Raw genomic sequence first — 70,628 nt, 5'->3', positions numbered from 1 at the left:
AGCAAGGAAAGAAGAAATGTGACTGGTTCCCACTATTGCTCCGTGCAGGCATTTTTAAAGGCTGCTGTATTTCTATCCTCTTTTTCCCCTCCAAGCTTGACTTTTCCCCTCCTTTTTCGAGGTCTGCTGCTTTGGGTGTCCCAAACAGGGCTGGGTTCTTCGGCAGGGGTCTTAGGACTCGCTACTGCTTCTGCTTTTTGCGAAGGTGTATCAAAGTGTGCCGGCAAAAGGACTGTTTTCTCCAGGGGAAAGCTTTCTCTCAATGACCATCAATGCACGTATGTGTTTTAGTCGTGTACCCAGACGGATTAAGAAAAGCCGACACCCGTAGCAGATTTCTGTTGGATCTGTGTCTGTGCGAAGTGGGCTGTGTGCTGGAGACGGAGAGACGCTGTTGGAGAGTGGCAACAGCGGCAGGTGTGAGCTGTGAGGATGAGGAGGGCTCAGAGCAGCCCCCGGTGTGAGCTGTGAGGATGAGGAGGGCTCAGAGCAGCCCCAGGTGTGAGCTGTGAGGATGAGGAGGGCTCAGAGCAGCCCCAGGTGTGAGCTGTGAGGATGAGGAGGGCTCAGAGCAGCCCCAGGTGTGGGCTGTGAGGATGAGGAGGGCTCAGAGCAGCCCCAGGTGTGAGCTGTGAGGATGAGGAGGGCTCAGAGCAGCCCCAGGTGTGGGCTGTGAGGATGATGAGGAGGGCGCGGCTCCTCCGGCGGCTGATTTAGGGGGTTTTCCTCGCAATGCTTTTGCACGGAGCTGCTGGAGGAGAGGAGTTTATGGGGGGCTCCCGGGGTTGTCTCCTGGAAGGACAGCGGGCGCTTCGGGCAGGGTCTGGGGGATCACCTGGAAACCCACCTGGATACGTGGAGCCTTGCTCTGAGGAGGAGCCGAGGGACAAACCTTTGTGCCGAGAAGCAGCAGGTGAGCCGGTGCGCCTTTGCAGCCGGGACTTTTCTCCTTTCCCTTTGAAACTTCGTCCTCCTGAGGTTGAATTGGAGGGGGCAGTCCTGTTGTCCCCCCTTTTAAGGGGTTTGGACTGAGGTAAAAAGCCCCCTTTTGCCATCGTTTGAGGCAAGCCGCTTCTTTTCTTCTCTTCTAGGGGACGCGATTGAAGGGAAGCCTACGTTTCTGTGCCCTCGTTGGGGTGAGGTGAGCGCCGGAGCGTGTCGGGCCTTCAGAGGAAGGGAGCTGCAGCCGTGGCAGCGCTGGCAGGGCGGGGATCGGGCTGTGCCGCTGCATTCGGGGCGCTTCTTCTGCCCCCGGCCCGGCAGCGAAGGGTGCGGCGCGGAGCCCTGCCGGCAGTGCCGGGGCTGGCCGGGGCGGAAGGGGAGCTGGGCGCGGCTGGGCTGCCGCGGGCCCGCCGGAGCCGCGCCGGTGCGAGCCGTGCGGAGCCGAGCGGAGCTTTGGCCGGGCCGGCGGGCGGGGGAGGCGGCGCGGGCGCCGCGCCGGTGCCGGCCGGTGCCGCCGCTCCGTCCGCTCCGGGCGCGGGGCTCGGGCGCCGCCGGGGCCCCCCGGGCCCGGTGCCGGCCCCGCCGGGCCGGGGGCAGCGGGCGGGGGTCTGCCGGCGCGGCGCCGCCTCTGCCTGCCGGAGGAGCCGCTTTCCTGCCGGAGCCGCGCTGCGCCCGGGGCCGGGAGCGCGGCTCCGCATCTTCCAGCCTCCCTCGCTGCGCTGCTTTTGAGGCGCTCCTGAGGAGCTCCTGGGATCGGTGGCTTTTGATCGGCGTCGCTGTAGGAGAAGGGCCCCGGGCGCTTCTTGGTTGTTACGGTTGTTGCTTCGGGTGCTCGTGACAAGGTTTTTTTTGGATTGAGTGTTGTTGTTGGATTTCTTTTTGATCGGTTCTTATGTTTTTTAAGGATGCGTTTCTAAAGGTTTACGCTGGTTTTTATGGGTCGTAGCATGATGTAGAGGGTTGTTTTTCAATTCGGTTGTGGAGGCTTTTATTAGCGCGAGTGCATTGTGTTTGTTTTGGTGGGCTTGAGGTAGTGTGCTGTAGTGAATTAGTGAGGTTTTTTTTTTAATCTTGGTAATTGCATTTTTTAAATTTTCCTATAGAGGTTTTATTCATTTGGTTTGTTTAATTGTTGTGGACGTTTTATTGTTACCGGTAATTTGGGACTTACTGTTTGTGGTTACATTTCTCTTTTGGTGATGTGTTTATTTCTAGGTGGTATTTGTATTTTGATGGTTTGAGGCATTATGGGTTTATTGAGTTAGGAATAATTTTTTTTGTTGTTACTGTATTTATTTGGGTTTTTGTTTCAGTTTGATCTATTTGTTGGTTGCTTTTTATCAGTGGTTTTTTTTTTAGGAACTTGTGTATTTATACAGTGGATTTTTTTAGGTAGTTATTTATCTGGGTGCTTCTCTTTTTATTGTCTAGTGGTTTAGGTTTTTGTTAATCTCCTTTATTAGTTTGGTTTTTAAAGCTAACTTAGCAGAATGCTGGTTACTCTTTGAGTTAGTGTAGAGGTACCGTTTTAATTTTTAGCAGCTTTCAGGGTCTGTTGTATGGTTTGAAGTTTAGTAAATTGGTTGGACTTCTTTTTCTAGTGGGTTTTGTGATTTGTTTTGTGGGTTTCTCTAGGGCTGTTTTTTATTTTTGTTTCATTTTTGTGATGTGTCTCACTGACAACTGTTAGTGAAAAGAGTGTAGTGTGGGGTTGTTTTTGCTGGTAGTTAGTTCTATGGTGGTGTATTTTTAGTTTCTGTTGTTTGTTTTTGGGTTTCTTTTGTTAAAGTTTTCATTTTGGGGTTAATTTGTAATTATTTTTAAGGTTTTAGGGCGATTGAGATTTTTTTTTATATGGATGTCCTGTATGATAACAGTTAATTTATTTGCTTTATGTGGCATTGATGGAAGGGTAGAGGACATTTTTGTATAGAATGTGTATTTTAATCATAGTACTAAAATAATACCATGGTAAGAGGGGCTGTGTTTTATTGTTTGTTTCTGAGGTGGTTTGGCATTTTCTTATAGGTTGGGGTTTTTTTTGTTGGCTCGTGGAGCCATTCTGGCTGTTTTTGATGAAATTGGTGGGACTTTGATGCTTTTTGATTTTGCTTTTTTTTTTTTTTTTTTCTTTTTTGTGGTATAATAGTCTTTTAGAAGAATTTGGATGATTTAAAAAATATTTTTGTTATACTTTTCATCTAATGATGTTGGATTATTACAGATGTTTTGGAGCTTTATTTTTTTGAAGTTTCATTTGGATGAATTTATGCTGGATGGTAGGACTGTGTTTTTATTTTTGGGGCAGTTGGTTGTAGGTGTATTGTATGTTTTTCAAGTGAAAGTAAATCGAGGCTTGTATTTGGTTGTTAGAGGAATGGAGAAAAATGTTTTGGTGATGTTAACAGTGGTGTGTTTTGGGGTTTTTGATTTATAGTAAGTCTGGTACAGTAGTGTTTAATGGTGGAGTTCTTTAGGGTATGATAGTTTATAGTTAATTCTTACTGGTTTTAGATTTGTGTGTAGGTTAGAGGAGGTTATTGAAGGGTAAGTGGGTGTTTTAGATGAGTTTTAGTGTTTCAGTTTATAGAGCATTTTTTGGATGGGAGTTACAGTATTTTGAGTTGTTTGGTGTCGCTGGTGATGTATTGTTGAGGTGGTAAGAAGTATTTGTTGGGTTTTTTTAAAGAAGGTTTATTGTAGATAGTTTTAGATAGTTGTGGTGGGTTGCTTGATTGTTTTATGTTTTTTAGCCTTTTTGTAGTTATTTGAAATATGTTAGAGTTTTTTGGGTTTATTGAAATACTTGATTTTGAGGAAGTTCCTGTTTAGAATGTATGAATTTTTCTTGGCTTAAAATAAAAAATTTATATTCTAGTTATAGTGAGGATTATTTTTTTTTCTTTTCTTACTGCTATATTTTGTGATATTTGTGTTAGGTTAGTAGTAGGGATAGCTTTACTTTTATACGTTGAAACGAGGGTAGTGCGTACTGGTGTTCATAAAGGTTTAATATTTTTATGGTTCTGATGTGTTAGGTTAATGAATTTATAACGTTTACAAGACTTTTTTTTGTTTTTATTTCAATACAGGCAGGGTTTTCTTAGTTTTCAGGATTTGTTTGGCATAGATTTTAGAGGCGTTATTGAGGGGATAGGACAGGGTGTCTCTGTTAATCTATTTGGCAATTTGGATACTGGGTAAATAAAATTAATATTTTGGTAGAATTTTGGGGTTTTGTTAGTTTAATTATTTATGAATTTGTGTGCCTGCAGCTGTAGTGTCTCTGCTGCAAGTCTCAGTATCCATTCATGTTTGTGTGCGTTAGGCAGTCCACTCGTGTACCAGCGAGTCCCCCCTGCAAGCGGCCGCAGAGCCGCTCCTTCGCTCTCCTGGGAATTCGGGGAGCGGCACACGGCTCTGCGACGAAGCCTTGATCTTTGTCACTTGGAGGTGGCACCAGGGAGCCTCAGGAGCGGCCGAGGAGTTGCTGTAAGTGGGGGAACTACTAGTGAGGGGGACCAGGGTCCACTCGAGTTTTGGGAACGCCACCTCACCTCGCCTGCTCTTCAGCCAGGCAGACCCTGCCAGGAGGGCGTGGGCGAAGCGTGCGGCCCGAGGAGCCCGGCGTTCTCAAGAGAATAATGGTGAGCAGCAGAATTGCTGAGTTGTGGCTGCTGTGCGGCTGGGATCGTGCAGTGATGTTTGGTGTTCTCGATTGTAGCTGAGCACGGGACCACAGCCCAGTGACCATAGGACATTCCCCGCAGGCGAGGCAGCCTCCATTGCCAGGCGACGTGGATTCTCATCCCCAGATGCCAGAGAGATAAGTGGAGGGCTAAGGCCCGCAGAGGGGGTGAAAGTGGGGTGCTGGGAGGGCCTTTAGGATCAGGTTTGGGGGCAGGGATGTGCAAGAAGTGTCCCCTTAGGCCAGCTAAAGGGAAAGTGTCTGTTTTGATCACAGTGCTGAGGTGCTCAGGGCAGAGCAGTTCTGATGTGTGTCCTGTCACTTGTCTCTGGTGCACTCTGTGTTCTTTGGGTCTCTCGGTCCTTTCTTCTCCTCAAAAGCTCTCTCTGCCTGTCCTGTGTCACGGGTGTCTGCACGTATTTGTCCCACAACTGCTCTGCCCTGCTGCATAGCCTGTAATAGCACAAGTCCTGGGGACTTGAAATTTGTCATTTGCAGGGTGTAGTTGGGCTCTAGATTGTATGGGGAGATTGACATAACATGTTTGGTGATGCTAAGTTGTCCTGCAGCCATTTGATACTAGTCCTAACTTCCTTTCAGATGCTGACAACTCCAATCAGTGGCAGAGAGCCCCCAGTCCTGAGTGAGGGTGTTGCCATGATCAGGTCAGTCATTGTTTGCATTTGCAGGGGCAGCCTAAAGGGTGACCGTGTTACAGCAGTGTTCTTTGCCTTTATTTTTAGGTGGTCCAGGCAGATAGCAGCAGTCAAGGCCAAGTGTGCCAGGTGAGCAGTGGACCAAAGCAGTTGTTTTTGCTCAGGTTTTAGTTTTTGGTGGAACTGTAAGCATCCACTGTTGTTTGTGTGCTTTAGGGAATCCACTCAGTGTACTCATACCTCTGTCTCCAACTGGCTGATGGACCGGGTTTCATGCACGTGTGGTCTTGCCAGAAGCATTACAGGACCCTGTGACAGAGCCTTCCAATTTTGCATTTCAAGGTCCCCTCCTGGTAACCCACAGGAATGGGCAAGGAGTTGTGGTGAGGCAGGGAAGAGGAGCGAGGGTACCCTCAAGTTGCAGCAATGCCATGTCACCTTGTCTGCCCTTAACCTAGGTGTGCCTTGAGATGACGGTGTCAGAATCCAAGCGCGCCTGAGGTGTGTGGCCCAAGACTTCTTGGGAGACGGTGAGTAGCAGAATTGTCAGGTTCTGGCCCATGTGCTGTTAAGGTAGTGCACTGACGTTTGGTTTTCTTTCTCTTGGCAGAGCAAGAGATAACAGCCTGGTGACAACTGGAACTTCCCAGACAGGCACGAGGCCTCGTTCTGCACCTGATGGGGATTTGCATCCCCAGATATGTGCAAGATAAGTGGAGACCTACAACCCACAGAGGGGATGGAAGAGGGGTGCCAGGTTGGGACTCCCCAGGAGGGGTTTTTGAGTCAATTTTGGAGATGGGGATGTCCAAGAAGTGTCCCCTTAGGGCAGCTAAAGGGAAAGTGTCTGTTTTGATCACAGTGCTGAGGTGCTCAGGGCAGAGCAGTTCTGGTGTGTGTCCTGTCACTTGTCTCTGGTGCACTCTGTGTTCTTTGGGTCTCTCGGTCCTTTCTTCTCCTCAAAAGCTCTCTCTCCCTGTCCTGTGTCATGGGTGTCTGCACGTATTTGTCCCACAACTGCTCTGCCCTGCTGCATAGCCTGTAATAGCACAAGTCCTGGGGACTTGAAATTTGTCATTTGCAGGGTGTAGTTGGGCTCTAGATTGTATTAGGGGATTGCCTTAATATGTTTGGTGATGCTAAGTTGTCCTGCAGCCATTTGACACTAGTCCTAACTTCCTTTCAAGATGCTGACAACTCCAATCAGTGGCAGAGAGCCCCAGTCCTGGGTGAGGGTGTTGCCATGATCAGGTCAGTCATTGTTTGCATTTGCAGGGGCAGCCTAAAGGGTGACCGTGTTACAGCAGTGTTCTTTGCCTTTATTTTTAGGTGGTCCAGACAGATAGCAGCAGTCAAGGCCGAGTGTCCAAGGTGAGCAGTGGACAGGAACAGTTGGTTTTGCTCAGGTCTCAATTTTTGGTGCAATTCTAAGCATTTATTCTTGATTTTGTGCTTTAGGGAATCAACTCTGAGTGCGCATACCTCCGTTACCAACTGGCTGATGGACCAGGTTTCATGCCCTTGTGATCTCGCTGGAAGCATTACAGGACCCTCTGATGGAGCCTTCCAATCCTGCATGTCAAGGTCCCATCCTGGTAGCCCTGAGGGAATGGCCAAAGTGTTGCGGTGAGTCGGGGGGGAATGAGATTCCACTCGTGTTTCAGCAATGCCATGTTGCCTTGTCTCCACTTAACCTAGGTGTCCCCTGCGATGACGGTGTCAGAATCCAAGCACGCCCAAAGTGTGAGGGCCAAGAACCCGGGCATTCTGAGGAGGATGGTGAGTAGCAGATTTACCAGGTTTTGGCCGATGTGCTGTTCAGATTGTGCACTGATGTTTAGTTTTCTTTCCCTTGGCAGACCAAGAGGTGACAGCTGGAACTTACCAGACAGGGAGATGGCGTTCTTCTGCACCCAACAGGGATTTGCATCCCCAGATATGTGCAAGATAAGTGGAGGGTTATGACCCACCGAGGGGCGTGATAAGCGAGGTGCCAGGTTGGGACTCCCCAGGAGGGGTTTTTCAGTCAGTTTGGAATTGGGGACGTCCAAGAAGTGTCTCCTTAGACCATCTAAAGGCGAAAAGTGTCTGTTTTGACCTTAGTGCTGAGGCATGCAGGGCAGAGCAGTTCCGATGAGTGTCCTGTCACATGTCTCTGGTGCACTCTGTGTTGTTTGGGTCTCTCGGTCCTTGCAGATATTCTTCTCATCAAGAGCTCTCTCTCCCTGTCCTGTCCCCTGGTTTGTCACATCCTGTCCTGTGTCACAGGTGTCTGCACGTATTTGTCCCACAGCTGCTCTGCCCTGCTGCATAGCCTGTAATAACACAAGTCCTGGGGACTTGAAATTTGTCATTTGCAGGGTGTAGTTGGGCTCTAGATTGTATGGGGAGATTGACATAACATGTTTGGTGATGCTAAGTTGTCCTGCAGCCATTTGACACTAGTCCTAACTTCCTTTCACATGAAGACAGTTCGAATCTGTGGCAGAGAGCCCCAGTTCTGGAGGAGGGTTTTCCCATGATCAGGTCAGTCATTGTTTGCACTTGCAGGAGCAGCCTAAATGGTAACCGTGTTACAGCAGTGTTCTTTGCCTTTATTTTTAGGTGGTCCAGGCAGATAGCAGCAGTCAAGGCCGAGTGTGCCAGGTGAGCAGTGGACCAAAGCAGTTGTTTTTGCTCAGCTTTTGGTGGAACTGTAAGCATCCACTGTTGTTTGTGTGCTTTAGGGAATCCACTCAGTGTACTCATACCTCTGTCTCCAACTGGCTGATGGACCAGGTTTCATGCACGTGTGGTCTTGCCAGAAGCATTACAGGACCCTGTGACAGAGCCTTCCAATTTTGCATTTCAAGGTCCCCTCCTGGTAACCCACAGGAATGGGCAAGGAGTTGTGGTGAGGCAGGGAAGAGGAGCGAGGGTACCCTCAAGTTGCAGCAATGCCATGTCACCTTGTCTGCCCTTAACCTAGGTGTGCCTTGAGATGACGGTGTCAGAATCCAAGCGCGCCTGAGGTGTGTGGCCCAAGACTTCTTGGGAGACGGTGAGTAGCAGAATTGTCAGGTTCTGGCCCATGTGCTGTTAAGGTGGTGCACTGACGTTTGGTTTTCTTTCTCTTGGCAGAGCAAGAAATAACAGCCTGGTGACAACTGGAACTTCCCAGACAGGCACGAGGCCTCGATCTGCCCCTGATGGGGATTTGCATCCCCAGATATGTGCAAGATAAGTGGAGACCTACAACCCACAGAGGGGATGGAAGAGAGGTGCCAGGTTGGGACTCCCCAGGAGGGGTATTGGAGTCAGTTTTGGAGATGGGGATGTCCAAGAAGTGTCTCCTAAGGCCAGCTAAAGGGAAAGTGTCTGTTTTGATCACAGTGCTGAGGTGCTCAGGGCAGAGCAGTTCTGGTGTGTGTCCTGTCACTTGTCTCTGGTGCACTCTGTGTTCTTTGGGTCTCTCGGTCCTTTCTTCTCCTCAAAAGCTCTCTCTGCCTGTCCTGTGTCACGGGTGTCTGCACGTATTTGTCCCACAGCTGCTCTGCCCTGCTGCATAGCCTGTAATAGCACAAGTCCTGGGGACTTGAAATTTGTCATTTGCAGGGTGTAGTTGGGCTCTAGATTGTATGGGGAGATTGACATAACATGTTTGGTGCTGTTAAGTTGTCCTGCAGCAGTTTGACACTAGTCCTAACTTCCTTTCAGATACAGACAGTTCAGGTCAGTGGCAGAGAGCCCCAGTCCTGGGGTGAGGGTGTTGCCATGATCAGGTCAGTCATTGTTTGCATTTGCAGGGGAAGCCTAAAGGGTGACTGTGTTACAGCAGTGTTCTTTGCCTTTATTTTTAGGAGGTCCAGGCAGGTAGCAGCAGTCAAGGCCCTGTGTGCCAGGTGAGCAGTGGACAGAAGCAGTTGTTCTTGCTCAGGTTTCAGGTTTTGGTGCAATTGTAAGCATCCATTGTTGTTTGTGTGCTTTAGGGAATCCACTCAGAGTATGCCAAGCCCCTGTCACCAACAGCTGATGGCCTGGATTTCCTGTGCTTGTGAGCTCTCAGGAAGTATTGCAGGACTCTGTGATGAAGCCTTGAAATTTTGTATTTCAAGATTGCATCAGAGTTGCCTTTGGCAATGGCTGAGGAGTTGCGGTGAGTCGCCGAGGTAGGGAGGGGGAGCCAAGGTCCACTCGTGTTTCAGCAATGCCGAGTCTCTTTGTCTCTTCTTAACCCAGGCAGACCCTGCGATGACGGTGGCAGCCTCTGAGCCTGGCCAAAGTGTGCGGCCCGAGCGTTCTCAGGAGAATGGTGAGTAGCAGGATTGCTGGGTTTTGTCCATTGTGCAGCTAAGATCATGCAGTGATGTTTGGTGTTCTCGATTGTAGCTGAGCACGGGACCACAGCCCAATGACCATAGGACATTCCCCGCAGGCGAGGCAGCCTCCATTGCCAGGCGACGTGGATTCTCATCCCCAGATGCCAGAGAGATAAGTGGAGGGCTAAGGCCCGCAAGGGGGTGAAAGCGGGGTGCTGGGAGGGCCTTTAGGATCAGGTTTGGGGGCAGGGATGTGCAAGAAGTGTCCCCTTAGGCCAGCTAAAGGGAAAGTGTCTGTTTTGATCACAGTGCTGAGGTGCTCAGGGCAGAGCAGTTCTGGTGTGTGTCCTGTCACTTGTCTCTGGTGCACTCTGTTCTTTGGGTCTCTCGGTCCTTTCTTCTCCTCAAAAGCTCTCTCTCCCTGTCCTGTGTCACGGGTGTCTGCACGTATTTGTCCCACAACTGCTCTGCCCTGCTGCATAGCCTGTAATAGCACAAGTCCTGGGGACTTGAAATTTGTCATTTGCAGGGTGTAGTTGGGCTCTAGATTGTATGGGGAGATTGACATAACATGTTTGGTGATGCTAAGTTGTCTTGCAGCCGTTTGACACTAGTCCTAACTTCCTTTCAGATGCTGACAACTCCAATCAGTGGCAGAGAGTCCCAGTCCTGGGGGCGGGTTTTCTTGTATCTTGTATCTCTGTCGGCTTACATTGTATGCACTTATGTTGCACCTACCTGTGTCGGCTTCTATTGTATGTGTGTATGTTGCGCCTACCTATGTTGTCTTATATTGTTTGTGCTTATACTGTATGTACCTACGTTGCCTTATGTTGTTTGTGCTTATACTGTATGTACCTACGATGGCTTATGTTGTATGCACCTCTGTTGTGGCAATTGTGATCGGAGCTGCCTTGCCCGGGCACGTAGTCACGCTCAGGTAGAGCAGTTATAAAGCTTTGCCGTTCATCTGTTCTCTACGGGGTTTGGGGTACAACACTGATGGGCCCAGAGTTGGTATAGCTCCTAGCTCTCAGATAGTCAGTCACTGACCGCCTCCCCTTGTCTCGTAGGTCCCCGGGTCCCTACAGAATTTCCTGGAATCTACCATTTGACATGGAGGTCCTGCGGTCAGAAGAAGCGTTTAAGCATATTCTTCAGTGCAGCGTTTCACGTAAGGGTGGCAGCCAGCGTGTCAGCAGAAGAATGTGTGAGAGTGTGACTGTCTGTGTCTGTCTGTGAGAGTTTGTGTGTGCTTGTGTCTGCAGCTGTGTGTGTGTGTGTGTGTGTGTGGAGCAGTTCCAACCTTGTGTGTATGGCCTTTGCCTTTCAGGGGGGGTTTTCATCAGGCAGGAGGATTTTTTGGGAGTCTCTGGAGCGAGTTGCCGTGAATGTGAGTTTGTGCGTAACGCGAAGGGGGCGTGCACGTCGGCGGAGCGTTTTGCGCCGTTTTTGTTCCGGGTGCGTCATAACAATAAAAGCGTTGTGGACTTTTCTGAAATGGAGACACGGTTATATTGTGTCAATATGTATTTTCCTTGTAATACATTATATTGTTCTGTCTTTGCAGTTGTTCCTGTATTTTGATGTATTTTGCTATATGTAAATTGGACTTGTACTTGTGTGCCTAGGTATGATGTATTCTTTGTTGTATTTGTCTCTGTACTTGCGTTTGTATGCATTGTTTCCCTGTGTATTGCTGAAGTTTAAATTAAGGGAATAAAGATTAATCAGCCCTAATAATGATGCCTCTTACCCTCTGTCCTGCCCACCATTCATCTCCTGTCTTTCTTTGGTGTGGTTGAGTCGTATCATTCTCACCCTTTTTCTCCCTTTGCCTCTTACTTTCCTCTTTAGTCTATTCCTCACTTTATCCTTCCATGTGTAACTCTTTGTCTCTGGCTGTGTTTTCCTTTGTTTCCATTTCTAAGACATCTCTATGTTTCTCTAACCCTATTTCCTTCTCACCCTGTCTATTTTCTTCCATTCCTCTACATGTATTTCCCCATGTCTCTTTGTCTCTTTCAATCTAGGTTTCACTATGTTTTCTTCTTTTTTTTCTCTTTGTCAGCCTTTGTCTTTCTAACACTTGCTATCATTGTCTTTGTCTCTGACCCTTTTTCCTTTTCTGTCCAACTTTAACTTTTTTGTCTAACTCTCTATTTCTTTCTCTCTTGAACCCTACCTTGTGTTCAGTCTCTCCATTTGTTTTCCTGTAGGTTTTCAGCTCTATTTCTTCTTTTTCTTGTCTATTTGCTTTTCTCTTTCATTTCAAGTGCTTCCTTTTCTGATTGTCTTTCACTCTTTTTCTCTTTACCCCACCTTTCTTTCCTCTTTCTCTGCCTTTCTCTTTCTAATCTGACTTTTTTGGTTTTTCTTTTTATCTCTGACTCTTATTTTTCTTGCTTTGTTTTCTTCTTACTCTCTCCTCTTCCTTTTCTTCTCAGTCTTTCTTCTTCTCACTCTCTCCTCTTCCTTTTCTTCTCAGTCTTTCTTCTTCTCACTCTCTCCTCTTCCTTTTCTTCTCAGTCTTTCTTCTTCTCACTCTCTCCTCTTCCTTTTCTTCTCAGTCTTTCTTCTTCTCACTCTCTCCTCTTCCTTTTCTTCTCAGTTTTTCTTCTCACTCTCTCCTCTTTCTTCTCACTCCTCTTTCTTCTCACTCTCTCCTCTTTCTTCTCACTCTCTCCTCTTTTTCTTCCTCTTACGCTCTCCTCCTCCCTCTCTCCTCTTACTCTTCCTCTTACGCTCTCCTCCTCACTCTCTCCTCTTTTTCTTCCTCTTACGCTCTCCTCCTCACTCTCTCCTCTTTTTCTTCCTCTTAGGCTAAATACTTGTATCAAACATTTTAAACAGCTCTTTTATACAGAAGTGAATACATTAAAAGAGAAAGGGAAAGAAAATAACTGGTAATATATTTCAAAAGTCAAACCAGTATTTAATTTCTGCATCAAGTATTGCAATCAAAGACACCTAAAAGATTCACCTTTCCATAAAATCAAGGTTTTAGTTATTGAGATGGTGGTTTACTTATTTAGGTGGTTGTTTTTTGTCCTTCTAACAGCTTGTATTTTTAACTGTTTAGTCCATCAGCAGACAGACACCCTGTCCATCTTAACAGGCCATAAAAATAGTGCAGGTGATGACATTGGTTAGCAACCTTTTCTTCATCATCATCATCATCATCTCACATTAACCTAGAGAGACGAAAGGCACAAGGAATTCAAATTATTAGCTTTGAGAACTGAAATAAAAATCTTCTTTCTACAATTAGCCTACATATAGTGGCATTAGAAATACCACTTTAAGTTCTGAAAGTACCGGAAGGAATTTATACCCAAAGGATCCTAATTCTTTGGTAAGTCAAAGCTGCCATTTGTACCTGTGAACACTATCACTTGGAGAAAATGCAACACTTAGGAAGAGTTTTAATTGTTTTTTTCATTACTTGACTGTGTCATTTTTTCTGAAGTTTTTACAGCTTCTTGCATTCAAATGAAGGAAGATTAAGGCTGGATGGTTAAGGTTGTAATGCAGCATTTCAAAGTAATATTTGTGAAGATGTACTAGAAACTGCATTGCTTAGAAACCTATTATTTCAGTAATCCTTTCTCAGAACTTCACAAAGGTCCTCTTATTGTGTCTCTGATAAATAAAATGTGATTTCTATTTAGAAAGAATTAAGGTAGTGAAGACTAACTAGAGAAGAACATGCAACCTTATAGATACTGAGGCAAAAAATAAAGCAAAATGGTTAGTTGCTGGTTCCAACTGGTATTTTTAAGTCTGTATGGCTAAGCATCTCTATCTTAAATTTGTGATCTTTCTGCAATTTTGTATTTATGGGGCTTATGCCTGTTCAGAGTAATTAGTGTCATTTACATTAGAACAAATACTGAAATACAAAAAATGAAAAGTTATTGGCAAATGGGATACAGAGTAGCAAATCTGGAAATTAGACGCTGCTGATATTTATCTGTAATGAAATTTGGCATAGGACCAGCAATAGCCAGAAGTAGGTAGAATATCCTGTGATACAGCATCTGAAATTCATCAAAACCCCCCCTCCAAATTACCTTTGGTATTGTAAAAGTTTCCATTCTTTTTATTATTTGTACTTTATTAGAGGCATCTTGTCAGTACTACTTTTTCTTAGCCTTATCCGGAGATGCTTTCTTATGTCTGACTCCTGAAAGTCTCTGTGCAGAACCAGAGTTCTGCAGAGCTTTTCCCCCTGTATTCCTTCCCTTTTCTGTCTTCCCAAAAGCTTTTGGGATTATGGCTTTTACACCATAATTTACTTAATTGCCTTTTCGTGTCAGAGAATTCTTATGCATATAACATCTCATTTTTAACTACCTGCTTGGTATTGCTACAACATCAAAGAACTTATAAAATTATTCTTTGTTCTCTTATTAGATTTTTTGCTTTGTCCTTACAGAATCTTCTCTGATAAATAGAAGTGGTAGTGCTTTTTATTTACTGCCTTAATTTCCTGCAATAAAAAAACACTCTATGTTCATTAATCATTCAACGACAAAGGGTATTCTGTATTGGAGCCAAAATTGTATACGTTTCTAAGCAACTACAGCATTTTGCTTTATTTTCTTAAATCTGTTTCAGAGCTTTGATCAAATTGCACTCTCCAATTGTTTTCCAAAGGGTGTAATAAGAGAAAAAAATAACCATTTTTATAACGAAATTTCAAGCCAATAAAATCCTTAAAGGAAATTTGATTCTGTAAATGAGGACTAGGAAGAGGAAGGTCATAAGAAGTTACATCATCTGAGTTTAACCATCCCCTTAGCACACTGATCTAAAACAGGAAAAGCGTATGAAAAACTGCAGAGGTGTCTTCTGAGAAGGTATATGCACATTTCACATACTTCTTGTTCTGTATCTTTCTTCTAAACAGTGATTAAAGCAGCTCCCAGTACAGATCTGTAACAAATTCATGAGCAAATCTGATAAGACGTGTCTTTGAGTAAACTGTGAACCTAACCTGACAACTAAGATAACTAGTTTGTCAGTTGATCTAACCGCACCATTCTTTTCTCCTGTATCTGGTTTCTTTTCTTCAGAATTAACCCAGTACTTTCTCCCCCATCGTGCTTTACAAACAACCTCCCTATCTGCTTTTTGTGCCCTATGAAGCCAAGAGGAGCAGTGATGCACAGGAACACTGAAACTCCAATGTCTGGTCAACTAAATCTGGATGATGCTCTTTAGGAGCAGCAGAATGATTTTCTAACTGCAAAAACTGTTATAATACCACTTATTTAAACTTGATTTCCTGTTCACTTGTGAATTGATTATTTGACCTTAAATTGTTATGGTTTTTTTGACCATAAAGCCAGTTCTGATTTGCTGAGTTGATGCCGTAGAAAATACTTATATTTACATGGTTCAGCTGTTCGCAGGTAAAGTTGCATGATTCAATAGCCACTGGACATGCTGAGTTCTGACTGGCGTGTTAAAATTTTTCTAATATGTGGGAACTCAAAATGTCTCTCAGACATTTTTAGAGGTTCCAGGCCTTGGTCAGAGGCATTCTAGACCCTGGCAGACAGCTGAAAAACAGCTGTGATTTTGAGTTTGAGCCATGGAATGAATTGCCAACTTTGGAGGTGGAACAAGCAATCACAAAAGGTTAGATAGTATAGTAAAAGTAGTTACAAAGTAGAGGGGAAATTTTTTTAGTATTGTACAGGGGGGTTTTAACGCATGTACATGGGGGTCAGAAGTTCTAAGATGGAGGAAAGTGGGCTGATCCTGTTCTTCCTCCTTCTTTTTCCTTACCTCCATGTTCTTGGTGATGTTGGCACTCACAGATTGGTTTAGAGTAGAAAAACACTTGGCAACGTAGGTAGTAGGTATTGGGGAATAATTATAAACGTGTTATACGTAATATATCTTATAAAAGATAGCAGCAGCCCTGGGCGGAGAGGGAGACGAAGAAGGCAGCAGATCGAGAGGATGTCAGGGGCTGTGTGTGCCTCTACCCAGGCCGCTGATCAAACAGCCGCAGTCCAAGAACATAATCTGTTAGATAACTAGCGATAAACTGCCTTGAGACCGAACAGCTAAAGCCTGCGGAGTTTTTCTTTGGAAGCACGGGTGGGAGGAGGAATTTCACCACCACATGAGACCCCAGAGCAAGGCCGGGGTTCTCACAGTAATAAAGATGCACCCTTTGTTTATCCACCTTTGTCATTTATACATCCAGCTGTGAAGCTCTCCAGCTTTGCAGTGCTGTTTACTAGGACAATTGAATACCATAACTTCCCAAATTTGGTGTACGTGACCAATCAATATGCAGATTTTATAGCCATAATTTCACACACAGATAATTTGTTAATTGGGCTGCATGCTAAGCTGAGGAAAGCAACACAGCAAATAGTTTTTGCTTTTTGATAGTTTCTGCCATGTCGAGCTCTCATTCTGTCCATTGGTAATGATTGTACCTCTCATGGGAGGAAATCTGACGGACAAACATACAAAACAATCCACTATTTGGCATAGAGGGAACTAACAACAATAGCCGAAGTTTAATATTTTGCTTCCTTTGTCACCTAAGGGTGTGGAAGGTATTCTAGTTCATTGAGTTTATATTCTGTCACTGATCTTTAGCTGAGGGACACAAAGATATATGTGTTATGCGTGTTTGCATATTTATGTGTTTATATATGCATGTAGATATAGACATATAAAAACACATAAATACACACAGGTGGGGGTGTATGTATATGTATGTATTTATATATATATGCCTGAGGTCATATGTGTGTGGGATTCAGTTTGTGTTCTGTTAAACCCAGCCCTCTGTGTGTGTGTGTGTTTGCACCTCGTCCACAGGAGCTGGTTACAGTCCTGGCTATTGAACTGTTGTTGTTTTCAAGCTGTAATTTATTTGGTAATGATATACAATGTTTCACAGTGATAAGGAGTCAATAATGAATATGTTATGCTTTAACATCATAAAGACATCCTTAGGAAAAAGTCCCTGTCTTTCTCCAACAGTGATCCATATGGTGTGCTACTAAAAGGAGAAGATCTCTGAGTGAACAAATGTGAAATAGTACAGACTTAATCTTTATTGCTCTTTTCCTATCAAGATAGCCTTTGTTGTCTGGCCTATGAAGACACTGCAAGACTACTCACTCATACAGCATTGTTTTATTGTTCACTTTTATTTTCTCTAAAGCAGACCGGGGTTGTTTTTTTCTTTTTCCTTTGCATATGTCTTAAGAAGTTGACCTTTAGCTTTACTAATGCAATTAATAGTTTTTGCTTCCTATCTCCTATAAATGATGTTGGTGAAATAGGTCACCTGATTTCATGTTCTAGTAGGTACAGTCAGAGAAAATTCTGGCTATGTAAATTATCATATTTAATTAGCATTATTTCTATCCTCTTTATTACACATTTTGCAATACTATTGATTGTTGGACCTAGAGTATCTTTTGTCCTCAAGCCACACACCTAGAAGTCACCTAAATCTTCATTTTTTCTGAGGATAATTCAGCTTGGAATATTTTTTTTTAAATCTAGATTAAGAGTAAATAATTTAAATGGAAGTTTTGACAGGACCACACGTATAAGGTTTTGAAGTATTTCAAGACTACGAAAAATTGCTACCCTGTCATCTGACTTTTTAGTCTTTATCTAAGACATAAACCACGTGTTTGTTTGATGTTTGATTTTTTGTCATAAAAGGAGTAGGTGCTTTATCAATAGACTTTATTTTAATCAATACTGCCTTGATTATTCCCTACATGAATCCAATTTTTATTTCTACTGTCTAGAGTGGGAAAATATGAGAAAGAGTTCCCCACATCAAATCCATCTGCATCATCTCAGAGGCTGCCTTCAGTAGCTTAAACATGACTAAACCCCTCCCACTGTTACACTGGAAAGAGTCTTGCTGACTCAAAACTTTAAAAAAACCTTGTAGTTTTCACTCCATTTAAATGTGTCACTTTTAATAGCAAAACAAGTAGAGAAATTCCAATGTGAACTCATTTTAGAGCAATGACCAAGTATTATGAATATTTGACTGCATTTAATCTTTCAGTTCCTTTTCTTATTGCATCCTTAATCCTACTCCTGAAGGGACTTGGATTTAAATACAGTAGAATTTCCAGTGTTGAGCAAATCTCTGGTTTCATACCTGAAGATCTCCTTAGTTCAAAAATCCACTTTGTAATTAATTTTATTTATGCTGTGCAACTCTGCTTTCCCAGATATTAAAAAACATATTGGCAAAGAATATGACATTATTTCTTGAATAAAATGACAGGAAGTAATGCAGCAAGATTTTCTGCCTTGAGAGTCACCTGACTTCTCCATTCAGTGACTTTATATTCCTATTCAGGGATTATTATACCTAAGAGATCCAGAGTATAGCCAAGAGAATAGTAATAGAGAAGTTCTAACTAATGCTGATTTTCTACTGTTTGTTACTATTTCCTCACCCATAAAAGGCACTTGTAATTAATTTTCTGTTCCCTAGGACCACCTGTAGAAGTAAACTTCACTATTGGTGATGAGATTTAAACACGAAGAAAAAAAGCTGGGTAAGTATGAAGTTGTTAAACTCGCTGTCACAAGACTGTATTGTTGAAGACTGTTACAGGGATGATGGGAGTCTGGGATAAGTTTAGCTATGAAAACTTAGTTCCATTTCATTAAGTAGGCTTAAAAGAAGACCCAAATTGGGTTGGTTTTTTGCTGTTGTTGTTGGGGTTTTTTTGGTATTTTGGTTTTTTTTTGGTGGTTTTTTTTTTTTTTTTTTTTTTTTTTTAAACGGAATATTTTTGGAAAAAATATGAAGTAGTTATCTCTGACATTTCTATTGACAGGTTGCCAAGACATGTCTGGGGAATCGTAATGATTCAACATCTCGTTTGGAAGCAGCAGAAACAGAGACAAGCTTTCAGGTATTCTCTTCCAGAGTAATTTGTGGGGTTTTACTAAAAAGTCTCATGAGATTCAGTTACTTAAAGTATACTTACACATTCTTCACCAAGTTCTGTCTCAAAAGAGAAGACTACTTAATTCAGACTTTGTCTGTGTCTGATTGCAATTGACCTGTTCAAAATGATTTCTGGCTGGTAACAACTTGCAAACTATGAAATATTTGGAAAGCTGGTAGTCAAATGAATTAGTAGTCAAATTACTTAATTTGACAGTGTGATGTGTATAGCCCTGGAAGCAGGAGTAAGGAGAGTTATCCAAAATAATTAAATATTAAATACCTATGTGGTTGTTTTCATACATATATACATAAAATATGCAGTGATATGAAGCTGTATGTAGCATCAGACTTGTATGGTTTTGCACTGTGAAGGTTGTTAATGATGCTTTCTTAGAGATCAGGACCCTTTTCTAGGGACAATTCCATTGCCATGGAATTTTAACAGACTTTTTTATTTCTGTTTATGTATATATGTATTCTATACACCATGTTTTTACCTTTACAGAAGTTTCACAGCCCTCCATGGACTAAACCTGAAGATGAAAAATCACCTGAAAAAAAAGAGAAAAAATACGTAGAATCAGTTAGTACACCAGAATAAAAACTCTAAATGCTGCTAACCTACATTGAAAAATGCCAATCACTTCATGTTCTGCTAGCACAAAGGCATGAAATGTCCCAGGTTTCTAAAGCATGCGTTTTTCACTATTCTATGAATGTCTGTAAATTAGTCTATAACAGACCATTTAGTACCTTCCAGCAATAATCCAAAATTGATGTTTGAAGAAGTGCTTTGTAAAGCAGTCCAGTTTTTGAACTCTTGTTCTACCTTATCAGTAATTGTATACTATAAATTACCTGTTTTGTAAACAACAGTCATTCTCAAGTATGTTTCTCACTGTTTTATTTCATGTAATTTTGTGGCAGATTCGGTTCTAATATTAAGAGGCAGTCAATGTGGAGGGGGGGAAGATATCTGTGTAACCATATTTGAAGTACAATCCTTAAGTGCAACTGCAAAAAGACAACTGTGTGTGTGGGGGGGGGGTCCATGTATGCTTACCTTTTAGTAATTCCATCTCAAATCTACTTACTTACACAATAAAATATGCTTATTGTGTTCTTTCTTTCCTCAGTGCTATCTTAACTAGTTCATTTTTGAACACTGAAAAGCTGACAGAATTGGATTTTAAGGGATGGAGATGGAGAGAATCATTACTTTAAGGATTCAAGCAAAAAAATGTGCAGGTGGTACTGAGTTACAGTGTCATAGCTTGGATGGCAGCCGTGGGAAGTCGGTTTCATCCCTTGTGTTTGTGCTGATCTCGACGGGATGGAATACACTTCCAAGGGGAAAGCCCTGTTTGGTCCACTACAGTTGGCCTTTGATCACTCCATCGGGGAGGATTGATTGGAATCAGCTCTGTCACTCATGGATTCTTTTCGTTTCTCCTTAGTCACACTCTATGACAAGAAAGCAGAAAAGAAAGGGAGAAGAGAGAATGTTTTTCTTTTTTGGGTGCATGTCATTGTTGGTCTAATTTAAGAATTCATATGCCATATCTTTTTGAGATGCAAATCTTTCAGGAATGGATGCAATGCTATCTATCCCTAGCAAGAAGTGTCTTAAGCATTTGTAACTTGTAAACTTCCACCTTTGTCTTAATGCACACCTCAGCACATTTTCAACTAGATTTGAAGTAGTTATAATAATTTACTTTGTCTTGCTTTGTATCAGTTTAAAAGCAAATAGACAAATCTTTTATTTGACTTAGTGATGCTCTGTCTTCAGTTTTAGCATTTAAGACTTTACCTCTCCTTCAACAGTCTCCTTCAATACCTCCTTGTCCTTGCTGGTGTGAAAAATGCATATTTTATGATTGGCTTTTCTCAAAGGCTATAATGAATATTATAAGTGTAATGTTAGAAAGTTATGCTGTGTTCATTTGCTTAAGTAGTGTGTTAAATACAGTTTTAGGTTCTAACATAATGTTAAAATAGAGACTATGTAGGTGGGGAAGTTTTTTTTTTAGGAATGAGATACTTACTTCAAAGAACACCTAAATCTTCCAAAGGAGAGGAATTTATGGCTTCTTATCAGAAGAAGCTAATTTCTTCAGGCCTTACTCGAAGACACCAAGGGATTAAAGGAAACAATTAACATACAACAAACAGAGTTTCTTGTTTAAAATAGAATGCATTCATAACCATAAAGGATATATAAATATGCAACAAGTATATTAGTTTAAGGGTGATTCCTTTATTCACAAGTCATGCTTTTCGTAGCTTAATGTCCGAGAACATCCGGACGTCCGTAATTCTTTACTTTTTTTATTGTCTTGTAATTGTCCTAACTCTAAGCTTTAGTACTCTAATGATATTATTATTTTTATAGCCATTTTATTATTATTAAACTTTTAAAATTTTAAAAACCAAGCGATTAGCGTTTTTTTTCACACTGGTATGAGTAATCTTTCACCCTGACATTTTGTATGTGCTCCTCTACTCAAAGATAGATAGTTGCAGTTTCTCTGCCTCGAGAAAACACAATTTTAAAAACTAAAAAACCTCATGAGCTGACCAAATGATGACAAAGTACGGCTTAAGACTATCCATGTGAAGAGTCAAAACACATGAAATCATGGCTACAAAGTTTATTTCTCTTGATTTCCTGATGCCCCTGGAATGATTTGGGTCTCAGGAGGCACCTGGGAGCCTCCGTTTGTGTCCTGGGCGGGGCCGTGGCTCTAAAAGGGGTAAAGGCTGGAGGAAGGGGGGTCCGGGGGGGAGAGGGAGCAGGGGCTGGGATCGGCGGTGCCCTGGGCATTTGCATCTGGGAGCGGCCGCCGGTTTCCCGATGGGAGCCCTGGAAACGGAGCTCGGAGTCCGTGAGAGATGCGAACGCTGCAGCTGGAGCGCTGAGAATGGAGGCTCTGCCGAGAATGTCGTCTGGTGAGTCTCCCGATGTCCCGTAGCTAATGCTGTGCTGGCACCGAGTCGCCTCATTGCGATTTAAACTCTCTTGAAAGACGCTGAAATTACAAACTGGACTACAACATGCGCGCGGGGAGCTTCGTGTCCCTAAGGAAATGCTTTAGGGATGTGCAGCTTCTGAGCTGCAGCAACAATCCCCGCTCCCACAGAAACCTGCTGGGCCGTGGTTCTAGGGCAAGGGTGCCAGAAATGTGGCACCTTCAGTGCCACCCTAACAGGGATTTCCCTGGGAGCTCTCAGGCTCGGGAGGAAATGGTGTTCCTGCCCCTCTGGGAAAGCAGGGAGCGGGATCGGTGCTGCAGCTGTGTCTTTTTCCCGCTCTCCGCAGCTGTTCCAAGGATGCCCTGGAGTGCTCTGGCTCACGGCAGGATAATCGATCTGTGTGCCTGGGTGCGCAGCTGGGTCAGTCACTGGGCTCCCGTGGAACCCCTGAGGTTGGAAAAGCCCTTCGTGCTGCTGAAATGGCCCCAGGACAAACCTTCCCAAGCTGGAAGCAAAGCCAGGGGCAGGGAGGGAAATCCAAGAGGGTGGTGGGAAGGGCTTTCTCCCAGCTCTGGACGCCCTCAAGGCAGGGGTGATTTCTAAGTGTTGTTAAATGCTGCAGCAGCTCTGTCCCTACGTGAGAGCTGCCTCAGCTTGGGCGAGTGTGAGGATGTCCAGCTCTTCCTCAGGGCTTGGAGCACGGCAGGGTGCAGAGCTCAGGTTAAATCTTGTTTAAACACTTTTAATATCAAAATGTATTAGAACAGAGACCGAGGAAATAACACACGAAAGTCTGTTGCAAGCATAGGTACCAGCTGCCTTTATTAAAGATCCACGTTGACGGATGTTTTGTCAGACCACTCTGAGGCCAGAATGTGTCCAAAAAGCTTCACTAACCCCTTGTTCTTCTGCTGGTAGGGCAGCGTCTGACCCCAGGTCTCGGGGGCTGCGTGGAGAGTCCTCCCTGGAGCAGGTTCACCCCGTGAGGATGAGCCACAGAGGTTCAGTTCTTGGAGCAGGTGAGGATCTCTTTTACTTAGTAATTGCTTTTGCTGGTTTTAATGTCACAGCTCCGGTGTTCCTTCAGGCATTGTGCCCTGCAACAGCACTCGCAGCTCCTGTGCTGGGCAGGGAGCAGTTCTGCTGTGGGAAATGGACTTGCAGAAAATTGTCAGAGTTTGACAGGAGGTTTACATAGTATGTATCTGAATGGAAAATTTGAGATAAGAAACGCTGACTTAGAAATGCCATGGAATAGGACATTGAGAGAGATAAATCTTCCTCACACAACGCACCAGTTTATCAGATTATGCCCTTTTCTGACCCAGAAATAAGGCAACTGAGAAGTGTTTTTAAAAACTTTTATTTCATTTTCAGTCTCACGTGAAGGGTGAGACAATACAGATGTTATAATTCATGCCACCGCAATCAGAAGCCAACTATTTCCTAATTACAATACATTATAAGCGTTTCTTGGCCTATTAGCTTTTGCTACACTATGCCTTAAAACCAATCATCTGAAATTACCCCTCATGAATCTTATTAGAGTGCATCTTTCATAGTTCTATTTCTCTAAAGTATCTAGTCTTATTTACAAACTCATCCTTTAAAACTTGTTTCCAGTTCCATTTCTCTCTCAACAGGGACGTGCAGTGAAGGACGGTGCAGCAGGGAAGGGGAGTCTTTACAAACTCTATCAGTATTTCTCCCAAAATTGGGAGAAATGGGGTGGAGCAGAGATGGGGGTGGTTTGGTTTTGTCTGGGCCGGTTATTCCTTGCGCAACGTTTTAAATCTGTTGTAGGATTTACTCTCCAGTATCTTTCTAACAAAAGCTGACAGAAATTTAGGTCCAGGGTTAGAAGTTGGGTCCATTCGCTGCAAAACCTTGCCCAGGCTGGAGGACCGGGGTGATGGCCGCTCTCAGCAAAGGTTACCTATGAATACCGTGTCAGATTTCCCTCGGTGCTGGGCAGGACAGGTGAGGGCTTGGATCAGGAATTCTGCAAACAAGGCCTGTGTGATGTTGGTTTCTTGTGTTTTTCAGGGCGCCAGGGCTGGCACAAGGACTCGTGCAGGTGCCGCTCTGGCACGGGAGCCGTTGCCCTGTGGAGCCATTTTAAAGGTGTGATTATGGAACATTTTGGAGGCCGTTTCTGGAATTCCATTTGTAGCTGGATCTCGCTCCGAGTGCAGCGGTCCAGGTGAGGGTTCTGACCTCTCCAGACTTGTGCTCACCTTGGTACAGCCTGGAGCTGGAGCAGTTTTCCAGGGAAGTGGAGATGGCTGAGGACCGGCGCTCTGGGAAGCAGGGACCCGCTGGGATTTGCATTTGCAAAGCTGACGTAAAGTTTGTAAAAGCGGCCCGAAATTCTAATTCCTGCGGTTTCTGGGGAGGAGGTGCAGGTCACCCCGAGAGCGAGATCAGAACTCGTTTGTGGCGAGGAGTCTGAAGGTGCCACACCTGGCAGGAGCTGTGTGCTCGAGGCAGTCCCAGCCCCGGAGGGAGGCTGACGGGCTCTGCTCACGGCTGTCCCCAGCTGTCCCCAGCCCGCTGCTCAGCCCCGGAGCTGCTCTGGATCCGGGCTGTCCGTGCTGGAGCGCCCTGCTCCCCGCAGGGCCCTGCCCTAACCCACGCAGAGAGAGCCCTGCCGGCCAGAGTTTCCTTTTTTCCTTTGCGATCGCTGCGCGCTCAGCAGGGAAGGGCCGGGGCTGCTCTTGGGCCGGGGGCACTCGGGGCTCAGGCAAACCCAGCCCCGGCGCGTGGGGGTTCACAGAGCGAGCAGCTGCCGGGGCTCAGGAGCGCTCACGGCTCTTTGTTCCGAGGCAGCCGGAATTTCTGACCCCGGCCTTTATTTGGCTTTTCCAGCCCAGCGCCTTCGCTCGGCTCCGCTGCACCGAGGGGACTTTTGCTCAGCGCCTCCTGTCAGAAGGTGCAAACTCTCCGTTCAGCCCACACAGCCCCAGCCCTGCCCTGCGAGCCCTTCCCCATCGTGCCCACGCGGTTTCTCTCTCGCTCAGCCGGGGCAGGCTCTCACTGACAGCCACAGAAACAGAAGGGATTGCCTTTTATTTCATTCTTTTCCTGCTTAATGCCCGCGTCTTGTACTTGCACATCAATCCCAGCTTCTCCCGAGGCTGCAGATCAAATCTTTCAGTGTCCGTGGGAGTTTCTGGTTTTCCCGTTCCCACGTCTCCCCTCTCCCTCTGTATTTAAAAAAAATAAAATTATTAATGGATTTTGTTAAGCATTTGTTGCATATATTAACATAAAGAAGGTGTTATCGTTATTATTATTATAATAATATAATTTAAATGTATAATTTTGTTATAAGATTTTAAAATTATGGTGTTAAATTTTATTTATTGTTATATTAGTTATTCTTATTTTTGATATTTCTTAAAGTTGTACACTTTTATAAGTAGATTTTATGTGATTAGATGCATTTATAACTTTTATTCAATTTTTATATTTATGTTTGTGTGTTAATAAAAGAAAATTTATTGTTGATTTTTTGTAAAACTGCGTATTTAATATTTTATATTTGTTAGAAAGGTATTTAGTGTAAGGGATGTAGAATTAGATCGTTTATTTAGATAATATTTCAATTGATTTAATTATTTTAGTGTTGTTGAAGTAATAGGTGGTATAAAATGTGATCGTACCATTTTTAAGTTTCAAGGCTTAAAATTACTTTTATATTTTGATTACTATTGATGGATAAATGACTTTTTTGTTTTAAATTGGTAACTATTTTTATATTAAGAGCTAATAATGTAAGGGCTTTTTAATTATATGGATTACTTGTAATGTTTTTTATTGGTATATTAAGTAAGTAGGTAAAGAATGGATTTTTTTTGAGAAGCGCTAGATAAATACAAAGTATTTAAACTTGAAACTTTAGTTAAAGTTACTGAAATGTTTGTTTTAGGTTGGTTAATTGGTAAAGTGATATAATTAAAAGTAAATAAAGTAAAGAGAGTAGAAGTATAATATTTGATAGAATTTTATACTTTGTAAGTTATTAAATAAGATGTTTATAATATTGATTTTTATATTTATAAAAAAACCTAAAGTTTCTATATTTTGGTGGGTGCAGTACAAGACGTCAGGCGTATGTTGCAATTCTCGCGTAATCTACCATTTGTATTTACATAGTGTAGTGTATCTTTGTATTTACATTGGTGTTTTATTTGTGGAGTGGCGAGTGTGTTTTTTGTGTGATCTGGTTTTATGGTCCTTATTGAAATTGACTTGGGTTTTTGTACTTGTTGAGATATAAGTAAACTTTATGTTTTGACATGAGAAATAAGTCTTGTTAAGTTTTGTTTTATAAAATTGTATAGAGACTTGCAAGATAATGGTATAAGTTGTTATAATTTTTCAGTTATAAGCATGAAGAAATATAAGAATAAAATAATGTACGTAGTAAAGAAGAAATTGACAATAATTAGGAATTACTTAGATAACATCTATAATTAGTAACATAGGTGAAATTATATCATTAGTAAGTATTAAAAGATGGTACGTTATTTTAGAGTTTTTAACAGTTGATAAATGTTAAATTAGTAGCAAGTTAAATAATTATGTGTGGATAATGATTTTTTAAGTTTAAAATAAAAATAAGTTTATTTGTTATATCGATAAAGTTAAATTGTTAAGTTAAAATTATTTGAATTTTATTTTTGACGTAGAAAATATTTGGGTTTCTTGTTAGTTATTTTATTTAGGTAGAGTTAGGGTTAGGTTCTAGTTTAAATTTTAATTGGTGAATGTTACTTAATGTATTCTTATATAATGTTTCTAAAAATAGTAGTTAAGAGTAAAAATGTTAGGATTAAAGATGAATTACATTATTTAATAATTGGATTTTTTAGAAGTGTTTTTAGAATAGATTTGAGTATAGTAAACTTTTGTTTAAAGATTTGAAAGTGGTTATGGACAGGATTGTGAGTTTGGATTTGGATATTGAGAGTGTGAAGGTGGAGAAAATGTATGAGAGAGCGATTACTTAGTGTGAAACTTAGAAATAGAAATTAATGTTGTAGTCGGGTTTTACATTGAAGTGATTTTGTAATAATAACTGAGGAAAGTGATAAGATTAACAGTCTGGAGGAGGTTTTTAATAAAATATATTTTTTTTTAGTCTTGAAAAATATTTAAAACTGTGAGATAACATTAGGTTAAATTATAGAGTTAGTGTAGAGATTAGTTAGAGGGTTAACTTGTTTTAAGAGCTGTATAAGTAGAGAATAAAAAAAGTAGGAATTAGAAATTTTATGTGTTTTTTAGATCATTATATAAAGAGATAACAAAGTACATGAAAGTTGGTTGTAAATATTATAATAATATTTAATAAATATTGCTTATTATAAAAATTATTATATAATTAGTATATTAGTAGTAAGTGTTTGAAGGAGTTAGGATAACTTTAAAAATATATATTAAGGAAATAGAGTAAAATTCTTAAATAGCATGATATGAATAGTAATTGCTATTTTTTGGTGTTACTTATGAAAGATAAAAAGAGTAGAGATTGTAATGAAGAACAGAATTTTTGATGAAATTGATGACATAATACACTATATTTTTTTAACTTCTGAATAGGTGTTTGTTAGTGTTTTCTTTTAGTTGTTGTAATTTGAGTAGTTTCATTTTTTTAAAATAAAATTAACCATATACTGTATAGTTTAGAGAAGTGATTTTTAATAAAATTTAGGGTAAGTTATATTACATAACATTTAAATTTAGACTGAATGAATTTTGATAGTAAGGAATAATAAACTTAATTTTAATAGATAAAAAGAAACTTAATGTATTTATTTAAATGCATTGACATTTAAGTTTGTTTGATTTTACTAACACTTAACATATTGAATGTTGTTATTTATAAGTATTGAAGGTTTTTTAAGTCTTTTGGTTTTGGAGAAATTTTAGCTTGTTGAGTTGAGATTATTACTTATATCTTTACAGAGTGGTTTTATTTATTGGGAGATATGTTTCTTAGTCATAGATTTTTATTTATGTTACATTTCAAATGGTACTAATTTGTGTAGTGGGTTTTGTTAAATGTAGGATATCGATTGGATTGTTTTATATTTTTTGTGGGCTTGGACAAATGGTTTTTGTTTTTTAAGAGTTTTTGATTTAGAATTTGAAGAGTATTTGGCATTTGGAAGAAATAAAATCGGGGGTTTTTTGGATACGGTCGAGCTGTATTTTTAATGTTAGCAAGGACTAGTTTTGGTACGTTATTTTGATTTTTTTGTTTGCTTACGGGGAGGGTCTCCTGTTAGATGTGGAAGCCTGAGACTGGCACAAGGAATTTTTGTCTAATGCTTGATGAGTCTGTTTTATGGGGAGGAGGTGTTATTTTAAGTTTTATAAAATACACCGAGAATTAGTTAAAATCGTGGAAGAAACATTATGGTAATTAAAGGGCGCTACGTTTAAAGAGCTATAAATCTTTTTAAATAGCTGCTTGACGTAAGGCGAGCTTAATCTCCCTTTTCTGCCCCAGAAAGCATCGGGCACGTCCGCATCAATGGCACCACCTCTGCCCACTGCTCCTGCTCCACCCGACCAAAAGCAAGAGCAAAAGTTGGTCGGGCTTTAAGAACTTGCAATAACTTTGAAGCAAAAGAAATCACGTTTGTCTCCCGCGCTTTTTCCTTTCGGGTGCCGCACTCACCTCTGCGGACACGCGCCGAGCTCTCGCTGCAGGAACCCGTCAGGCCTCGGTGGCTGTGAGTTCACGCTCCTCTCCCCGGGGAATTGAAAGAATTGCTGAGGAATCGCAGAAATGTTTTCTGGAGCCTTTCCCCTTCGGTGCCCCTGTGCTGTGTGTGGGACGAGGGCAGAGGAGCCTCGGGCTGGAAAGGGGCAGGAGAAAGGCAAAGGGACCCGCCGGTGTCCCCAGGGCACCGTGGGGAACACAACGGACACCGCGCGGGCACGGGGAGGTGAGGAGTGACAGTCTGGGCCAAAATCCCAGCTCACCCCAGGGAAATAAGCGAGGGACATTTTGGAGGGGAAAGCTGAGGTCACGAGTTCACCCAGCCCGGCCACGTTGTGTTTGCGCAAAGCGGCACCAGAGGTGAAGGTCAATCCTGAGCCAACCCTGCTCAACCTCTAAGTCCCAGAATAAATTCTACAAGCTGTCCACTGAGGGACTAAAAATACACAAAAGAGAACCAAGAGCATTCCGAGAGCAAACCAGAAGGTTCCTGGCAATCCCGTTGCAGCGATGTCACAGCCTTTTTGACAGAGCTGTAAGATTTTTATTTCAATGCTGCGTTTCTCTGCTGGGATCATTCACTCCGTGGGCTGTGGGGATTTTTTGGGTTTGAACTCCCTCACGGTGGCCCTGACACTGCTCAGGAGCTGGAGGAAGAGCAGAGCCAGCGCTCCTGGCAGGGGCAGGGAGTTTTCCCCCACAGCAGATCCAGCAGCTGCCCTCCAGCCCGGCCAGGAGGGATCTGCTTTGGCTCCTGGCTGCTCCAGGTGACATTCCAGCAGCCTCATCTCCCATCCAGCCCGGCCAGGAGGGATCTGCTTTGGCTCCTGGCTGCTCCAGGTGACATTCCAGCAGCCTCATCTCCCATCCAGCCCGGCCAGGAGGGATCTGCTTTGGCTCCTGGCTGCTCCAGGTGACATTCCAGCAGCCTCATCTCCCATCCAGCCCGGCCAGGAGGAATCTGCTTTGGCTCCTGGCTGCTCCAATGACACTCCAGCAGCCTCATCTCCCATCCAGCCCGGCCAGGAGGGATCTGCTTTGGCTCCTGGCTGCTCCAGGTGACATTCCAGCAGCCTCATCTCCCATCCAGCCCGGCCAGGAGGGATCTGCTTTGGCTCCTGGCTGCTCCAATGACATTCCAGCAGCCTCATCTCCCATCCAGCCTGGCCAGGAGGGATCTGCTTTGGCTCCTGCAGGGACAGAACATGTTCAGCTGCTCCAGGTGACATTCCAGCAGCCTCATCTCCCATCCCTGCTCCTGCCCCTCCGGCTCTCAGCTCCCTCCCCACCCGGAGCTCAGGCTCCAGTTAATGTTTTAAAGCAGGACAAGGCGGTGGCTGGATGTGCTCCCGGCCTGTGCTGAGGCAGAACATCTCTCCTGCAGAAGCTCAGCTCCTTTCAGAGCCTCGGCATGTCCGTTTTCCTCAGGAAAGGGATGCACATCCCTGCCTGCAGCACACCTCCAGTGGGACCCACCTGTGAGAGTTTTCCATCCCTTCTGCACCTCCAGCTGGCTCCCTGGAAATCTCCGAACATCATCGCACTCGAACCTCTGATTTCAAGGCATCTCCGAGGCTCTTGCTTGGCATTTAGTACCCGTGAAGGAAGATTGCCTTGGCTGAAATGCTGCTGGTGAATGATGGCCTCAGGCTGGAAAAGAGGGAGGAGATTTGGGGTGGCTGGAACATACCTGGCAGCTGTGTGGGAGCTCGGGGAGGTCGGCAACAGGGATTGCCGTCAGAGCCCCTCTGCAAACGGCCCGTGCCTCCATTCCCAGGTAATGCCAGCCGTTCCCTGGGGTCCCTGTCGGCTGTCCGGGCTGAAGCATCCCTGCGTGCCTGTGGGGAGCAGCCCCTGGCCGAGGAGCCGCGGGCAGCCCTTCAGCCGTGTCCGTGCCAGCGCTGTCCCGTGCGCCGGTGCCCGTGCCGGGACGTGCGTTCGGCACGCTGCGAGCCACGGGCAGGGCACGGCAGCTCCCGCCCCGCAGAGCCAAGGACAGGAGGTGCTCTCTGCCCTTCGGGGGCTCCGGCGCCTCCAGCCCCGCACCGGGCACAGCCGGAGCGGGAGCAGCGGCCCCGGCGGAGCGGCCGCTCCCGGCCGCGGCGCCGCAGCCCCGCTCGTCCGGCGGGGCTCCCCCGGGGATGCGGACACGGGGCGGGGGAGGCGGGCGCTGCTGCTCGCAGGGGAGCGCGGTGGCCACGGGGCTACCGGGGCGGGGGGGCTCGGCATCCCGCGGGGGCTGCGGGGCGGCTCCGTGTCCGCCCGCGGGGCCGGAGGCGGCGCTGCGGGAGCGGCGGTGCCGATGGGGTCCCGGCCCCGACGCAGCCCCAGCTCCCCGCGGCCACAGCGAGAACGGGACCCGAGCCCCGGCGGGACCCGAGCCCCGGGCCGGCCGCAGCTGGAGCGGCGGCGCCCGTCCCGGAGCGGCTCCTCCCGGCCGCGGCGCTGCCGGTCCGGATCCCAGCCGCGATCCCGCCTCGATCCGCCGGCCCCGGCACCCCCTCCCTGCCCGCCGAGGAAGGAGCGGCTCTGCCCGGCTCCCCCAGCAGACACCGGCGGGCCCAGGACCCAAATCCCGATCCCGATCTCAGCTGAGCGCCTCGGACGCCGCGCAGGCCGGGAGCTGCCCCGATCCGATCCCCGCACGGAGCTCCGAGCGCCGGTCCCGCCGCAGTCCGTCCGAGCATCCACACAGAACACGGGGCGGGCGCGGAGCCGCCGCCATTTACGGGCGGGGGGCGGGGCCGGGGGCGGGGCCAGCACAGGTGCGCGCACAGGTGCGCGGGGCCCCAGCGCGCCTGCGCGGGGCGGGGCCGCGGGTATTTAAACCGCGGGGCGAGCGCGGCGGAGCCATTTGGTGCTGGGCGCTCGGAGCGGGAGGTTACGACCGGTCGGGCTCCATATCTCTGTTTCTTTTGCTTTCCTTGCGCGTTTCTTTTCTTTTGTATTTCTTTTTCTCTGTACCTCTCCTATCTACCCTCCTTTCCTCCCCTCCCCCACCCCCTACACCCTCCCCCCCCCCAAACCCCCCCCCCTCCCTCTCCCCCCTAGCCCTCCCCTCCCTCCCTCCCGGGCGGGCCCCCCTACACCCCTTTCCTTGTCCTCCCTCTCTATTCCCCTACTCACCCCTACACTATCCTGTCCCTCCATCGTGTCCCTGTTCCTTCCCTCCCCAGCCGGGCTCCCCCGTGCCCCCTCCCCCTGCTCCCCCCCACGCGCTCCCGGTTCCTCCTGCCGCCTTTCCGTGATACCTTTCCCCCTCCACACATTCCGCCTCCTTCCCCAAAGCTGCCTTCAATCTTTCTTTTCCTTCACCCGGCTCTCCCCCCAGGCCCCTCCCCAGCTGCCCTGCACACCCCGACCTCTCCCCACCGGCCCCCTGTCCTCGTCCCCTTCCCCTCGACTGCCGCTCTGCTCCCCTGTTCTCGTTCCCCATTCCCCTTTTCCTTCTTTCCTCGCAGCCGCGGGGCTCGGGGCGCCGCAGAATAAAGCCCAGAGGGCCGGAGCCGGCGCCCCCCGCCCTCGCTGGGGTCCCCACACGGGGCCGGAGCCGCTCTGCGGGTCCCCCCATTGCAGTCTAATACACGGCCCGACACTGCCGGGGTGCGGCTTTCCCGACATCACACTGGGGGTCGGGCTGGGGGTCGGGAGGGGGTCCTGGGGGGAGGAGGGTGGGGGGGTTAGGAAGGGCCCCCTCCGGAGGAGGGGGTCCCGGGGGTGGGGGGGGCCAGGGTGGGCCCCCTCCGGAGGAGGGGGTCCGGGGGAGGGGGGCGGGGTGGAGGGGGGTCTTCCCCCCTCCAGCCCCGCCCCCTCTCCGGGACCCCCTTCTCCGGACCGGGACCCGGGGGGAGGAGTGGGGGGGGGTGGGGGGTGGGAGGGGGGGTGGGTTGGGGGGGGTGGGGTGGGGGGCGGTGGGGGGGGGTGGGTGGGGGGGCGGGGTGGGGTGGGGGGGGGTGGGGGGTGGGGCGGGGCGGGGGGGGGGGGCGCTGGAGGGGACCGCCGGTCGTGTGTTTTTTTATTTCTGTTCACGGCGCAGAGTGACGTGACCCCCTCTGCTACCCCCCCCCCCCCCACCCCACCCCCCCCCCCACCCCACCCACCCCCCCCACCCCACCCCCCCTCCTCCCCCCGGGTCCCGGTCCGGAGAAGGGGGTCCCGGAGAGGGGGCGGGGCTGGAGGGGGGAAGGCCCCCCCTCCACCCCGCCCCCCTCCCCCGGACCCCCTCCTCCGGAGGGGGCCCACCCTGGCCCCCCCCCCCCCCCCCCCGGGACCCCCTCCTCCGGAGGGGGCCCTTCCTAACCCCCCCACCCTCCTCCCCCCAGGACCCCCTCCCGACCCCCAGCCCGACCCCCAGTGTGATGTCGGGAAAGCCGCACCCCGGCAGTGTCGGGCCGTGTATTAGACTGCAATGGGGGGACCCGCAGAGCGGCTCCGGCCCCGTGTGGGGACCCCAGCGAGGGCGGGGGGCGCCGGCTCCGGCCCTCTGGGCTTTATTCTGCGGCGCCCCGAGCCCCGCGGCTGCGAGGAAAGAAGGAAAAGGGGAATGGGGAACGAGAACAGGGGAGCAGAGCGGAGCATGCGGGAAGGTGGGGAGGGAGGTCGGGCTGCGAGGAAAGCGGGCGGGGAAGGGAAAGACCGGCAGGGGGAAAGAGGGACGGGACAGAGGAGGGAAGAGAGAGGGAATGGAACGGAGCAGCGGGGCAGGGACAGGTGAGGGACGAGTGGGGGGGTCGCATTTGGGGGAGGAGGGGGAGTGGGTTTAGGGGAGAAAAAACAGAAATATGGAGAGAAGGAAGGAAGGGTAGATGGTGGGACGGGAGGGGAGGCCGAAATGGGACGAGAAGGAAAAGGAGGAAGACAAAGAAGGGGAATAGGAGCAGAAGGAAGGAAGAGTAGAAGGGGGCAAAAAAGGGGAGCGAAAGCAGTCGGCTTTGGGGAGGAGAGGAAAACGGGGGAAAGGCAGGGAAAGAAGGGGAATGGGAGCAGGAGGAAGGAAGAGTAAAGGGGGGGAAGGAGAGAAGGGCGAAGCTGCGGAGCCCGCACAGAACCCACCACCCTCACTGCGCTCCGAGTGAGCAAATGGCGGCTGCAGCGATTCCCGGCACTTAAATAACCTCGGCCCCACCCCACGCAGGTGCCCCGCGGTCCCGCGCACCTGAGCCAGCGCCGGCCCCGCCCCTGAGGCTCCGGCCCGGCCCCGCCCCTGAGGCTCCGGCCCGCCCGGGATGGAGGCGGGGCCATCGCTCCCGGCCCGCCGGGATGGGCCCGGGGCTGCCGCTTCGGCTCCCGGCGGTGCCGCCTCTGCCCCGGCGGGCGGGTCGGGGTCTCTCTCGGGCCGGAGCACCGGGGCGGCGCCGGGGCCGAGCCGGCGGCGGCGGCGATTTCCCGGGGCTGACCGAGACCGGCCGGGGCGCGGGGACCCCCGTGCCGCCCCAGCACCCCCAAACCCCGCCGCTCCCCGCCGTGCCAGGGAATTTTCTTTTTCCCGGTGCAGGCCGAGACATTTCTGTGAGAAAACTCAAAAGTCAGGGGTACGGGGTCTGAGGGGAGAGAAGAGATTCTGGTATAAATCCAAAACGCGTTGTGAAAAACAACATGGAAGAGCTCATTTGCTCTCCCAGCCCGGTTTCTGTGTGACCGTCTGTGATTCCAGCTGCTCCGCTGGCACTGGCAGCCTGCGGGGCTCGAAGGACTTGCCAGGTGCCCAGCACGACAGAAAATAACGGGAGAACTCCCCGGCTCTGGCAGCGGAGCCTCTCGGCAGTGTCCCGAAAGCCCCGCAGTGCCAGCATCTCTGCATGGAAGCTGAGGGGCTCCAGCGCAGCCCCTCTGCAGCGTTCCTCTGCAGCTGGCACTGCCCAGCGCCCCTGACCAGGGTTTGGGGTCCCTGCACAGCCCCCGGCGCAGCCCCCTGGCTTCTTCCAGCTCCCTTCAGCCAGGATGATTTTCTCGGGGGTAGGAGCACCCAAAGCCAGCGGAACTGGCCTCAGCCACTTTCCGTGGGATCTCTCCTCTTCCTTCCTCACCAAATTCCCACTGTCAAAACCCAGCTTGAGGCACAGATCCCCATCCCCTCAATCTCTCCAAGGAATTGGGCTCGGATTTCCCAATCCAGCAGGGCAGAAATGCTCTTGTCCTTACCGTGCATCCTAATTGCAGTAATGGCTTAAGAAATAATTGAAAGAAATTAAAGGAATGAAGAGAAATTAAATAAGAGCTGCCAGCTCCAACTAAGGGATGCTCAAACCCCTTACCAACAATTCGCTTTAATTAACCGACTCAAACAAAGTAATCAACACCACATTGATACAGTAGGATTCTTTTTAATCGAGTTATAGATAAATATTGCAGAATGTAAAAACCTTTGTAAATCCAGAAACTCTTTCAAGAGATAGACAGGGCACAGCTGCAGAGAGTCTTGGGGAGTTCAGGGGAAAAACCCCAAAGTTTTCAGTGTTTAGCATCTCCCACCCTGTCGTCACTGACAGCAAACACGGCTTCAGCCTCGGGAAAACACGGAGAGTCAGGGATTTTACAGATCCTGGTCTCACCTCAGCCTCTCAGCAGGTACAGTCTGCAGGGAGAGGGAAGAAAAAGGGTCAGAATGGACAGCCTACTTCCAGAAAATCATCACCATTCATAAAGCACTAAGCAGAGCTGTAAGAACTTCCCCAAAGGTTCATTTCCCTGCGGACTGAGGGCTCTCAGTTGAAGCACGGGCTGGACCTGCCACGGACAGACTCCAGGAACCCCAGAAGTAAAAGCCACTGGGCCAATTCCAGAAAACATTCCAAAATCAGGCTCCTAGGATGTGACCATCTCCTCTCTCACCTGGAGGTGGAAGCACAAGGAATGATCTTCCCTCCTGTGGGTTTTCTGGGATCTGCAGTGAACCGCAGGGGGAAGAAAACAAAGCCTGAATATTTCGCACGACTGGAACAGAAAAGTGGGGAAAAGGGAGGCAGGGGCACTGCTGGGGTGATAACTGGGATCCAGCCTCTCCACACCAATGGAAGCAGAGACTGAGTGACAGAGCCTTTGGGACCACTTTGCTGGGATTCATAGGAAAACGGGTGAGTTTTATTTTGGCAATAAAGCCAAGCTGCTTCTCACCTCATCAGCCGGGTACAGCAGCAGCACCCGCAGGAACCTGGCCAGGTGGCTCTGCCTGGCAGAGGGCTCCCCACTTCCTGGGAATTGTGTGCTACAGGGCTGTGCCACTGGCCATTAAAACAGTTCCCACCTGGCCCTTCACAAAGGCAAGGTGCTTTTTCCATACAGCAAATGGTTTTTGAATTAAGAAGGTAACACTATACTCAACTGGAGAAGAAAAAAGTGAGAGCTGTAAAATTTTCCCACGCCAGGCAAAAAAGAAAGCCAAATCAAACCAAAACGAAAAGTAGCATAACAATGAAAAAAACCCCAAAACATATCAAGCATATTTCAAGAGAGTTTAAATCTGAATGAAGTGATTTACTTAGAGGCTTGAAAATCTGCCATGCTGCAAAAATCTAACTGCTGCAATAAAAGCCTTTTCTTACATCACATTTTAGCCCTGAATTTGCAAAAACCCCTGCCAAACTAACAATTCACCACATACAGTTCTTGAGTCATTCCTGTCCTTGAGCACGAGTCAAGCTAAAGTTATGGAGACAAGAAAAACATAAGTGACTCAATGCTGCTCCTTTGGAAATTACAGAATCAGAGGGAGGGTTTTCCTTAGCTTAGGAAAAATGCACAGCCAGTTCAGCAGATACTGAATAGCAGGGAAGTCAGGAGATACGTGCTTTGCTGTCAGAGACAAACATATAAATAAATATTTACATTAAGCCAGAGGTCTACAGATGGTCTGATCAGAAGTCTTGATGCAGAAAACCAGCCCTGGGGTATCCTCTTAAGGGACACAGGAGGAACTCCTTGGCTGGGACACAGCCTCGCTCAGCGCTGCTCCCATGGCTCTCGGCTCTTTGCCAGTGCTTGCAGTGTCCCCGGAGATCCCAGAGGATGGCAGGGCCAAGGCTCCCGTTCGCTCCTCCGGCACTCAGCGAGTGTTTCCTGCCACGCCCCCTGTGCAGAGCAGCCACGCGCGGCTCGCCGGTGCTCAGCCCTGCCTCCAGGGCTTTGAATGGCACATCCACCTGCAAAATAGGCAGGGAGAGCTTCTGGCTCACACGCGGGATTTGACAACACAAAGAGCACGCGTGGGTGTCAGAAAGGGCTCAAATCTCATCTCACACCACCGAGAGGGGGAATGGAACGGAGCAGCGGGGCAGGGACAGGACAGGACAGGAAGGAGCCGGGTTTGGGGGGGACACGGAAACGGGGGAAAGAGAGGTAACTGAACACGGGCAGGAGCATGGAGCGGGAGAGAGAGGGACAGGAGGGGATCCTCCCGGCGCCCCGGCTCCGCCCCGGCTCAGCCCCGCCCGGGCTGCTGCGCTCGGCAGAGCTCGGCTCCGTTCGGCTGGACTCGCCTCCTCGGCCAGCTTCGGCTACTTTCGGCCACGCTCGGCTATTTCCGGCCGCATTCGCCTCCATTCGCCTCTTCGGCAAAGCTCGGCTCGCCTCGGCTGAACTCGGCAAAGCTCGGCTCCGCTCGCCTCCTCGGCCCCTTTCGGCCGCTTTCGCCCACGCTCGCCTAGTCCCGCCCGCTCCCGCCTCCATTCGCCCACTCCCACAGCTCGGCTCCCTCCGCCCGGCCCCGGCTCCCTCCGGCTCACACATTTCCTCAGGGCACCTCAGCACAGGTTGCACACAGAAGCTGTGGCTGCCCCCGGATCCCTGGAAGTGTCCAAGGCCAGGCTGGACAGGGCTTAGAGCACCCTGGCATGGTGGAAGGTGTCCCTGCCCATGGCAGGGGCTGGAACGGGACGAGCTTTAAAAAAAGGTGCCTTCCCATCCAAACCCTTCTGGGATTCCACGAATCTGTGAACCGCTCCCGGCAGAAGGGCTAGATTTCCATTGTGCTTCGAAAATGCTGCTGCAAGAACACGAAGAGAGATTTCAAATACTGTTAAAGTGGCACAACCACATCAAAAATTACGTCTGGGGGTAAAGTGGCAACTCTGCAATTCCAACCTCTGATACCAAGGACACATGGAGGGCTGAATCCTGGAGGTCCTTACATGACAGGATTTCTAGAGTTATCCGTCCCCAGTTTGCTGCTTAGGGTTAGAAAAGGTGGAATTCTGTTCTTAAGGGGTTACCACGTACCATCAACGTGAGAGACGGGGATGCTGATGTTTGATCAGAGTCCTGGAGCAGCCTGGAGCACGCTGGCTTCCCGAACCAGGTCTGCTGCCTTGTCCGTGTAGGGGTAGGGCTTTGTCCTCAGCCTCAGCAGGATCTGTCAGCAAAGGAGGAGAGAAAAGTAGAGTGCACCGGCTCCCAAGTGTGGGGGAACCATGTGCTGCTAAGGAAGACCACGTGCTGAAAGTGGTTGGAAGCCGGGCGGGTTTTGGGAGGACAAATTCCATATTACTTCTGCAGGATTCTGTCTACAGTTCCTGCTCTACAAACCAAATACATCAAACGACAACAACAAACAAACAAACAAAAAAACCCCACATTAAATCAACAACAACAAAATAATTACTCCTACCTCAATAACCCCATACTGCCCCAAACCATTCCAAGGAGGGCGGCAGGAGGGGCTGGCAAAGGCAGGGCCCCGCCGGGCCCCCCTCGCCGCTGCCATCCTTCTCCAGCGCCGCCGCTGAGCCGCCTTCAGCCCAAAACCCACCCAAAAATACCCCAAAATCGTCCTAAATGCCCCCAAAAAACCCACCCAAAACTACCCAAACCCTCCTAAAAATATCCAAAAAACTCACCATAAAATGCCCCAAAACCAGCCCAAAACCCTCCCAAAAATACCCCAAAAAATCCACCCAAAAATATCCTAAAACCCACCAAAGAATACCCCAAAGCCCTCCCGAGAATACCCGAAAACCCTGCCCATAAACACCCTGAAACCCCAAATTAACCACTCTGAACCCCAAAATATCCCTGAGCTCCTCATACCCCAAATTTTCCTCCCCAACCCCCAAATTCCCCCCCGACCCCCAAAATTCACTTCTGGGTCTCGTCCTCGGGGGCCGGCGGCTGCCGGGGCCCCCCCAGGCCCGCAGGCGGCGCCCCCAAACCCGGGGGGAGTTCGGGGTCCGAGTCGGGGTCGTCCTCATGAGCCACCAGCCTGGGGACCCAAAAACCGGGGGGAACCCCGAATCGGGGGGGGACCCAAAATTGGAGGGGGTTCTGGGGGGTTCTGGAAGGTCTTTGGGGCATCCCAGGAGGACTTTTGGGGTCTCAGGGGGTTTTGGGGGTCCCAGGAGGAATTTCAGGGGTCCTAAAGGGAAATTTGGAGGTCCCAGGGGGAGTTTTGGGGTCCCAAAGAGAATTTTGGGCGTCCCAGGGAGGGCTTTGGAGTCCTGGGGAGAAGTTTGGAGGTTTCAAGGGGTTTTTGGGAGGAATTTTGGGGGTCCTGGGGGGGGGTTGGGGTCCTGAAGGGAATTTTTGGGTTCCCGAGGCTGTTTTTGGCGGTCCCGGGGCTGTTTTTGGGGGATCCCGCCGGGTATTTTTGGGGGTGCCGGGAGTGTTCTTGGGGTCCCCCCTCACCAGTCCATGGCCGGCTCCACTCCCCGGTTCCCGGTCAGCGCCAGCGCCTTCGCCCTGCGGGACCGGGGGGCTCCCGGTTATTTTTGGGGGGTCCCAGAGGGTTCTGAGGGGTCCCGGGGGGTTTTTTGGGGGTCTCGGTGGCGTTTTGGGGGTCCCGGGGGCTCCGGGGCCTGTCCGTGTGTCCCGCCCCCCCCCCAATCCCATTCCCGGTGCCGGGTCCCCTCCGGCTGCTCCCGCCCGCCCTCCCCCGCTGTCCCCCCGGTGCCGCCGCCCTCAGCGCGCCGGGCCCCGAATCCCACCTCCAGCAGCGCCTCCAGAGCCGCCCGAGCCCGGTCCCACCGCCCGCCGCCATCACGGCGGCGCCGGGCTCCCGACACGTGGGGGACGGCGGCCGGCGAGGGACAGAAAGGCACAAAGCGTTCCGGTACGGACGGCGGCCGGAACGGGACAGAAAGCCTCCCTCGCCGCTGCCATCCTAATCCGGCGCCGCCGCGGAGCCGCCTCCAGCCCTCCCCTCACTCACAGACATCGCCCCGCTCGCCGCTCGCTGCCGCCCCTCGCCCCGTCTCGGTGATTTTGCCGGGCGCTGGCTGGGGGGCTGCAGTACCGCCCTGTGCCCACAAGGCGGCAGCACTTTTCAAGCGAGTCCGCGCCAAGCCACTCCCAAGAGGGCGGCCGGGTTGCAGTACCGCCCTTTGTCCACAGGGCGGCAGCACTTTCCAAGCGAGTCTGCACCAAGCCACTCCCAAGAGGGCGGCCGTGGGCGGCGGGGTTGCAGTACCGCCCTGTGCCCACAAGGCGGCAGCACTTTTCAAGGGAGTCCGCGCCAAGCCACTTCCAAGAGTGCGGCTGCGGGTAGAGCGGCTGCACTACTGCCTTGTGTCCACAAGGCGGCAGCACTTTTCAAGCGAGTCCGCGCCAAGGCACTCCCAAGAGGGCGGTCGGGCTGCAGTACCGCCCTTTGTCCACAAGGCGGCAGCACTTTTCAAGGGAGTCCGCGCCAAGGCACTCCCAAGAGTGCGGCTGCGGGCAGAGCGGCTGCACTACTGCCCTTTGTCCACAAGGCGGCAGCACTTTTCAAGGGAGTCCGCGCCAAGCCACTTCCAAGAGGGCGGCCGGGCTGAAGTACCGCCCTGTGTCCACAAGGCGGCAGCACTTTTCAAGCGAGTCCGCGCCAAGCCACTCCCAAGAGGGCGGTCGGGCCGCAGTACCGCCCTGTGTCCACAAGGCGGCAGCACTTTTCAAGCGAGTCCGCGCCAAGGCACTCCCAAGAGTGCGGCTGCGGGCAGAGCGGCTGCACTACTGCCCTGTGCCCACAAGGCGGCAGCACTTTTCAAGTGAGTCCGCGCCAAGGCACTCCCAAGAGTGCGGCTGCGGGCAGAGCGGCTGCACTACTGCCTTGTGTCCACAAGGCGGCAGCACTTTTCAAGCGAGTCCGCGCCAAGGCACTCCCAAGAGGGCGGTCGGGCTGCAGTACCGGCCTTTGTCCACAAGGCGGCAGCACTTTTCAAGCGAGTCCACGCAAAGCCACTCCCAAGAGGGCGGCTGCGAGAGGCGGGGCCGCAGTACCGCCCTTTGTCCACAAGGCGGCAGCACTTTTCAAGGGAGTCCGCGCCAAGCCACTTCCAAGAGGGCGGCCGGGCTGAAGTACCACCCTGTGCCCACAAGTCGGCAGCACTTTTCAAGCGAGTCCGCGCCAAGCCACTCCCAAGAGGGCGGCGGGGTTGCAGTACCGCCCTTTTTCCACAAGGCGGCAGCACTTTTCAAGCGAGTCCGCGCCAAGCCACTTCCAAGAGTGCGGCCACGGGCAGAGCGGCTGCACTACTGCCTTGTGTCCACAAGGCGGCAGCACTTTTCAAGCGAGTCCACGCCAAGGCACTCCCAAGAGGGCGGCTGCGAGCGGCAGGGCCGCAGTACCGGCCTTTGTCCACAAGGCGGCAGCACTTTTCAAGCGAGTCCGCGCCAATCCACTCCTAAGAGGGCAGCTGCGGGCGGCGGGGCCGCAGTACCGCCCTGTGTCCACAAGGCGGCAGCACTTTTCAAGCGAGTCCACGCCAAGGCACTCCCAAGAGGGCGGCTGCGAGAGGCGGGGCCGCAGTACCGCCCTTTTTCCACAAGGCGGCAGCACTTTTCAAGCGAGTCCGCGCCAAGGCACTCCCAAGAGGGCGGCGGGGTTGCAGTACCGCCCTGTGTCCACAAGGCGGCAGCACTTTTCAAGCGAGTCCGCGCCAAGGCACTCCCAAGAGGGCGGCCGGGTTGCAGTACCGCTCTCTGCCCACAAGGCGGCAGTACCGCGCCGTCCCCGCCGGCACGGCCTCGGCAGCGAACGCCCCAAAGCGTCCGCGCGGGAAAGAACGGAACAAAAAGCCTGCCTGAGACCCGATAGGAACCGAAAGAAAAAAGCTTTACTCTTAAGCTGCAGTTCAACACGCTTTATTTTTATGTTTTTCATATTTATATTCACATTCGGATTTGTAATGGATATTGATGGAAAATTATATTTTCATAATTTCTTACATTTATTCCTATTATATTTTATTTCAGATTTTTATACGTATCCTAATGGATATCTTAATAGAGGTCAGGGGAGGGTGTGTGGCTGGGGGCGGGGCCAGGGGAGGGGGTAAGGACAGGGGTGGGGGTTAGAGGGTGGGGTCAGCATTGGGGGAGGGGGGTCAGCATTGGGGGCGTGGTTAGGGGTGGGGTCAGGGTGTGGGGGAGGGGGTGGAGGGTGGGTCAGGGAAGGGGTTAGGGTAGAGGGAGGATTCAGGGTGGGGGTGTGGCTACCAGACAGACCCCTCCCCTACCCCCCCTATACATATATATATAAATATAAAAATATTGTCAGGCGCAGCAGTGGAAAATTTGATGCTACCAAGGAGTAAAAATTTTTATTTTTACTTTGATGCTCCCAGGGAGTAGAAATTTTTATTTTTAAAGTTGTTTTTCTTTTTTTTTACTTCCTCGGAGCACGGTATTTTCTACTCCTGCTTTTTTATTCTAAGTACAGAAAGGGGAAAAAAGAGAGAAAGAGGAGGAGAGAGTGAGAAGAAGAAGAAGAGGAGAGAGTGATAAGAAGAGGAGAGACAAGAAGAAAAGGAGAGAGGAGGAAGACGAGAGAGCGAGAAAAGGAAAAAGAGAGAGGAGGAAGATGAGAGAGTGAGAAGAAAAAGAGGAGAGAGGAGGAAGAGGAGTGAGAAGAAAGGGAGAGAGATGAAGAAGAGTGTGAGAAGGAGAGAAGAGAGCAAGAAGAAGAGGAAAGCGTGAGAGGAAGAAGAGAGTGTGAGAAGGAAAGGAGAGAGTGACAAGAGGAAGAGAGAGGAGGAAGAGGAGTAAGTGAGAGGAAGAAGAGGAGAGAGAGAGGAGGAAGATGAGAGAGAGGAGAGAGTGAGAAGAAGAGGAGAGAGGAGGAAAAGGAGAGAGTGAGAAGAAAAGGAAAGAGTGAGATGAAGAGGAGAGAGTGAGAGGAAGAGAAGAGAGTGAGAGGAAGAAGAGAGAGGAAGAAGAGGAGAGAGAGGAGGAAGAGGAGAGAGGAGGAAGAGCAGTGAGTGAGAAGAATAGGAGAGAGGAGGAAGAGCAGCGAGTGTGAAGAAGAGGAGAGAAGAGGAAAAGAGCGAGAAGGAGAGAGTGAGATGAAGAAGAGTGTGAGAAGAAGAGAACAGTGAGAAGAAGAGGTGAGAGTGAGAAGGAGAGAGGAGAAAGAGGAGAGAGGAGAAAGAGGAGAGAGTGAAAAGAAAAGGAGAGAGAGATGAAGCGAGTGTGAGAAGAAGAGAGGAGAGAGTGACAAGAGGAAGAGAGGAGGAAGAGGAGTAAGTGAGAGGAAGAAAAGGAGAGAGAGAGGAGGAAGATGAGAGAGAGAAGAAGAGGAGAGTGAGAAGGAGAGAGGAGGAAGAGGAGAGAGTGAGGAGAAAAGGAGAGAGATGAAGACGAGAGTGTGAGAAGAGGAGAGAGTGAGAAGACAGGAGAGTGAGAAGACGAGGAGAGAGGAAGAAGAAGTGAGAGGAGGAAGAGGAGAAAGTGAGGAGAGGAGGAAGAGAGTGAGAAGAAAAGGAGAAAGATGAAGAAGAGAGTGGGAGAAGAAGAGGTGAGAATGAGAACAAGAAGAGGAGAGAGGAGGAAGAAGAAGAGAGGAGGAAGAGGAGAAAGTGAGAAAAGGAGAGAGGAGGAAGAGGAGCGAGTGAGAAGAAACGGAGAGAATGAGATGAAAAGGAGAGTGTGAGAAGAAGAGAGAGATGAAGAAGAGGAGAGTGAGATGAGAGTGTGAGAAGAAGAGGAGAGAGTCAGAGGAAGAAGAAAGAGGAGGAAGAGGAGAAAGTGAGAAGAAGAGGAGAGAGGAGGAAGAGGAGAGAGTGAGACGAAAAGGAGAGAGTGAGAAGAAAAAGAGAGTGTGAGAAGTGGAGAGAGTGAGGAAGAAGAGAGAGGAAGAAGAGAGGAAGAAGAAGAGAGGAAGAAGAGGAGAAAGTGAGAAGAAGAGGAGAAAGGAGGAAGAGGACAGAGTGAGAAGAAAAGGAGAGAGTGAGATGAAGAAGAGGAGAAGGTGAGAAGAATAAGAGGAGAGAGTGAGAGGAATAAGAGGAGAGAGGAGGAAGAGGAGAGAGTGAGGAGAAAAGGAGAGAGAGAGATGAAGAAGAGAGTGTGAGGAGAGAGTGTGAGGAGAGGAGAGAGTGTGAAGAAGAGGAGTGAGAAGAAGAAGAGGAGAGAGGAAGAAGAAGAAGAGGAGAGAGGAAGAAGAAGAAGAGGAGAGAGTGAGAAGAAGAGGAGAGAGTGAGAAGAAGAAGAGGAGAGAGGAAGAAGAAGAGGAGAGAGGAGGAAGAAGAGGAGAGAGGAGGAAGAGGAGCGAGTGAGAAGGAGAGAGTGAGATGAAGAAAAGGAGAGTGTGAGAAGAAGAGGAGAGAGTGAGATGAAGAAGAGGAGAGTGAGAGGAGAGAGTAAGAAGAAGAGGAGAGAGTCAGAGGAAGAAGAAAGAGGAGGAAGAGGAGAAAGTGAGAAGGAGAGAGAGAGATGAAGACAGTGTGAGAAGAAGAGGAGAGAGCGAGAAGAAGGAGAGAGGAGGAAGAGGAGAGATGAGAGGAAGAGGAGAGAGGAGGAAGAGGAGTGAGAAGAAGAGGAGAGAGCGAGGAGAAGAAGAGGAGAGTGTGAGAAGAAGAGGAGAGAGAGTGAGAAGAAGAAGAAGAGGAGAGAGTGAGAAGAAGAGAGCGAGAAGAAAGAGTGAGAAAAAGAAAAGGAAGAGAAAAGAGTATGAAGAAAACAGAGCAAGAAAAATAAAAGAGATAAAAAGAGAAACCAAAAAATTCAGATTAGAAAGAGAAAGGCAAAAGAAAGGAGGGGTAAAGAGAAAAAGAGTGAAAGACAAAGAGAAAAGGAAGCACTTGAAATGAAAGAGAAAAGCAAATAGACAAGAAAAAGAAGAAATAGAGCTGAAAACCTACAGGAAAACAAATGGAGAGACTGAACACAAGGTAGGGTTCAAGAGAGAAAGAAATAGAGAGTTAGACAAAAAAGTTAAAGTTGGACAGAAAAGGAAAAAGGGTCAGAGACAAAGACAATGATAGCAAGTGTTAGAAAGACAAAGGCTGACAAAGAGAAAAAAAAGAAGAAAACATAGTGAAACCTAGATTGAAAGAGACAAAGAGACATGGGGAAATACATGTAGAGGAAGGGAAGAAAATAGACAGGGTGAGAAGGAAATAGGGTTAGAGAAACATAGAGATGTGTTAGAAATGGAAACAAAGGAAAACACAGCCAGAGACAAAGAGTTACACATGGAAGGATAAAGTGAGGAATAGACTAAAGAGGAAAGTAAGAGGCAAAGGGAGAAAAAGGGTGAAAATGATACGACTCAACCACACCAAAGAAAGACAGGAGATGGATGGTGGGCGGGGCAGAGGGTAAGAGGTATCATTATTAGGGCTGATTAATCTTTATTCCTTTAATTTAAACTTCAGCAATACACAGGGAAACAATGTATACAAACGCAAGTACAGAGACAAATACAACAAAGAATACATCATACCTAGGCACACAAGTACAAGTCCAATTTACATACAGCAAAATACATCAAAAGACAGGAACACCTGCAAAGACAGAACAATATAATGTATTACAAGGAAAATACATATTGACACAATATAACCGTGTCTCCATTTCAGAAAAGTCCACAACGCTTTTATTGTTATGACGCACCCGGAACAAAAACGGCGCAAAACGCTCCGCCGACGTGCACGCCCCCTTCGCGTTACGCACAAACTCACATTCACGGCAACTCGCTCCGGAGACTCCCAAAAAATCCTCCTGCCTGATGAAAACCCCCCCTGAAAGGCAAAGGCCATACACACAAGGTTGGAACTGCTCCACACACACACACACACACACAGCTGCAGACACAAGCACACACAAACTCTCACAGACAGACACAGACAGTCACACTCTCACACATTCTTCTGCTGACACGCTGGCTGCCACCCTTACGTGAAACGCTGCACTGAAGAATATGCTTAAACGCTTCTTCTGACCGCAGGACCTCCATGTCAAATGGTAGATTCCAGGAAATTCTGTAGGGACCCGGGGACCTACGAGACAAGGGGAGGCGGTCAGTGACTGACTATCTGAGAGCTAGGAGCTATACCAACTCTGGGCCCATCAGTGTTGTACCCCAAACCCCGTAGAGAACAGATGAACGGCAAAGCTTTATAACTGCTCTACCTGAGCGTGACTACGTGCCCGGGCAAGGCAGCTCCGATCACAATTGCCACAACAGAGGTGCATACAACATAAGCCATCGTAGGTACATACAGTATAAGCACAAACAACATAAGGCAACGTAGGTACATACAGTATAAGCACAAACAACATAAGGCAACGTAGGTACATACAGTATAAGCACAAACAACATAAGGCAACGTAGGTGCATACAGTATAAGCACAAACAACATAAGGCAACGTAGGTACATACAGTATAAGCACAAACAACATAAGGCAACGTAGGTGCATACAGTATAAGCACAAACAACATAAGCCATCGTAGGTACATACAGTATAAGCACAAACAATATAAGACAACATAGGTACATACAGTATAAGCACAAACAACATAAGCCAACATAGGTAGGCGCAACATACGCACATACAATAGAAGCCGACACAGGTAGGTGCAACATAAGTGCATACAATGTAAGCCGACAGAGATACAAGATAAGTGAGGACTTGATATAATTCTCCAGAAGACTAATTTTTGAGCCCTATATCCTTTGAGAAGGCAGATGCTACGGAACTACTGTGGTCAGGTGATGAAGGGCTAATAAGATCCGTACGGAAGTCCAAGAGAAGGGCTACCAAAACTGAGAATGAAGATGGATGAGAACATCTCATGTACATCGTCCGGTCCCAAAAAGTAAATATGTAAAGATGCCAGAATAACTGATATCCAGGAAGGTACGTGAGCAAAATATGGCCGATACGGCACAAAATGATGTTGCTAAAGCATGGAGATGTAACAAAGGCCTAAGACACAGACAACGTGACACGGACACAGACAACGTGACACAGACACACATGGAAACTGCCTGGCAATTTCACCTTATGGACCCAAGATTCCTGGCCCAAGATGAGCCATGGGCTGATGATGCCAAAGAAAAGAAAGCCCTAGGGCAGTAGCACTTGATGATGACATGCAACGCCTTTCAAGATGTTAGTGCCAAAGCACTTAAGAGAAAGCCTAAGAAGCTCAGTAGGCCTAGAGAAGGAAGAAATGACTACAGGGTGACTGTAGCTATAGCTCCAGACATGAAGGCGGGCTCCTATGGTGAAAAGATCCACGACAACGTCAAGAGTCAAAGAAGGCCGCCGATGCGAACGTCACGAGAACGCGGAGAGGGATCGGAACTGCCCTGCCCAGCAAAGACTCTGGGGGGGCTGAGGAGAAACCCTCTCCCTTTGCTCCCGAGGGGCCCATCCCACTATGGGCCTCTTCTCCAAGCTAACATCAAATAGCCTCCTGTGATAGTGAAGGTTTTTCCCCCATCTCCCACCTACTGGCCCCAGCACTTAGCTTTTGCAAGACAACCGGATGGAATCCCATGTCAGTTGGATGTGAACGGCGAGATGTTCTGTACATCCGCTTCGGTGCTGCCGTTTCCAAACTTCAGCTACGCTCCTCCTCAGGGTACCTAAGACAAAACAGAAAATGCAACTAGTGCCCACGAAAAGAGGAATCCCTGAAACTCCGACACACCGCTGCCCCAGCTCACCTGAAGTCTCAATTTGACTCCACAGGCTGCCAGGAGGATACCTGAAAAACAAAAAGCTACACACTTAGCATGCTGCTGCATAAGAGTCACCTGTGAGTCACCGTGCCAAAATGCCAACTCACCCGCTCGCCTCTGTTCCTTCACACAGCTAGGGCAGCGACAGCACCTGCAAAAAAACAAAGCAAAAAAACCCACACCGAGATTCTGTGAAAACAACATCCCCCTGCCCTGAAAAGCACACCCACCCAGACCTTACGCTTGCACCCACCTGGCCTTGGACATCCGGACCAGAGATATCTTGCAAGACGACTGCCTAAAATAAAACAAAGTAACTAAGAGTGGATGCTTAGAATTGCACCAGAAATGGAGACCTGAGCCAGAACAACTCCTTCTGTCCACTGCTCACCTGGCACACAGGGCCTTGACTGCTGCAAACTGCCGGGACCTCCTAAAATTAAAGGCAAAGAACACTGCTGTAACATGGTCACCATTCAGGCTGCCGCTGCAAATGCAAACAATGACTGACCTGATCATGGGAAAATCCTCACGCAAGAATGGGGCCCTCTGCCACTGACCTGAACTGTCTGCATCTGAAAGGAAGTTAGGACTAGTGTCAAATGGCTGCAGGACAACTTAGCATCACCAAACATGTTATGTCAATCTCCCCATACAATCTAGAGCCCAACTACACCCTGCAAATGACAAATTTCAAGTCCCCAGGACTTGTGCTATTACAGGCTATGCAGCAGGGCAGAGCAGCTGTGGGACAAATACGTGCAGGCACCCGTGACACAGGACAGGCAGAGAGAGCTTTTGAGGAGAAGAAAGGACCGAGAGACCCAAAGAACACAGAGTGCACCAGAGACAAGTGACAGGACACACACCAGAACTGCTCTGCCCTGAGCACCTCAGCACTGTGATCAAAACAGACACTTTCCCTTTAGCTGGCCTAAGGGGACACTTCTTGCACATCCCTGCCCCCAAACCTGATCCTAAAGGCCCTCCCAGCACCCCGCTTTCACCCCCACTGTGGGCCTGAGCCCTCCACTAATCTCTCAGCCATCTGGGCATGAGAATCCACGTCGCGTGCCAATGGAGGCTGCCTCGCCTGCGGGGAATGTCCAATGGTCACCGGGCTGTGGTCCCGTGCTCAGCTACAATCGAGAACACCAAACATCACTGCATGATCTTAGCTGCACAATGGACAAAACCCAGCAATCCTGCTACTCACCGTTCTCCTGAGAACGCTCGGGCCGCACACTTTGGCCAGGCTCAGAGGCTGCCACCGTCATCGCAGGGTCTGCCTGGGTTAAGAAGAGACAAAGAGACTCGGCATTGCTGAAACACGAGTGGACCTTGGCTCCCCCTCCCTACCTCGGCGACTCACCACAACTCCTCAGCCATTGCCAAAGGCAACTCTGATGCAATCTTGAAATACAAAATTTCAAGGCTTCATCTCAGAGTCCTGCAACACCTTCCAGAGGGCTCACAAGCACGGAAATCCAGGCCATCAGCTGTTGGTGACAGGGGCTTGGCATACTCTGAGTGGATTCCCTAAAGCACACAAACAACAATGGATGCTTACAATTGCACCAAATCTTGAAACCTGAGCAACAACAGCTGCTTCTGTCCACTGCTCACCTGGCACACTCGGCCTTGACTGCTGCTATCTGCCTGGACCTCCTAAAAATAAAGGCAAAGAACACTGCTGTAACACAGTCACCCTTTAGGCTTCCCCTGCAAATGCAAACAATGACTGACCTGATCATGGCAACACCCTCACCCCAGGACTGGGGCTCTCTGCCACTGACCGGAACTGTCTGCATCTGAAAGGAAGTTAGGACTAGTGTCAAACAGCTGCAGGACAACTTAACAGCACCAAACATGTTATGTCAATCTCCCCATACAATCTAGAGCCCAACTACACCCTGCAAATGACAAATTTCAAGTCCCCAGGACTTGTGCTATTACAGGCTATGCAGCAGGGCAGAGCAGCGGTGGGAAAAATACGTGCAGACACCCGTGACACAGGACAGGGAGAGAGAGCTTTTGAGGAGAAGAAAGAGCTGAGAGACCGAAAGAACACAGAGTGCACCAGAGACAAGTGACAGGACACACACCAGAACTGCTCTGCCCTGAGCACCTCAGCACTGTGATCAAAACAGACACTTTCCCTTTAGCTGGCCTAAGGGGACACTTCTTGCACATCCCCATCTCCAAAACTGACTCAAAAACCCCTCCTGGGGAGTCCCAACCCAGCACCTCTCTTCCATCCCCTCTGTGCATTGTAGCCCTGCACTTATCTTGCACATATCTGGGGATGCAAATCCCCATCAGGTGCAGATCGAGGCCTCGTGCCTGTCTGGGAAGTTCCAGTTGTCACCAGGCTGTTATCTCTTGCTCTGCCAAGAGAAAGAAAACCAAACGTCAGTGCACCACCTTAACAGCACATGGGCCAGAACCTGACAATTCTGCTACTCACCGTCTCCCAAGAAGTCTTGGGCCACACACCTCAGGCGCGCTTGGATTCTGACACCGTCATCTCAAGGCACACCTAGGTTAAGGGCAGACAAGGTGACATGGCATTGCTGCAACTTGAGGGTACCCTCACTCCTCTTCCCTGCCTCACCACAACTCCTTGCCCATTCCTGTGGGTTACCAGGAGGGGACCTTGAAATGGAAAATTGGAAGGATCTGTCACAGGGTCCTGTATTGCTTCCCACAAGATCACATCTGCATGAAAACTGGTCCATCAGCCAGTTGGAGACAGAGGTATGAGTACACTGAGTGGATTCCCTAAAGCACACAAACAACAATGGATGCTTACAATTGCACCAAATCTTGAAACCTGAGCAACAACAGCTGCTTCTGTCCACTGCTCACCTGGCACACTCGGCCTTGACTGCTGCTATCTGCCTGGACCTCCTAAAAATAAAGGCAAAGAACACTGCTGTAACACGGTCACCATTTAGGCAGCCCCTGCAAATGCAAACCATGACTGACCTGATCATGGCAACACCCTCACCCAGGACTGGGGCTCTCTGCCACATATTTGAATTGTCAGCACCTGAAAGGAAGTTAGGACTAGTGTCAAATGGCTGCAGGACAACTTAGCATCACCAAACATGTTATGTCAATCTCCCCATACAATCTAGAGCCCAACTACACCCTGCAAATGACAAATTTCAAGTCCCCAGGACTTGTGCTATTACAGGCTATGCAGCAGGGCAGAGCAGTTGTGGGACAAATACGTGCAGACACCCGTGACACAGGACAGGGAGAGAGAGCTTTTGAGGAGAAGAAAGAGCTGAGAGACCCAAAGAACACAGAGTGCACCAGAGACAAGTGACAGGACACACACCAGAACTGCTCTGCCCTGAGCACCTCAGCACTGTGATCAAAACAGACACTTTCCCTTTAGCTGGCCTAAGGGGACACTTCTTGCACATCCCTGCCCCCAAACCTGATCCTAAAGGCCCTCCCAGCACCCCGCTTTCACCCCCTCTGCGGGCCTTAGCCCTCCACTTATCTCTCTGGCATCTGGGGATGAGAATCCACGTCGCCTGGCAATGGAGGCTGCCTCGCCTGCGGGGAATGTCCTATGGTCACTGGGCTGTGGTCCTGTGCTCAGCTACAATCGAGAACACCAAACATCACTGCACGATCTCAGCCGCACAGCAGCCACAACTCAGCAATTCTGCTGCTCACCATTATTCTCTTGAGAACGCCGGGCTCCTCGGGCCGCACGCTTCGCCCACGCCCTCCTGGCAGGGTCTGCCTGGCTGAAGAGCAGGCGAGGTGAGGTGGCGTTCCCAAAACTCGAGTGGACCCTGGTCCCCCTCACTAGTAGTTCCCCCACTTACAGCAACTCCTCGGCCGCTCCTGAGGCTCCCTGGTGCCACCTCCAAGTGACAAAGATCAAGGCTTCGTCGCAGAGCCGTGTGCCGCTCCCCGAATTCCCAGGAGAGCGAAGGAGCGGCTCTGCGGCCGCTTGCAGGGGGGACTCGCTGGTACACGAATGGACTGCCTAACGCACACAAACATGAATGGATACTGAGACTTGCAGCAGAGACACTACAGCTGCAGGCACACAAATTCATAAATAATTAAACTAACAAAACCCCAAAATTCTACCAAAATATTAATTTTATTTACCCAGTATCCAAATTGCCAAATAGATTAACAGAGACACCCTGTCCTATCCCCTCAATAACGCCTCTAAAATCTATGCCAAACAAATCCTTAAAACTAAGAAAACCCTGCCTGTATTGAAATAAAAACAAAAAAAATTCTTGTAAACGTTATAAATTCATTAACCTAACACATCAGAACCATAAAAATATTAAACCTTTATGAACACCAGTACGCACGACCCTCGTTTCAACGTATAAAAGTAAAGCTATCCCTACTACTAACCTAACACAAATATCAAAAAAATATAGCAATAAGCAATAAAAAAAAATAAACCTCACTAAAAATGAAAAATAAATTTTTTACTTTAAGCCAAAAAAAAATCATACATTCTAAACAGAAACTTCCTCAAAATTGAGGCACATGCCCAGGGGACCCTGCTCCTGAGCAGGGACCTGACAGCAAAAAATTCATACAACGAAGGATATATCCCAGACCATAGTTGCCACCATCTCCAGCAGGTGCTGCCCTGACAGTCCGCAGGGAGCCCTACAAACGGACATCAGGAACCTGGACTGGTGAATTTTCTTTTCCATGGAAAATGGCCAAAGGAAGTGCCCAGGGGCCCCTAGCACTGGGCTATGACCTCAAAGCAAAAAATCCTTATATTGAAGGATGGACCCCAGACCGAAGTTGTCCCCTCCCCAAAGTTGTGCCGCCCTGATAGACCCAAGGGAGCCCTACAAACTGACATCAGGAACCTGGACTGGTGAGTTTTCTTTCCCAGGGAAAATGGCCAAAGGACGTGCCCAGGTGCCCCTGGCCCTGGGCTAGGGCCTGACTGCAAAGAATCATTAAATCAAAGGCTGGACCCCAGACAAAATTGTCCCCATCTCATACTTGTGCTGCCCAGATAGACCCAAGGGAGCCCTACAAACTGACATCAGCAACCTGGACTGGTGAGTTTTCTTTTCCAGGGAAAATTGCCAAAGGATGTGCCCAGGGGCCCCTGGCACTGGGCTGGAACCTGAATGCAAAAAAATCCTTATATCGAAGGATGGATCGCAGACCAAAGTTGTCCCCTCCACAAACCTCTGCTGCCCTGATAAAGCCAAGGGAGCCCTACAAACTGACATCAGCAACCTGGACTGGTGAATTTTCTTTTCCATGGAAAATGGCCAAAGGATGTGCCCAGGGGCCCCTGGCCCTGGGCTGGGGCCGGACTGCAAAGAATCCATATATCGAAGGATGGATCGCAGACCAAAGTTGTCCCCTCCACAAACCTCTGCTGCCCTGATAAAGCCAAGGGAGCCCTACAAACTGACATCAGCAACCTGGACTGGTGAATTTTCTTTTCCATGGAAAATGGCCAAAGGATGTGCCCAGGGGCCCCTGGCCCTGGGCTGGGGCCGGACTGCAAAGAATCCCTATATCGAAGGATGGATCGCAGACCAAAGTTGTCCCCACCTCAAGTTTTGCTGCCCTGATAGACCCAAGGGAGCCCTACAAACTGACATCAGCAACCTGGACTGGTGAGTTTTCTTTCCCAGGGAAAATGGCCAAAGGATGTGCCCAGGGTCCCCTGGTCCTGGGCTGGGGCCTGAATGCAAAAAATCCTTATATCAAAGGATGGTCCCCAAACTGAACTTGTCCCCTCCACACACCTCTGCAGCCCTGATAAAGCCAAGGGAGCCTGACAAACTGACATCAGGAACCTGGTCTGGTGAGTTTTCTTTCCCAGGGAAAATTGCCAAAGGAAGTGCCCAGGGGCCCCTAGCACAGCACTGGGACCTGACTGCAAAGAATCCTTATATCGAAGGATGGATCGCAGACCAAAGTTGTCCCCACCTCAAGTTTTGGTGCCCTGATAGACCCAAGGGAGCCCTACAAACTGACATCAGGAACCTGGACTGGTGAGTTTTCTTTCCCAGGGAAAATGGCCAAAGGAAGTGCCCAGGGGCCCCTAGCAATGGGCTATGACCTCAAAGCAAAAAATCCTTATATTGAAGGATGGACCCCAGACCGAAGTTGTCCCCTCCCCAAAGTTGTGCCGCCCTGATAGACCCAAGGGAGCCCTACAAACTGACATCAGGAACCTGGACTGCTGAGTTTTCTTTCCCAGGGAAAATGGCCAAAGGATGTGCCCAGGGGCCCCTGGCCCTGGGCTGGGACCTGAATGCAAAAAATCCTTATATCAAAGGATGGATCGCAGACCAAAGTTGTCCCCTAATCAAACATGTGCTGACCTGATAGACCCAAGGGAGCCCTACAAACTGACATCAGCAACCTGGACTGGTGAGTTTTCTTTCCCAGGGAAAATGGCCAAAGGATGTGCCCAGGGGCCCCTGGAACTGGGCTGGGACCTGACTGTAAAGAATCCCTATATCGAAGGACGGATCGCAGACCAAAGTTGTCCCCACCTCAAACTTGTGGTGCCCTGATAGACCCAAGGGAGCCCTACAAACTGACATCAGCAACCTGGACTGGTGAGTTTTCTTTCCCAGGGAAAATGGCCAAAGGATGTGCCCAGGGGCCACTGGCACTGGGCTGGGACCTGACTGCACAAAATCCTTATATCGAAGGATGGACCCCCGACCGAAATTGTCCCCTCCTCAAAACTCTGCTGCTCTGACAGACCCAAGGGAGCCCTACAAACTGACATCAGCAACCTGGACTGGTGAATTTTCTTTTCCAGGGAAAATGGCCAAAGGATGTGCCCAGGGGCCCCTGGTCCTGGGCTGGGACCTGACTGCAAAGAATCCCTCTATCGAAGGATGGATCGCAGACCGAAGTTGTCCCCTCCTCAAACTTGTGCTGCCCTGATAGACACAAGGTAGCCCTACAAACTGACATCAGGAACTTGGACTGGTGAGTTTTCTTTTCCAGGGAAAATGGCCAAAGGATGTGCCCAGGGGCCCCTGGCACTGGGCTGGGACCTGACTGCACAAAATCCTTATATCGAAGGCTGGACTCCAGACCGAAGTTCTCCCCACCTCAAACTTGTGCTGCCCTGATAGACCCAAGGGAGCCCTACAAACTGACATCAGCAACCTGGACTGGTGAGTTTTCTTTCCCAGGGAAAATGGCCAAAGGATGTGTCCAGCGGCCCCTGGCACTGGGCTGGGACCTGACTGTAAAGAGTCCCTCTATCGAAGGATGGATCGCAGACCAAAGTTGTCCCCACCTCCAACTTGTGCTGCCCTGATAGACCCAAGGGAGCCCTACAAACTGACATCAGCAACCTGGACTGGTGAGTTTTCTTTCCCAGGGAAAATGGCCAAAGGATGTGCCCAGGGGCCCCTGGTCCTGGGATGGGACCTGAATGCAAAAAATCCTTATATCGAAGAATGGATCGCAGACCGAAGTTGTCCCCTCCACAAACCTCTGCTGCCCTGATAAAGCCAAGGGAGCCCTACAAACTGACATCAGCAACCTGGACTGGTGAGTTTTCTTTCCCAGGGAAAATGGCCAAAGGATGTGCCCAGGGGCCCCAGGCCTTGGGCTGGGACCTGACTGCACAAAATCCTTATATCGAAGGCTGGACTCCAGACCGAAGTTGTCCCCTCCTCAAATTTGTACTGCCCTGATAGACCCAAGGGAGCCCTACAAACTGACATCAGCAACCTGGACTGGTGAGTTTTCTTTTCCAGAGAAAATGGCCAAAGGATGTGCCCAGGGGCCCCTGGCCCCTGGTTGGGACTTGATGGCACAAAATCCTTATATCGAAGGATGGACCCCAGACCGAAGTTTTCCCCTCCTCAAAACTCTGCTGCCCTGATAGACCCAAGGGAGCCCTACAAACTGACATCAGCAACCTGGACTGGTGAATTTTCTTTTCCAGGAAAAATGGCCAAAGGATGTGCGCAGGGGCCACTGGCCTTGGACTGGGACCTGACTGCACAAAATCCTTATATCGAAGGATGGACCCCAGACCAAAATTGTCCCCTCCTCAAAACTCTGCTGCCCTGATAGACCCAAGGGAGCCCTACAAACTGACATCAGCAACCTGGACTGGTGAGTTTTCTTTTCCAGGGAAAATGGCCAAAGGATGTGCCCAGGGGCCCCTGGCCTTGGGCTGGGACCTGACTGTAAAGAATCCCTCTATCGAAGGATGGATCCCAGACCAAAGTTGTCCCCAACCTCAAAGTTGTGCTGCTTTGATAGACCCAAGGGAGCCCTACAAACTGACATCAGCAACTTGGACTGGTGAATTTTCTTTTCCAGGGAAAATGGCCAAAGGATGTGCCCAGGGGCCCCTGGTCCTGGGATGGGACCTGAATGCAAAAAATCCTTATATCAAAGGATGGTCCCCAAACTGAAGTAGTCCCGTCCAGAAACCTCTGCTGCCCTGATAGACCCAAGGGAGCCCTACAAACTGACATCAGCAACCTGGACTGGTGAGTTTTCTTTTCCAGGGAAAATGGCCAAAGGATGTGCCCAGGGGCTCCTGGCCCTGGGCTGGGACCTGAATGCAAAAAATCCCTATATCAAAGGATGGATCGCAGACCAAAGTTGTCCCCACCTCAAACTTGTGCTGACCTGATAGACCCAAGGGAGCCCTACAAACTGACATCAGGTACCTGGACTGGTGAGTTTTCTTTCCACGGGAAAATGGCCTGTGATTGTGCGCAGAGCTCCCTGGGTCTTAGGGTGAGGCTGACTAGAAATAATCCGAATATTAAAGGATATATTCAGACCCCAGCTGCCCGCCCCCCCCCCCCCAAACTTGTGCTTTTCTGACAGTGCCAAGGGAGCCCTACAAACTGACGCCAGGGACCTGGGCTGGTGAATTTGCTTTCACCAAGTAGATATCCCTCATATTTTCACAGGGCCCTGCGATGCCGCTGGGTTGTCAGGTCCCAAGTTTCCTTTTGCCTCCTCAATATCAAAACAGCACAGGATTTCTCCCAGTCGAAGTCTCCCATCCCCAAGTACTCAGGGTTTTTTATTTCTTTACCGAATACCCGTTGCAAACTGACAGTACAAAGCTTCGGGCTTGATATTTTCTGTGCAGTATTTCACCTCCAGAAATCTGCCACCATAAAACCCTAACCACAACCACCTTGCTTTGCTCAGAAATCACAACCTTCAGACCAGCATCATGGCACCTTACCCACTGGCCCTCCACTGGCACCTTCCCCAAGCACTCCAGTACATTCCAGAAGTACTCTGCATTTTCAGTGGGCATCCTGTCAGACCCTCATCCTTACCCTAAAAACACACCAAGGAATCCTAAAATAGCCATTAGGAAGGTATAACAATTCTCTAAAAGTCACCAGAGAAAGCCTTCAAAATTCCCCTAAATATTCCTAATAGCCCTGCAAAAAAAAAAAAAAAAAAAACACTCAAGGAAGCCTGCTCAGCCTCCAAACCCCTTCCTGTTGCTCTCTAGCCCACAGATGTCATCCCTACCTTTTAGCAGCGGGTCCTGTTGTCCTCTGAGGGTTCCGGCGTTGTCCTGGTGCGAGGGTCGCTGCCCTGTCCCACTGGGAGGCTTCCGGTGTGGTCTCGCTGTCAGGCTTGCTGTGCTGTGCTGCTGTTGTTGGGGCTGAAAAGGGAAAAGGCTGCTTAGGGTGAGGTACGGGTGGCGTGAGGGGTGCCGCACCTGTACCCTAACTTGCCTCCTAAGATGTACCCTGTAGCCCTGATCTCCACTGGACTGTCCAGCCCTCAAGGCCTCACCCTTTACCCCTGACCCCTCCCTCTGCCCCCCAGCCCTCAGGCTCTGGCTGTCACCCTCGAGCCCCCCCCTGCCCCTCAAGCCCCCTCTCAGCTGCCCCTCAGCTCCTGTGTGCCACCCTTAATCCCTCTCCTCTGCCCCTCAGCCCCCAGCTTCTCTGTGTCACCCTCCAGCTGCCCCTGCCCCCCTCAGCATCTCTCAGTGTCAGCCACTGTCCCCCCCCCGTTCCCCCCTGAGGCACAGCCTCTGTCACCCTCAAGGCCCCACAGTGCCCCTCAAGCTGCCCCTCAGCCGCGATGCCATGAAAAGACCCTAAAAACCCATAAAAATGCCCTAAAAAATCCCTCATCTTCAAAATGCCTTAAAACTTTCACAACAACATAACAATAGCCTCTGAACGCCCTTAAAATAAAATAAAAACAAAATAAAAATACCCTACTTTAAAACACCCCTAAAAGCCCCCAAAGAACCTTTTAAAAAAAAAAAATCCCTACATATTCCTAAGAGCTCTTAGAACAGCTCCATAATCCTTAAAACACATCGATAAGACCCTAAAAACCAGCGCAGCGAGGGAGGCTGGAAGATGCGGAGCCGCGCTCCCGGCCCCGGGCGCAGCGCGGCTCCGGCAGGAAAGCGGCTCCTCCGGCAGGCAGAGGCGGCGCCGCGCCGGCAGACCCCCGCCCGCTGCCCCCGGCCCGGCGGGGCCGGCACCGGGCCCGGGGGGCCCCGGCGGCGCCCGAGCCCCGCGCCCGGAGCGGACGGAGCGGCGGCACCGGCCGGCACCGGCCCCGGCCGCCCTCGGCCCGCGGAGCCGCCTCCAGCCCTCCCCTCACTCACAGACACCGCCCCGCTCGCCGCTCGCTCCCGCCCCTCGCCCCTCCCGCCGCTTCGGCCGGGCTCCGGCTGGGGGGCTGCAGTACCGCCCTGTGCCCACAAGGCGGCAGCACTTGTCCAGAGGGTCCGCGACACGATGGCGGCCCGTGGGGACCTTGACGGAGAGAGGCGTTTTTGCCCATGCCTGTCGGCTCCCGCCAAAAACCCGCACGCTCGCGGTGCTGCTGACCCCACAGCCCGTGTGCACGACACCCGAACCTCCGCGGAAAATCTCGTCGGGGGGCGCCGGCGGTGCGCGCAATTCACGCAGTGTAAAAAACAGACACGGGTCCTCGAATTTCAACGTCCTCGTTTTCGCGCCCTCTCGAGAAGGTCAAGCGAGTCCGCGCCACGCCACTCCCAAGATGGCGGCCGCGGGCGGCGGGCTGCAGTACCGCTCTCTGCCCACACGGCGGCAGCACCGCGCCGTCCCCGCCGGCACGGCCTCGGCAGCGAACGCCCCAAAGCGTCCGCGCGGGAAAGAACGGAACAAAAAGCCTGCCTGCGACCCGACAGGAACCGAAAGAAAAAAGCTTTCCTCTTAAACTGCATTGCAACAGGGTTTGTTTTTATATTTTTCAGATTTATACTCACAGTCGGATTTGTAATGGATACTGATGGAAAATTGTATTTTTATCACTTCTTACATTTATTCCTATTCTATTTTATTACATTTTATTTTTTATACATATCTTATTAGATTGCTTACATATTTCTATAGTTAGATTTAGGTTTCTAAAAGGTTTGTATTGCTTAAAATAAAACCCTGCCTCTATCCAAGTAAAAATCTTTTTAAAAAAACCCTTTATTTAAACTCCATTTAAATGTATCTCCATTTCTCGCATTTATATTCAAATGTATATTTTAAATGTAGATTGATGTATGATGCTATTTATAGTCTATCTCTTCCTAATACTCATTTTTATTTCTATTTTATATTTTTATATATACACCTGTATACATTGATTATATATTTCCATATTTAGAATGATATCAAACTAAAATGTATATTCATCTCTTTTCCATTAAAACCCTGCCTCCAACCAAATAAAAACGAAAAAAGCCCTTTCTTTAAACGATTTTCGAATATTCTTATATTTTTTTCATCATTATAGTCACATTTGAACTTCTACTTTATATAGATGTATTTATAAATATATTTTATATATCTATAATAAGGTAGTGAGATAGATAAATTATTTTTTAAACTCTATTTCGTACACACTGCTAATACTTATATTTACTTACCTTTGAATTATCAAATCGATCTCAACGTATTTAGGATATATTTCTATACAAAGACTTCTAATTTTACTTTATTTCTATTCATAATTTTAATAATAAAACCCCTACCTAATACCAAATAGAAAATAAAAATCCCCTTTATTCTAAATTATATTTAAATATTTCTATACTTCTATTTTTGATTTTTATAAGTAATTATCTATTCTATCACAACATTTTGAGGTACTATATTTCGATAGATAGTATTTATGACATGAAATGTGTTATAATAAGACACATACAGTTAAATATGCATTAGGTACTGTATTGATTCCTATTGTTTTGTAATATTCATATATCCACATGTATTAATTATACATTTCTATATGGATATTTATGTTTATAATCGATATTTATATGCATATAAACATATAAAATACTCCATATCAAACAAGGTTATACCTAATAGTAACGGACAGCATTATTTATGTTACACGTTTCATTTATATATTTTCCATTTACATTTAAAATTGAAGCTTTATATTCCCATTATCATGTTTATGCATGTGTTCTATTTCATTAGAGTTATAGTTAAAACTTTGCAGTTATAATCTAATTCCTAAATATAAAATGCCAAAACAAACAGCATCAAATTCCCACCAATACCGTCCAAAAAATTCAGAAAGGCTCCACCAGCCAACCAACTACCAGCAAAAAAACCCGCAGTACATTCCTTTCACCAGCAGCTCTTATCGCGTCACAAAAACGAAACAAATATTTTAAAAAACCCTATAGAAACCCACACAGCAAATCACAAAAACCACTATAAAGGAAAAAAAAAAAAGAGCCAACTAACTTACCATACTCCAAACCATACAAGAGACCCCCAAAGTTTGTAAAAAAAATAATAACCAAAACCCTACCACTACACTAACTCATAAAGAGAACCCCATGCTCTATAAAATTAACTAAAAAAAAACACCAAATAATTACAGATATAAAAATATGGGAACCACGAAGAAACAAAAAATTCACCCCCCAGATAAAATAAACACCTAAAGAGATCCACCATGGAAATGCCCATGTTCCCAAAAGTAAAACCAATAAAAACAACAACCAAACACATCAAACGACAAAAAAAATATATATTAACAACAACAAAATAAGTATTCTTAACTCAAGAAACAAAAATTGCCTCAAACCATCAAAACACAGATACCACCTAGAAATAAACACGTCGCCAAAAGAGAAATGTAACCACAAACAATATCTCCCAAGTTCTCGGCAACAATGAAACATACACGGCAATCAAATAAGCCAAACGAATGAAACCCCTATAATGTAATAAACAAGAATGCATTCATCAAGATTAAAAGAAACCTCACCGATTAACTCCAGGGCACTCCCTCAAGCCCACCAAAACAAACACTATGCACTCGCGCTAATAAAAGCCTCCACAACCGAATTGAAAAACAACCCTCTACATCATGCTACGACCCATAAAAACCAGCGTAAACCTTTAGAAACGCATCCTTAAAAAACATAAGAACCGATCAAAAAGAAATCCAACAACAACACTCAATCCAAAAAAAACCTTGTCACGAGCACCCGAAGCAACAACCGTAACAACCAAGAAGCGCCCGGGGCCCTTCTCCTACAGCGACGCCGATCAAAAGCCACCGATCCCAGGAGCTCCTCAGGAGCGCCTCAAAAGCAGCGCAGCGAGGGAGGCTGGAAGATGCGGAGCCGCGCTCCCGGCCCCGGGCGCAGCGCGGCTCCGGCAGGAAAGCGGCTCCTCCGGCAGGCAGAGGCGGCGCCGCGCCGGCAGACCCCCGCCCGCTGCCCCCGGCCCGGCGGGGCCGGCACCGGGCCCGGGGGGCCCCGGCGGCGCCCGAGCCCCGCGCCCGGAGCGGACGGAGCGGCGGCACCGGCCGGCACCGGCGCGGCGCCCGCGCCGCCTCCCCCGCCCGCCGGCCCGGCCAAAGCTCCGCTCGGCTCCGCACGGCTCGCACCGGCGCGGCTCCGGCGGGCCCGCGGCAGCCCAGCCGCGCCCAGCTCCCCTTCCGCCCCGGCCAGCCCCGGCACTGCCGGCAGGGCTCCGCGCCGCACCCTTCGCTGCCGGGCCGGGGGCAGAAGAAGCGCCCCGAATGCAGCGGCACAGCCCGATCCCCGCCCTGCCAGCGCTGCCACGGCTGCAGCTCCCTTCCTCTGAAGGCCCGACACGCTCCGGCGCTCACCTCACCCCAACGAGGGCACAGAAACGTAGCCTTCCCTTCAATCGCGTCCCCTAGAAGAGAAGAAAAGAAGCGGCTTGCCTCAAACGATGGCAAAAGGGGGCTTTTTACCTCAGTCCAAACCCCTTAAAAGGGGGGACAACAGGACTGCCCCCTCCAATTCAACCTCAGGAGGACAAAGTTTCAAAGGGAAAGGAGAAAAGTCCCGGCTGCAAAGGCGCACCGGCTCACCTGCTGCTTCTCGGCACAAAGGTTTGTCCCTCGGCTCCTCCTCAGAGCAAGGCTCCACGTATCCAGGTGTGTTTCCAGGTGATCCCCCAGACCCTGCCCGAAGCGCCCGCTGTCCTTCCAGGAGACAACCCCGGGAGCCCCCCATAAACTCCTCTCCTCCAGCAGCTCCGTGCAAAAGCATTGCGAGGAAAACCCCCTAAATCAGCTGCCGGAGGAGCCGCGCCCTCCTCATCATCCTCACAGCCCACACCTGGGGCTGCTCTGAGCCCTCCTCATCCTCACAGCTCACACCTGGGGCTGCTCTGAGCCCTCCTCATCCTCACAGCTCACACCTGCCGCTGTTGCCGCACTCCAACAGCGTCTCTCTGTCTCCAGCACACAGCCCACTTCGCACAGACACAGATCCAACAGAAATCTGCTACAGGTGTCGGCTTTTCTTAATCCGCCTGGGTGCACGGTTAAAACATGTACATGCATTGATGGTCATTGAGAGAAAGCTTTCCCCTGGAGAAAACAGTCCTTTTGCTGGCACACTTTGATACACCTTCGCAAAAAGCAGAAGCAGTAGCGAGTCCTAAGACCCCTGCCGAGGAACCCAGCCCTGCTTAGGACACCCAAAGCAGCAGACCTCGAAAAAGGAGGGGGAAAGTCAAGCTTGGAGGGGAAAAAGAGGATAGAAATACAGCAGCCTTTAAAAATGCCTGCACGGAGCAATAGTGGGAACCAGTCACATTTCTTCTTTCCTTGCTTTCTGTGATGACATAAATAGGAAGTAAGAACACGTTAAACAAAAGGCAAGAGTTAGGATTTGACAGGTATTCATTTTGGCAAGCTGCATAACAAACGCCTCTTCTGAGACTGAGACGCCTTTTGGGGAATGGCAGAGAACGGAGGGAAAAGGTGCCGGGGAGCCCTTTTTGTTCCCTTCAGCCTCTGCAGCTGCTCCGCTGGTTTCAGGGCACTTGCTTGGTTCGTTCCTAGAGAAAAAGGCTAGGGCATGATTTTCAGAACTACTGCCCGTCCCCAGCCAGCTTCCTACGTTCCTGCACACAAATGAACGGATAGAGAGATGGCTCATTTCCAAATGCGTTTAGTTTTAGAATCCTATTCTTTACCAATAGCTGTAAAAACAAAACACTTGCCAGGTTTTAGTGTTATACGCACACCCCTCCCAGGGAATTTTGGGGCAGCTTTGGGTTACTCTGCGGGACGGCACCCAGCGTGGCCCCCTCCCCTCATTCGCCACCCACCCGCTCCCCCACCGCAGTGTGCGTCCCTCTCCTGGGGACCTTGGGGTGCCCCAAATGGCATCAGAGCCCCGAGTCTTCAGCCCCTTTTCCTGACCCCCGAAGAAGGCACAGGGGGAGTCCAACTGCCCTGGAGAGCAGCTAAAAGGACTGTTTTCTCCGGGGGAAAGCTTTCTCTCAATGACCATCAATGCACGTACATGTTTTAACCGTGCACCCAGGCGGATTAAGAAAAGCCGACACCCGTAGCAGATTTCTGTTGGATCTGTGTCTGTGCGAAGTGGGCTGTGTGCTGGAGACAGAGAGACGCTGTTGGAGTGCGGCAACAGCGGCAGGTGTGAGCTGTGAGGATGAGGAGGGCTCAGAGCAGCCCCAGGTGTGAGCTGTGAGGATGAAGAGGGCTCAGAGCAGCCCCAGGTGTGAGCTGTGAGGCTGCGGAGGGCTCAGAGCAGCCCCAGGTGTAAGCTGTGAGGATGAGGAGGGCTCAGAGCAGCCCCCGGTGTGAGCTGTGAGGATGATGAGGAAGGGGCGGCTCCTCCGGCGGCTGATTTAGGGGGTTTTCCTCCCATCGCTTTTGTACGGAGCTGCTGGAGGAGAGGAGTTTATGGGGGGCTCCCGGGGCTCTCTCCTGGAAGGATGGTGGGCGCTTCGGACAGGGTGTGGGGGATCACCTGGAAAGCCACCTGGATACGTGGAGCATTGTTCAAAGGAGGAGCCGAGGGACAAACCTTTGTGCCGAGAAGCAGCAGGTGAGCCAGTGTGCCTTTGCAGCCGGGACTTTTCTCCTTTCCCTTTGAAACTTCGTCCTCCTGAGGTTGAATTGGAGGGGGCAGTCCTGTTGTCCCCCCTTTTAAGGGGTTTGGACTGAGGTAAAAAGCCCCCTTTTGCCATCGTTTGAGGCAAGCTGCTTCTTTTCTTCTCTTCTAGGGGACGCGATTGAAGGGAAGCCTACATTTCTTTTCCCTTGTCGGCGTGAGGTGAGCGCCGGAGCGTGGCGTCAGTGTCGGGGCTTCAGAGGAAGGGAGCTGCAGCCGTGGCAGCGCTGGCAGGGCGGGGATCGGGCTGTGCCGCTGCATTCGGGGCGCTTCTTCTGCCCCCGGCCCGGCAGCGAAGGGTGCGGCGCGGAGCCCTGCCGGCAGTGCCGGGGCTGGCCGGGGCGGAAGGGGAGCTGGGCGCGGCTGGGCTGCCGCGGGCCCGCCGGAGCCGCGCCGGTGCGAGCCGTGCGGAGCCGAGCGGAGCTTTGGCCGGGCCGGTGGGCGGGGGAGGCGGCGCGGGCGCCGCGCCGGTGCCGGCCGGTGCCGCCGCTCCGTCCGCTCCGGGCGCGGGGCTCGGGCGCCGCCGGGGCCCCCCGGGCCCGGTGCCGGCCCCGCCGGGCCGGGGGCAGCGGGCGGGGGTCTGCCGGCGCGGCGCCGCCTCTGCCTGCCGGAGGAGCCGCTTTCCTGCCGGAGCCGCGCTGCGCCCGGGGCCGGGAGCGTGGCTCCGCATCTTCCAGCCTCCCTCGCTGCGCTGGGTCTTTAGGGTCTTATCGATGTGTTTTAAGGATTATGGAGCTGTTCTAAGAGCTCTTAGGAATATGTAGGGATTTTTTTTTTTTAAAAGGTTCTTTCGGGGCTTTTAGGGGTGTTTTAAAGTAGGGTATTTTTATTGTATTTTAAGGGCGTTCAGAGGCTATTTTTATGTTGTTGTGAAAGTTTTAAGGCGTTTTGAAGATGAGGGATTTTTTAGGGCATTTTTATGGGTTTTTAGGGTCTTTTCATGGCATCGCGGCTGAGGGGCAGCTTGAGGGGCACTGTGGGGCCTTGAGGGTGACAGAGGCTGTGCCTCAGGGGGGAACGGGGGGGGGACAGTGGCTGACACTGAGAGATGCTGAGGGGGGCAGGGGCAGCTGGAGTGTGACACAGAGAAGCTGGGGGCTGAGGGGCAGAGGAGAGGGATTAAGGGTGGCACACAGGAGCTGAGGGGCAGCTGAGAGGGGGCTTGAGGGGCAGGGGGGGGCTCGAGGGTGACAGCCAGAGCCTGAGGGCTGGGGGGCAGAGGGAGGGGTCAGGGGTAAAGGGTGAGGCCTTGAGGGCTGGACAGTCCAGTGGAGATCAGGGCTACAGGGTACATCTTAGGAGGCAAGTTAGGGTACAGGTGCGGCACCCCTCACGCCACCCGTACCTCACCCTAAGCAGCCTTTTCCCTTTTCAGCCCCAACAACAGCAGCACAGCACAGCAAGCCTGACAGCGAGACCACACCGGAAGCCTCCCAGTGGGACAGGGCAGCGACCCTCGCACCAGGACAACGCCGGAACCCTCAGAGGACAACAGGACCCGCTGCTAAAAGGTAGGGATGACATCTGTGGGCTAGAGAGCAACAGGAAGGGGTTTGGAGGCTGAGCAGGCTTCCTTGAGTGTTTTTTTTTTTTTTTTTTTTGCAGGGCTATTAGGAATATTTAGGGGAATTTTGAAGGCTTTCTCTGGTGACTTTTAGAGAATTGTTATACCTTCCTAATGGCTATTTTAGGATTCCTTGGTGCGTTTTTAGGGTAAGGATGAGGGTCTGACAGGATGCCCACTGAAAATGTGGAGTATTACTGGAGTGCTTGGGGAAGGTGCCAGTGGAGGGCCAGTGGGTAAGGTGCCATGATGCTGGTCTGAAGGTTGTGATTTCTGAGCAAAGCAAGGTGGTTGTGGTTAGGGTTATACGGTGGCAGATTTCTCGAGGAGAATTCCAGCACAGAGAAAATCAAGCCCCAAGCTTTGTACTGTCAGTTTGCAACACGTATTCGGCATGAAAAAAAAAACAAAAACCCTGAGTACTTGGGGGTGGGAGATTTGGACTGGGAAAAGGAAACCTGGGACCAGGCAGCCCAGGGAGATTGCAGGGCCCTGGGAATAAATGAGGGATATCTACATGGTGAAAGCAAATTCAGCAGCCCGGGTTCCTGGCGTCAGTTCGTAGGGCTCCCTTGGGGCTGTCAGGGAAGCGCAAGTTTGTGGCGGGGACAACTTCGCTCTGGGGTACATGGGCAAAAACGCCTCTCTCCGTCAAGGTCCCCACGGGCCGCCATCGTGTCGCGGACCCTCTGGACAAGTGCTGCCGCCTTGTGGGCACAGGGCGGTACTGCAGCCCCCCAGCCGGAGCCCGGCCGAAGCGGCGGGAGGGGCGAGGGGCGGGAGCGAGCGGCGAGCGGGGCGGTGTCTGTGAGTGAGGGGAGGGCTGGAGGCGGCTCCGCGGGCCGAGGGCGGCCGGGGCCGGTGCCGGCGGGCGGCGGAGGCGCGGTCGCAGCGCTCCCGGGCCGCGGCCGAGCGGCATCGGAGCAGGGCTGCGCCGCCTTTCCCGGCCCCGCGCCCCTCTCCAGACGCCGGGAGCGGCCGCGTGCCGGAAAATGCCGCCGGGGCGGCGGAGCGGGGCCCTGGCTCTGCCCGCCCCTCCTGCCGCCCTCCCTGGAATGGTTCGAGGCGTTATGGGTTTAGTGAGGTAGGAATAATTATTTTGTTCGTGCTAATTTAAGGGTGGGTTTTTTTGTTGTTGTTGTTTGTTTGTTTGTTCGGTTTTATCTTCTGTTTTGTTGTGTTTTGGGTTTTTTTTTGGGGGGGAACTAGAAAGATACCTTGTGTTCCTGGAATGTTGCATTCTACCTCTGTTGTTTTCCCAGTTAGTCTGGATCCTCTGCTTACATTTTTTCCTTCACTTATTAGATGTCGTGGATATGCTGGCTGTTCTGATGGAGGGCAGTGATGGCTTAGATCAAGAAATTGAGTTCTCTTTAAATGAAGACGTGATTATCCAAAGAGTTCTCTGCAGTGCTGTTGTCCCTGCTGCATTAGCAGCCAGGAATATGCTGTTGCTTCAGTCTGAAAATGGAACAGGTACTGGGTTTTTTCTTACGTTTTGTGTCATTTCCAGCAGTGGAGTGAAAGTAGGAGAAGATTTTAACGAATTGCATTCATCCATACAGATCTCTTTTGTGGACCCATTTGGGCCAGTTGACTAAATCTGGCATAAAAGATAGCACAGAGATTTTAACTGTTGAAAAACTCTGAGCAGGAAGTGTTCCCACAGTGCAAGAATCCTTTGAGTCAGGGTGCTTAAATACTGTAATTCATAAGTTGTCTAGAGGAGGAGTAGAAGAAAGTTATACTAAGCTACCTTTTCAGGAAGATGAACTAAACCTCATTAGAAGTCTGTATGGACACTCATTCTGCAAATTAAAGGAGCAGGAAGGAAGGCAATTGATGGTGCTTCAATTCTCCATCAGAGGCCTAAGACGAATGTATCTTAACAGATTTCTCTTCTTAATTCAGTTAGTGTATTTTCATTTCCCTGAATGACTCCAGGTAGACAAAGGCACAAGGGAATAGTGGGTTTTGAATTGCCCAGGATACTACAGGTGGAGGTCCTCAGGAGGTGGCACGTCCTTTTTGGCTGTTGCCACAAACCATGGAGCTTTGAGCCATCCCAGGTGCCAGCAGCACCCTGAGCAGTGCTTACCAGCACCTGGCACTGGTAAACGTTCCTGGCACAAAAGATTTTCTCTCTGTGGCCGAGCTGTGTCCGTGCAGGTAGCAGGGACAGCCATGCCATGGTCAGGGTTGCTGCTGCAGCACGTCCCATTCTGTCCTGGTAGGATTCGCTGAGCGCTAGTCACAAGAAGAGTGTCTAAAGTGATTTCTAAGAGAAAAGCTGCAAGGGGTCAAACATGATCTTTCCTGTGGTTTTTGTAGCCAGATCACCGTCGGTTCCCAGCACTGAACCAGGGCAGGGTGTGCCGTAGCTTGGCTCGTCCCTGAACGGGTGCCACCGTGCCTCTCCCTTCTTTACTGCCCAAAGCTTTGTGTCCAGGCACAAGGGGAGTAGAGAAGCTTCCTGCCAGGAGATTGAGAGGCAGCCCGTGTGCTCATTCTTCTGCTCCATGAGCCTTTCCTGGCAGAGACGGGGCTGCATGGCGCTCCCTGCATTTGCAGCACTGGTACTTGCTGATAGCACAGCTTCTTCTCCCATCCTCTTGCTGGCTGCAAGGTCCTGTTACCTTCCCTCATGTTACTTTCTGGCTCTTTTCATCCCTAACTGAATTTAATTTTCCCTTGGGAGTGATCCCTGGGGTTCCGGTGCTTGCCCGTTTCTCTCTGCATGCTATAGAATTTTATTGTTCTGGGAAGACTTAAGTTTCCGCTTAAGCTAACAGGGTGATCAAAAAAATGTGTATAAAATGTCTTAGCTTTGGCCTTCTCTGCAGCAGGTGCACTGCGAAGGGAAAGAATTGTGAAAGGTATGGAGCTGCCTTCTCTGGCATACCACCAAGCCCCCATCCCCAGGCTTCTACTCTCCTGCTCTCTGGTTTCCAGTGCAGAATCAGCTGCCCATGGGTGCAGCATGGTGACAGTGCACTGGTGGCACAACTGCTCTGTGGTGTATTTCTTCCAGAAATAAAAAGGGCTAATTTCTTGTAATTTGCCAAAGAGAGGGGAATGATGGAATGAGTCTCTTGGAGGCATCTTTTCTCCCGTGGTGAGTAGACACTGTTACTTGCCTTCTGTCAGTAATTTCACAGTCTTACCCTTCATTTTGTTGCAGATGCAGAAGAAACAGCTATGTAACAAGGTGCTATGTGACGCGTGCTGTGAAATTCATTAACTTGCCACTACCTGATTATTGCAAGCAATGAAAAGGTAAAGAGATAATTGTGTTAGTAGAGCAGGGCTCAGATCACGTTATTTGATTTAAACCATTATCTGTTGTGAATCTTCTGTTACCAGTGAGCTACACGGCAGTGGCAGCAAAACTTGTGTAGCACACGGGTACGGTGATGTGCCAGATTGTGCCAGCTGTGTGGGCAGCTCTGCCCAGTGCCCCCAGTTATGGCTTTGGCATGATCCCCAAGTGGCTGGCCATGGCTGTGCTTTGGCTGAGAATGGGCATCCACCAAGAAGAAGGTGGAAGCTGTGGTGGGACAAGGCAGGTACCCAGAGAGGGAACGTGCTCTTGAGAGTGGATCCAGAGGCCTCTGGTTTGAAGTCATTAGGCAGAGCCTTGTGCTTTGATGTTTTTCTGATCCACAGGCAAAGCAAAAAGCAAGGGTACTTCCTCTGACAAGAGGAAGAGCCATAATTTAGCCTGGCTGAAATCTGTCAGAAAAGCGCTTTGCGAAATGCAGTTGTACTTGGAGTGGCTGTTGCATACAACAGATGAAATTTTGTTTGAGGAAGAGCTAAGAACTGTCAGCTGCTTGTGCTACTGGACACCAGATATCCCTAAGCCTCCCTCATTGCTAGACAAGAGTCCTCTTGCTGCATGAGCACTGCATAAACACAGTGAAGGCATGGTCTCTGCACTACGGATTGTGCAGCCTGATACATGAGAGTAGATGTATCTGGATGGACAAATGGGGAATGGCAAGAAACAAGGAGAGAAATATCACAAAAGTGATTTTATGACTGTTAAAATAATAATATATCGATGACCTGAGTGGTCAGAAGTCCCCTAGAGGGGCTTCCTTGTTGTCTTGTTGGTTGATTGTTGGGCTCCAAGAAAAAAATACTTCCCTCATTCCTTCTGTAGCACTCATGAGCCTTGTTCAGTTGAAGAGAAGAAAGCCTTGGAACAAGCAGTGAGATATTTCTCTCGTTTCTCCTCTGAACACATGAGAACAGATGTCCAGGCAGTATGAAGTTGATGCAGGTCTGCTAAAGCCCTTGTGTATAAAGGTGGAATTGGGTAATAGTTGCCTTAAAAGCTGTAGAACGTGGTTGTACATAGAGCCATGGAGATAATGTTTAAAAGAGAAGCAAGGAGAAGACTTGCTCCCTGGACATGGCTATGTGATAATATGTGGGTTAAATTAAAGCACTAGCCTGCACTGAGGGGAAAAAAAGAAATTTGTTTTAGTAGTTCCATTGCATGCAGCTGTCTATGGTTGTTGTAAGAATTCTGAACACTGTGAATTTTGCCGGAGTGTGGAGTTGCCATGTCCTTGTCAGGTGATGGATGAGGCAAAGTCAGCCCTTCAGAGCCACTGCTGATGGCTAATGCTAATCCACAGATTGTTTCTGTTTGGGGAGTGCACTGGCTATAAACTCACATTTTGTATGCTAGTATTTCTTTGCTTTCTCTACACGTTGGGTTGCTGATAAAAAGGGTATTGGCTCTAGATCAAAGCAGTTACTTTCGGAGTATTTTGAATTAGCAAAGACTTTTTTATTGAAATGAAAATGTTATGTAGGAATGCGTTGCTTTCAGCTGTGTAATTTGTAATTAATTTTGGGAAGTACCCAAAGTTTTCTAGGCTTTTGCAACAAGCCAAGTGGGCTGCCTCCAGCCCAGGCTTCCAGGGTCCTGGATTCCTAAACTCACGTGTTCTGGGACTCATGGCAGCTCAGCCTCCTCAAGAGTAGTGTCAAGACAGACAGGTGATCTGCTGCTCTCTGGCTCACAGGGATGGATACTGGTGATGAAAATGGTGTTGCTACCAGAAATAGTAAAACTTTAATGTCTGCTCAGTCTATTCGTGTGTATTTCAAAAAAGGAGAGAAAATTCTTGGAGTAGATTCAGTCACCTTGGAAGGGTGCGGCACCTTGGAGGATGCTCATTAGTGATTTCAAAGGGAAGTGTCCCTGGAAGCCAATGTCAGAAATCCTCACAAGTGGGTAACAGCAGTCAGGTTAATGTTTGTGGCTCTTCAAAAGCTTTACTTGGATGTCTCTTCAAAACAGTCTGGATGCACTGAAGGAGGGCTGTGCCTTCCTTTTTTCTTTTTGAGTAGCTGCCTGAAGATAAATATAAGATGGACTTTCTTAAAACATAAATGAGAAAACACCCAAGGCTGGGTGAAAGTCTTGAATGCTCAGACTTAAAAGTCATCAATTCCCCAGCAATGTTAGATGAGCCTAAAGTG

The 70,628-nt window shown here is 49.3% G+C and overlaps 2 long non-coding RNA genes and 1 pseudogene across 2 annotated transcripts; all 3 read right to left on the bottom strand.

The window, feature by feature from the left end:
* Positions 1-29,737: 29,737 nt before the first annotated feature.
* Positions 29,738-31,045, bottom strand: LOC146763321 (uncharacterized; annotated as a pseudogene).
* Positions 31,046-34,576: 3,531 nt separating this feature from the next.
* Positions 34,577-36,348, bottom strand: LOC146763320 (uncharacterized). Its single transcript, XR_014951989.1, has 2 exons — positions 36,095-36,348; positions 34,577-34,844 (listed from the first exon to the last, which is right to left on the bottom strand). It is a non-coding gene; the product is annotated as an uncharacterized LOC146763320 (long non-coding RNA).
* A 10,073-nt stretch (positions 36,349-46,421) lies between these two features.
* LOC146763319 (uncharacterized) lies at positions 46,422-51,122 on the bottom strand. Its single transcript, XR_014951973.1, has 2 exons — positions 49,613-51,122; positions 46,422-49,532 (listed from the first exon to the last, which is right to left on the bottom strand). It is a non-coding gene; the product is annotated as an uncharacterized LOC146763319 (long non-coding RNA).
* Positions 51,123-70,628: the final 19,506 nt, after the last annotated feature.

Source organism: Lonchura striata, chromosome 1A (genome assembly GCF_050655825.1).
Source record: "Lonchura striata isolate lonStrDom1 chromosome 1A, ASM5065582v1, whole genome shotgun sequence".
NCBI classification, from domain to species: Eukaryota; Metazoa; Chordata; class Aves; order Passeriformes; family Estrildidae; genus Lonchura; species Lonchura striata.
Note: the sequence above shows the minus strand (reverse complement) of the source record. Positions and strands in the feature narration are given on the sequence as shown.